This window comes from Pleurodeles waltl, chromosome 7 (genome assembly GCF_031143425.1).
Source record: "Pleurodeles waltl isolate 20211129_DDA chromosome 7, aPleWal1.hap1.20221129, whole genome shotgun sequence".
In the NCBI taxonomy this organism is placed as follows: Eukaryota; Metazoa; Chordata; class Amphibia; order Caudata; family Salamandridae; genus Pleurodeles; species Pleurodeles waltl.
In genome coordinates this window covers 1,365,813,749-1,365,885,837 of record NC_090446.1, presented here as the reverse complement: position 1 = coordinate 1,365,885,837, position 72,089 = coordinate 1,365,813,749, and positions in this window count along the sequence as shown.

Genomic DNA, 72,089 nt, shown 5'->3' with positions numbered 1-72,089 from the left:
AATAAAAATGATACCTCACTTGTGTTGGTAGGCCTAGCGCCCGCAACAGGAAATGCCCCAAATCACAGCGTGGACACATCCGATTTTTTGAAAGAAAACACAGCTGTTCTTTTGCAAAGTGCCTGCCTGTACATTTTGGCCTCTAGCTCAGCCGGCACCTAAGGAAACCTATCAAACCTGTGCATTTTTGAAAACTAGAGACCTAGGGGAATCCAAGATGGGGTGACTTGTGGGGCTCTGACCAGGTTCTATTACCCAGAATCCTTTGCAAACCTCAAAAAGTGGCTAAAAAAACACGTTTTCCTCACATTTCGGTGACAGAAAGTTCTGGAATCTGAGAGGAGCCACAAATTTCCTTCCACCCAGCGTTCCCCAAAGTCTCCCGATAAAAATGATACCTCACTTGTGTGGGTAGGTCTAGCGCCCGCGACAGGAAATGCCCCAAAACACAACGTGGACACATCCCATTTTTTTGACAGAAAACAAAGCTGTTTTTTGGAAAGTGCCTGCCTGTACATTTTGGCCTCTAGCTCAGCCGGCACCTAGGGAAACATGCCAAACCTGCGCATTTTTGAAAACTAGAGACCTAGGGGAATCCAAGATGGGGTGACTTGTGGGGCTCTGACCAGGTTCTGTTACCCAGAATCCTTTGCAAACCTCAAAAAGTGGCTAAAAAAACACGTTTTCCTCACATTTCGGTGACAGAAAGTTCTGGAATCTGAGAGGAGCCACAAATTTCCTTCCACCCAGTGTTCCCCCAAGTCTCCCGATAAAAATGATACCTCACTTGTGTGGGTATGCCTAGCGCTTGCGACAGGAAATGCCCCAAAACACAACGTGGACACATCCCATTTTTGGACAGAAAATACAGCTGTTTTTTGCAAAGTGCCTGCCTGTACATTTTGGCCTCTAGCTCAGCCGGCACCTAGGGAAACCTAGCAAACCAGCGCATTTTTGAAAACTAGAGACCTAGGGGAATCCAAGATGGGGTGACTTGTGGGGCTCTGACCAGGTTCTGTTACCCAGAATCCTTTGCAAACATCAAAAAGTGGCTAAAAAAACACATTTTCCTCACATTTCGGTGACAGAAAGTTCTGGAATATGAGAGGAGCCACAAATTTCCTTCCACCCAGCGTTCCCAAAAGTCTCCCGATAAAAATGATACCTCACTTGTGTGGGTAGGCCTACCGCCCGCGAAAGGAAATGGCCCAAAACAGAACATGGACACATCACATTTTTTCATAGAAAACAGTGCCTACCTATGGATTTTGGCCTCTAGCTCAGCCGGCACCTGAGGAAACCTAGCAAACCAGCGCATTTTTGAAAACTAGAGACCTAGGGGAATCCAAGATGGGGTGACTTGTGGGGCTCTGACCAGGTTCTGTTACCCAGAATCCTTTGCAAACCTCAGAATGTGGCTAAAAAAACACGTTTTCCTCACATTTCGGTGACAGAAAGTGCTGGAATCTGAGAGGAGCCACACATTTCCTTCCACCCAGTGTTCCCCCAAGTCTCCCAATACAAATGATACCTCACTTGTGTGGGTAGGCCTAGCGCCCGCAACAGGAAATGCCCCAAAACACAACGTATACAAATCCCATTTTTTGACAGAAAACACAGCTGGTTTTTGCAAAGTGCCTGCCTGTACATCTTGGCCTCTAACTCAGCCGGCACCTAGGGAAACCTACCAAACCTGTGCATTTTTGAAAACTAGAGACCTAGGGGAATCCAAGATGGGGTGACTTGTGGGGCTCTGACCAGATTCTGTTACCCAGAATCCTTTGCAAACCTCAAAAAGTGACTAAAAAAACACGTTTTCCTCACATTTCGGTGACAGAAAGTTCTGGAATCTGAGAGGAGCCACAACTTTCCTTCCAGCCAGCGTTCCCCCAGGTCTCCTGATAAAAATGATACCTCACTTGTGTGGGTAGGCCTAGTGCCCGCGACAGGAAATGCCCCAAAACACAACGTGGACACATCCCATTTTTTGACAGAAAACACAGCTGTTTTTTGCAAAGTGCCTTCCTGTACATTTTGGCCTCTAGCTCAGCCGGCACCTAGGGAAACCTACCAAACCTGTGCATTTTTGAAAACTAGAGACCTAGGGGAATCCAAGATGGGCTGACTTGTGGGGCTCTGACCAGGTTCTGTTACCCAGAATCCTTTGCAAACCTCAAAAAGTGGCTAAAAAACCACATTTTCCTCACATTTCGGTGACAAAGTTCTGGGATCTGAGAGGAGCCACAAATTTCCTTCCACCCTGCATTCCCCCAAGTCTCCCAATAAAAATGATACCTCACTTGTGTGGGTAGGCCTAGCGCCCGTGACAGGAAATGCCCCAAAACACAACGTGGACAAATCCCATTTTTTGACAGAAAACACAGCAGTTTTTTTGCAAAGTGCCTGCCTGTACATTTTGGCCTGTAACTCAGCCGGCACCTAGGGAAACCTACCAAACCTGTGCATTTTTGAAAACTAGAGACCTAGGGGAATCCAAGATGGGGTGACTTGTGGGGCTCTGACCAGGTTCTGTTACCCAGAATCCTTTGCAAACCTTTAAAAGTGGCTAAAGAAAGACATTTTCCTCACATTTCGGTGACAGAAAGTTCTGGAATATGAGAGGAGCCACAAATTTCCTTCCACCCAGCGTTCCCCCAAGTCTCCCAATAAAAATGATACCTCACTTGTGTGGGTAGGCCTAGCGCCCGCGACAGGAAATGCCCCAAAACACAACGTGGACACATCCAATTTTTTGACAGAAAACACAGCTGGTTTTTTGCAAAGTGCCTGCCTGTACATTTTGGCCTGTAACTCAGCCGGCACCTACGGAAACCTACCAAACCTGTGCATTTTTGAAAACTAGAGACCTAGGGGAATCCAAGATGGGGTGACTTGTGGGGCTCTGACCAGGTTCTGTTACCCAGAATCCTTTGCAAACCTTTAAAAGTGGCTAAAGAAAGACATTTTCCTCACATTTCGGTGACAGAAAGTTCTGGAATATGAGAGGAGCCACAAATTTCCTTTCACCCAGTGTTCCCCCAAGTCTCCTGATAAAAAAGATACCTCACTTGTGTGGGTAGGCCTACCGCCCGCGACAGGAAATGCCCCAAAACACAACGTGGACTCATCCAATTTTTTGACAGAAAACACAGCTGGTTTTTTGCAAAGTGCCTGCCTGTACATTTTGGCCTCTAGCTCAGCCGGCACCTAAGGAAACCTACCACACCTGTGCATTTCTGAAAACTAGAGACCTAGGGGAATCCAAGATGGGGTGACTTGTGGGGCTCTGACCAGGTTCTGTTACCCAGAATCCTTTGCAAACATCAAAAAGTGGCTAAAAAAACACATTTTCCTCACATTTCGGTGACAGAAAGTTCTGGAATATGAGAGGAGCCACAAATTTCCTTCCACCCAGCGTTCCCAAAAGTCTCCCGATAAAAATGATACCTCACTTGTGTGGGTAGGCCTACCGCCCGCGAAAGGAAATGGCCCAAAACAGAACATGGACACATCACATTTTTTCATAGAAAACAGTGCTTACCTATGGATTTTGGCCTCTAGCTCAGCCGGCACCTGAGGAAACCTAGCAAACCAGCGCATTTTTGAAAACTAGAGACCTAGGGGAATCCAAGATGGGGTGACTTGTGGGGCTCTGACCAGGTTCTGTTACCCAGAATCCTTTGCAAACCTCAGAATGTGGCTAAAAAAACACGTTTTCCTCACATTTCGGTGACAGAAAGTGCTGGAATCTGAGAGGAGCCACAAATTTCCTTCCACCCAGTGTTCCCCCAAGTCTCCCAATACAAATGATACATCACTTGTGTGGGTAGGCCTAGCGCCCGCGACAGGAAATGCCCCAAAACACAACGTATACAAATCCAATTTTTTGACAGAAACACAGCTGTTTTTTGCAAAGTGCCTGCCTGTACATCTTGGCCTCTAACTCAGCCGGCACCTAGGGAAACCTACCAAACCTGTGCATTTTTGAAAACTAGAGACCTAGGGGAATCCAAGATGGGGTGACTTGTGGGGCTCTGACCAGATTCTGTTACCCAGAATCCTTTGCAAACCTCAAAAAGAGACTAAAAAAACACGTTTTCCTCACATTTCGGTGACAGAAAGTTCTGGAATCTGAGAGGAGCCACAACTTTCCTTCCAGCCAGCGTTCCCCCAGGTCTCCTGATAAAAATGATACCTCACTTGTGTGGGTAGGCCTAGTGCCCACGACAGGAAATGCCCCAAAACACAACGTGGACACATCCCATTTTTTGACAGAAAACACAGCTGTTTTTTGCAAAGTGCCTTCCTGTACATTTTGGCCTCTAGCTCAGCCGGCACCTAGGGAAACCTACCAAACCTGTGCATTTTTGAAAACTAGAGACCTAGGGGAATCCAAGATGGGGTGACTTGTGGGGCTCTGACCAGGTTCTGTTACCCAGAATCCTTTGCAAACCTCAAAAAGTGGCTAAAAAACCACATTTTCCTCACATTTCGGTGACAAAGTTCTGGGATCTGAGAGGAGCCACAAATTTCCTTCCACCCTGCATTCCCCCAAGTCTCCCAATAAAAATGATACCTCACTTGTGTGGGTAGGCCTAGCGCCCGTGACAGGAAATGCCCCAAAACACAACGTGGACAAATCCCATTTTTTGACAGAAAACACAGCAGTTTTTTTGCAAAGTGCCTGCCTGTACATTTTGGCCTGTAACTCAGCCGGCACCTAGGGAAACCTACCAAACCTGTGCATTTTTGAAAACTAGAGACCTAGGGGAATCCAAGATGGGGTGACTTGTGGGGCTCTGACCAGGTTCTGTTACCCAGAATCCTTTGCAAACCTTTAAAAGTGGCTAAAGAAAGACATTTTCCTCACATTTCGGTGACAGAAAGTTCTGGAATATGAGAGGAGCCACAAATTTCCTTCCACCCAGTGTTCCCCCAAGTCTCCCAATAAAAATGATACCTCACTTGTGTGGGTAGGCCTAGCGCCCGCAACAGGAAATGCCCCAAATCACAGCGTGGACACATCCGATTTTTTGACAGAAAACACAGCTGTTTTTTTGCAAAGTGCCTGCCTGTACATTTTGGCCTCTAGCTCAGCCGGCACCTAAGGAAACCTACCACACCTGTGCATTTTTGAAAACTAGAGACCTAGTGGAATCCAAGATGGGGTGACTTGTGGGGCTCTGACCAGGTTCTGTTACCCAGAATCCTTTGCAAACCTCAAAAAGTGGCTAGAGAAACACATTTTCCTCACATTTCGGTGACAGAAAGTTCTGGAATATGAGAGGAGCCACAAATTTCCTTCCACCCAGCGTTCCCCCAAGTCTCCCAATAAAAATTATACCTCACTTGTGTGGGTAGGCCTAGCGCCCGCGAAAGGAAATGGCCCAAAACAGAACATAGACACATCACATTTTTTCGTAGAAAACAGTGCCTACCTGTGGATTTTGGCATCTAGCTCAGCCGGTACCTGGGGAAACCTAGCAAACCAGCGCATTTTTGAAAACTAGAGACCTACGGGAATCCAAGATGGGGTGACTTGTGGGGATCTGACCAGGTTCTGTTGCCCAGAATCCTTTGCAAACCTCAAAAAGTGGCTAAAAAAAACACGTTTTCCTCACATTTCGGTGACAGAAAGTTCTGGAATCTGAGAGGAGCCACAAATTTCCTTTCACCCAGTGTTCCCCCAAGTCTCCTGATAAAAAAGATACCTCACTTGTGTGGGTAGGCCTACCGCCCGCGACAGGAAATGCCCCAAAACACAACGTGGACACATCCCATTTTTTGACAGAAAACACAGCTGTTTTTTGCAAAGTGCCTGCCTGTACATTTTGGCCTCTAGCTCAGCCGGCACCTAGGGAAACCTAGCAAACCAGCGCATTTTTGAAAACTAGAGATCTAGGGGAATCCAAGATGGGGTGACTTGTGGGGCTCTGACCAGGTTCTGTTACCCAGAATCCTTTGCAAACCTCAAAAAGTGGCTAAAAAAACACATTTTCCTCACATTTCGGTGACAGAAAGTTCTGGAATCTGAGAGGAGCCACAAATTTCCTTCCACCCAGTGTTCCCCCAAGTCTCCCGATAAAAATGATACCTCACTTGTGTGGGTATGCCTAGCGCTTGCGACAGGAAATGCCCCAAAACACAACGTGGACACATCCCATTTTTTGACAGAAAATACAGCTGTTTTTTGCAAAGTGCCTGCCTGTACATTTTGGCCTCTAGCTCAGCCGGCACCTAGGGGAACCTACCAAACCTGTGCATTTTTGAAAACCAGAGACCTAGGGGAATCCAAGATGGGGTGACTTGTGGGGCTCTGACCAGGTTCTATTACCCAGAATCCTTTGCAAACCTCAAAAAGTGGCTAAAAAACACATTTTCCTCACATTTCGGTGACAAAGTTCTGGGATCTGAGAGGAGCCACAAATTTCCTTCCACCCTGCATTCCCCCAAGTCTCCCAATAAAAATGATACCTCACTTGTGTGGGTAGGCCTAGCGCCCGTGACAGGAAATGCCCCAAAACACAACGTGGACAAATCCCATTTTTTGACAGAAAACACAGCAGTTTTTTTGCAAAGTGCCTGCCTGTACATTTTGGCCTGTAACTCAGCCGGCACCTAGGGAAACCTACCAAACCTGTGCATTTTTGAAAACTAGAGACCTAGAGGAATCCAAGATGGGGTGACTTGTGGGGCTCTGACCAGGTTCTGTTACCCAGAATCCTTTGCAAACCTTTAAAAGTGGCTAAAGAAAGACATTTTCCTCACATTTCGGTGACAGAAAGTTCTGGAATATGAGAGGAGCCACAAATTTCCTTCCACCCAGTGTTCCCCCAAGTCTCCCAATAAAAATGATACCTCACTTGTGTGGGTAGGCCTAGCGCCCGCAACAGGAAATGCCCCAAATCACAGCGTGGACACATCCGATTTTTTGACAGAAAACACAGCTGTTTTTTTGCAAAGTGCCTGCCTGTACATTTTGGCCTCTAGCTCAGCCGGCACCTAAGGAAACCTACCACACCTGTGCATTTTTGAAAACTAGAGACCTAGGGGAATCCAAGATGGGGTGACTTGTGGGGCTCTGACCAGGTTCTGTTACCCAGAATCCTTTGCAAACCTCAAAAAGTGGCTAGAGAAACACATTTTCCTCACATTTCGGTGACAGAAAGTTCTGGAATATGAGAGGAGCCACAAATTTCCTTCCACCCAGCGTTCCCCCAAGTCTCCCAATAAAAATTATACCTCACTTGTGTGGGTAGGCCTAGCGCCCGCGAAAGGAAATGGCCCAAAACAGAACATGGACACATCACATTTTTTCATAGAAAACAGTGCCTACCTGTGGATTTTGGCATCTAGCTCAGCCGGTACCTGGGGAAACCTAGCAAACCAGCGCATTTTTGAAAACTAGAGACCTACGGGAATCCAAGATGGGGTGACTTGTGGGGCTCTGACCAGGTTCTGTTGCCCAGAATCCTTTGCAAACCTCAAAAAGTGGCTAAAAAAACACGTTTTCCTCACATTTCGGTGACAGAAAGTTCTGGAATCTGAGAGGAGCCACAAATTTCCTTTCACCCAGTGTTCCCCCAAGTCTCCTGATAAAAAAGATACCTCACTTGTGTGGGTAGGCCTACCGCCCGCGACAGGAAATGCCCCAAAACACAACGTGGACACATCCCATTTTTTGACAGAAAACACAGCTGTTTTTTGCAAAGTGCCTGCCTGTACATTTTGGCCTCTAGCTCAGCCGGCACCTAGGGAAACCTAGCAAACCAGCGCATTTTTGAAAACTAGAGACCTAGGGGAATCCAAGATGGGGTGACTTGTGGGGCTCTGACCAGGTTCTGTTACCCAGAATCCTTTGCAAACCTCAAAAAGTGGCTAAAAAAACACGTTTTCCTCACATTTCGGTGACAGAAAGTTCTGGAATCTGAGAGGAGCCACAAATTTCCTTCCACCCAGTGTTCCCCCAAGTCTCCCGATAAAAATGATACCTCACTTGTGTGGGTATGCCTAGCGCTTGCGACAGGAAATGCCCCAAAACACAACGTGGACACATCCCATTTTTTGACAGAAAATACAGCTGTTTTTTGCAAAGTGCCTGCCTGTACATTTTGGCCTCTAGCTCAGCCGGCACCTAGGGGAACCTACCAAACCTGTGCATTTTTGAAAACCAGAGATCCGAGGGGAATCCAAGATGGGGTGACTTGTGGGGCTCTGACCAGGTTCTATTACCCAGAATCCTTTGCAAACCTCAAAAAGTGGCTAAAAAACACGTTTTCCTCACATTTCGGTGACAGAAAGTTCTGGAATCTGAGAGGAGCCACAAATTTCCTTCCACCCAGTGTTCCCCCAAGTCTCCCGATAGAAATGATACCTCACTTGTGTGGGTAGGCCTAGTGCCCGCGACAGGAAATGCCCCAAAACACAACGTGGACACATCCCATTTTTTGACAGAAAACACAGCTGTTTTTTGCAAAGTGCCTGCCTGTACATTTTGGCCTCTAGCTCAGCCGGCACCTAGGGAAACCTAGCAAACCAGCGCATTTTTGAAAACTAGAGACCTAGGGGAATCCAAGATGGGGTGACTTGTGGGGCTCTGACCAGGTTCTGTTACCCAGAATCCTTTGCAAACCTCAAAAAGTGGCTAAAAAAACACGTTTTCCTCACATTTCGGTGACAGAAAGTTCTGGAATCTGAGAGGAGCCACAACTTTCCTTCCAGCCAGCGTTCCCCCAGGTCTCCTGATAAAAATGATACCTCACTTGTGTGGGTAGGCCTAGTGCCCGCGACAGGAAATGCCCCAAAACACAACGTGGACACATCCCATTTTTTGACAGAAAACACAGCTGTTTTTTGCAAAGTGCCTTCCTGTACATTTTGGCCTCTAGCTCAGCCGGCAACTAGGGAAACCTACCAAACCTGTGCATTTTTGAAAACTAGAGACCTAGGGGAATCCAAGATGGGGTGACTTGTGGGGCTCTGACCAGGTTCTGTTACCCAGAATCCTTTGCAAACCTCAAAAAGTGGCTAAAAAACCACATTTTCCTCACATTTCGGTGACAAAGTTCTGGGATCTGAGAGGAGCCACAAATTTCCTTCCACCCTGCATTCCCCCAAGTCTCCCAATAAAAATGATACCTCACTTGTGTGGGTAGGCCTAGCGCCCGTGACAGGAAATGCCCCAAAACACAACGTGGACAAATCCCATTTTTTGACAGAAAACACAGCAGTTTTTTTGCAAAGTGCCTGCCTGTACATTTTGGCCTGTAACTCAGCCGGCACCTAGGGAAACCTACCAAACCTGTGCATTTTTGAAAACTAGAGACCTAGGGGAATCCAAGATGGCGTGACTTGTGGGGCTCTGACCAGGTTCTGTTACCCAGAATCCTTTGCAAACCTCAAAAAGTGGCTAAAGAAACACATTTTCCTCATATTTCGGTGACAGAAAGTTCTGGAATATGAGAGGAGCCACAAATTTCCTCCCACCCAGCGTTCTCCCAAGTCTCCCAATAAAAATGATACCTCACTTGTGTGGGTAGGCCTAGCGCCCGCAACAGGAAATGCCCCAAATCACAGCGTGGACACATCCGATTTTTTGACAGAAAACACAGCTGTTTTTTTGCAAAGTGCCTGCCTGTACATTTTGGCCTCTAGCTCAGCCAGCACCTAAGGAAACCTACCACACCTGTGCATTTTTGAAAACTAGAGACCTAGGGGAATCCAAGATGGGGTGACTTGTGGGGCTCTGACCAGGTTCTGTTACCCAGAATCCTTTGCAAACCTCAAAAAGTGGCTAAAGAAACACATTTTTCTCACATTTCGGTGACAGAAAGTTCTGGAATATGAGAGGAGCCACAAATTTCCTTCCACCCAGCGTTCCCCCAAGTCTCCCAATAAAAATTATACCTCACTTGTGTGGGTAGGCCTAGCGCCCGCGAAAGGAAATGGCCCAAAACAGAACATGGACACATCACATTTTTTCATAGAAAACAGTGCCTACCTGTGGATTTTGGCATCTAGCTCAGCCGGCACCTGGGGAAACCTAGCAAACCAGCGCATTTTTTTAAACTAGAGACCTAGGGGAATCCAAGATGGAGTGACTTGTGGGGCTCTGACCAGGTTCTGTTACCCAGAATCCTTTGCAAACCTCAAAATGTGGCTAAAAAAACACGTTTTCCTCACATTTCGGTGACAGAAAGTGCTGGAATCTGAGAGGAGCCACAAATTTCCTTCCACCCAGTGTTCCCCCAAGTCTCCCGATAAAAATGATACCTCACTTGTGTCGGTAGGCCTAGCGCCCACGACAGGAAATGCTCCAAAACACAACGTGGACACATCCCATTTTTTGACAGAAAACACAGCTGTTTTTTGCAAAGTGCCTGCCTGTACATTTTGGCCTCTAACTCAGCCGGCACCTAGGGAAACCTACCAAACCTGTGCATTTTTGAAAACTAGAGACCTAGGGGAATCCAAGATGGGGTGACTTGTGGGGCTCTGACCAGGTTCTGTTGCCCAGAATCGTTTGCAAACCTCAAAAAGTGGCTAAAAAAACACGTTTTCCTCACATTTCGGTGACAGAAAGTTCTGGAATCTGAGAGGAGCCACAAATTTCATTTCACCCAGTGTTCCCCCAAGTCTCCTGATAAAAATGATACCTCACTTGTGTGGGTAGGCCTACCGCCCGCGACAGGAAATGCCCCAAAACACAACGTGGACACATCCCATTTTTTGACAGAAAACACAGCTGTTTTTTGCAAAGTGCCTGCCTGTACATTTTGGCCTCTAGCTCAGCCGGCACCTAGGGAAACCTAGCAAACCAGCGCATTTTTAAAAACTAGAGACCTAGGGGAATCCAAGATGGGGTGACTTGTGGGGCTCTGACCAGGTTCTGTTACCCAGAATCCTTTGCAAACCTCAAAAAGTGGCTAAAAAAACACGTTTTCCTAACATTTCGGTGACAGAAAGTTCTGGAATCTGAGAGGAGCCACAAATTTCCTTCCACCCAGTGTTCCCCCAAGTCTCCCGATAAAAATGATACCTCACTTGTGTGGGTATGCCTAGCGCTTGCGACAGGAAATGCTCCAAAACAAAACGTGGACACATCCCATTTTTAGACAGAAAATACAGCTGTTTTTTGCAAAGTGCCTGCCTGTACATTTTGGCCTCTAGCTCAGCCGGCACCTAGGGGAACCTACCAAACCTGTGCATTTTTGAAAACTAGAGACCTAGGGGAATCCAAGATGGGGTGACTTGTGGGGCTCTGACCAGGTTCTATTACCAAGAATCCTTTGCAAACCTCAAAAAGTGGCTAAAAAACACGTTTTCCTCACATTTCGGTGACAGAAAGTTCTGGAATCTGAGAGGAGCCACAAATTTCCTTCCACCCAGTGTTCCCCCAAGTCTCCCGATAGAAATGATACCTCACTTGTGTGGGTAGGCATAGCGCCCGCGACAGGAAATGCCCCAAAACACAACGTGGACACATCCCATTTTTTGACAGAAAACACAGCTGTTTTTTGCAAAGTGCCTGCCTGTACATTTTGGCCTCTAGCTCAGCCGGCACCTGGGGAAACCTAGCAAACCAGCGCATTTTTGAAAACTGGAGACCTAGGGGAATCCAAGATGGGGTGACTTGTGGGGCTCTGACCAGGTTCTGTTACCCAGAATCCTTTGCAAACCTCAAAAAGTGGCTAAAAAAACACGTTTTCCTCACATTTCGGTACCAGAAAGTTCTGGAATCTGAGAGGAGCCACAAATTTCCTTCCAGCCAGCGTTCCCCCAAGTCTCCCGATAAAAATGAAACCTCACTTGTGTGGGTAGCCCTAGCGCCAGCGACAGGAAATGCTCCAAAACACAACGTGGACACATCCCATTTTTGGACAGAAAACACAGCTGTTTTTTGCAAAGTGCCTGCCTGTACATTTTGGCCTCTAACTCAGCCGGCACCTAGGGAAACCTACCAAACCTGTGCATTTTTGAAAACTAGAGACCTAGGGGAATCCACGATGGGGTGACTTGTGGGGCTCTGACCAGGTTCTGTTGCCCAGAATCCTTTGCAAACCTCAAAAAGTGGCTAAAAAAACACGTTTTCCTCACATTTCGGTGACAGAATGTTCTGGAATCTGAGAGGAGCCACAAATTTCCTTCCACCCAGTGTTCCCCCAAGTCTCCCAATAAAAATGATACCTCACTTGTGTGGGTAGGCCTAGCGCCCGCAACAGGAAATGCCCCAAAACACAACGTGGACACATCCCATTTTTTGACAGAAAACACAGCTGTTTTTTGCAAAGTGCCTGCCTTTACATTTTGGCCTCTAGCTCAGCCGGCACCTAGGGAAACCTACCAAACCTGTACATTTTTTAAAACTAGAGACCTAGGGGAATCCAAGATGGGGTGACTTGTGAGGCTCTGACCAGGTTCTGTTACCCAGAATCCTTTGCAAATCTCAAAAAGTGGCTGAAAAAACACGTTTTCCTCACATTTTGGTGACAGAAAGTTCTAGAATCTGAGAGGAGCCACAAATTTCCTTCCACCCAGTGTTCCTCCAAGTCTCCCGATAAAAATGATACCTCACTTGTGTGGGTAGGCCTAGCGCCCGCAACAGGAAATGCCCCAAAACACAACGTGGACACATCCCATTTTTTGACAGAAAACACAGCTGTTTTTTGCAAAGTGCCTGGCTGTACATTTTGGCCTCTAGCTCAGCCGGCACCTAGGGAAACCTACCACACCTATGCATTTCTGAAAACTAGAGACCTAGGGGAATCCAAGATGGTGTGACTTGTGGGGCTCTGACCAGGTTCTGTTACCCAGAATCCTTTGCAAACCTCAAAAAGTGGCTAAAAAAAACACATTTTCCTCACATTTCGGTGACAGAAAGTTCTGGAATCTGAGAGGAGCCACAAATTTCTTTCCACACAGCGTTCCCCAAGGTCTCCCGATAAAAATGATACCTCACTTGTGTGGGTAGGCCTAGCGCCCGCGACAGGAAATGCTCCAAAACACAACGTGGACACATCCCATTTTTTGACAGAAAACACAGCTGTTTTTTGCAAAGTGCCTGCCTGTACATTTTGGCCTCTAACTCAGCCGGCACCTAGGGAAACCTACCAAACCTGTGCATTTTTGAAAACTAGAGACCTAGGGGAATCCAAGATGGGGTGACTTGTGGGGCTCTGACCAGGTTCTGTTGCCCAGAATCCTTTGCAAACCTCAAAAAGTGGCTAAAAAAACAAGTTTTCCTCACATTTCGGTGACAGAAAGTTCTGGAATCTGAGAGGAGCCACAAATTTCCTTCCACCCAGTGTTCCCCCAAGTCTCCCGATAAAAATGATACCTCACTTGTGTGGGTATGCCTAGCGCCCGCGACAGGAAGTGCCCCAAAACACAACGTGGACACATCCCATTTTTTGACATAAAATACAGCTGTTTTTTGCAAAGTGCCTGCCTGTACATTTTGGCCTCTAGCTCAGCCGGCACCTAGGGGAACCTACCAAACCTGTGCATTTTTGAAAACTAGAGACCTAGGGTAATCCAAGATGGGGTGACTTATGGGGCTCTGACCAGGTTCTATTACCCAGAATCCTTTGCAAACCTCAAAAAGTGGCTAAAAAACACGTTTTCCTCACATTTCGGTGACAGAAAGTTCTGGAATCTGAGAGGAGCCACAAATTTCCTTCCACCCAGTGTTCCCCCAAGTTTCCCGATAGAAATGATACCTCACTTGTGTGGGTAGGCATAGCACCCGCGACAGGAAATGCCCCAAAACACAACGTGGACACAACCCATTTTTTGACAGAAAACACAGCTGTTTTTTGCAAAGTGCCTGCCTGTACATTTTGGCCTCTAGCTCAGCCGGCACCTGGGGAAACCTAGCAAACCAGCGCATTTGTGAAAACTAGAGACCTAGTGGAATCCAAGATGGAGTGACTTGTGGGGCTCTGACCAGGTTCTGTTACCCAGAATCCTTTGCAAACCTCAAAAAGTGGCTAAAAAAACACGTTTTCCTCACATTTCGGTACCAGAAAGTTCTGGAATCTGAGAGGAGCCACAACTTTCCTTCCAGCCAGCGTTCCCCCAAGTCTCCCGATAAAAATGATACCTCACTTGTGTGGGTAGCCCTAGCGCCAGCGACAGGAAATGCTCCAAAACACAAGGTGGACACATCCCATTTTTTGACAGAAAACACAGCTGTTTTTTGCAAAGTGCCTGCCTGTACATTTTGTCCTCTAACTCAGCCGGCACCTAGGAAAACCTACCAAACCTGTGCATTTTTTAAAACTAGAGACCTAGGGGAATCCACGATGGGGTGACTTGTGGGGCTCTGACCAGGTTCTGTTGCCCAGAATCTTTGCAAACCTCAAAAAGTGGCTAAAAAAACACGTTTTCCTCACATTTCGGTGACAGAATGTTCTGGAATCTGTGAGGAGCCACAAATTTCCTTCCAACCAGTGTTCCCACAAGTCTCCCGATAAAAATGATACCTCACTTGTGTGGGTAGGCCTAGCGCCCGCAACAGGAAATGCCCCAAAACATAACGTGGACACATCCCATTTTTTGACAGAAAACACAGCTGTTTTTTCCAAAGTGCCTGCCTTTACATTTTGGCCTCTAGCTCAGCCGGCACCTAGGGAAACCTACCAAACCTGTACATTTTTTAAAACTAGAGACCTAGGGGAATCCAAGATGGGGTGACTTGTGGGGCTCTGACCAGGTTCTGTTACCCAGAATCCTTTGCAAACCTCAAAAAGTGGCTAAAAAAACACGTTTTCCTCACATTTCGGTGACAGAAAGTTCTGGAATCTGAGAGGAGCCACGAATTTCCTTCCACCCAGCGTTCCCCCAGCTCTCCCGATAAAAATGATACCTCACTTGTGTGGGTAGGCCTAGCGCCCGCGACAGGAATTCCCCCAAAACACAACGTGGACACATCCCATTTTTTGACAGAAAACACAGCTGTTTTTTGCAAAGTGCCTGCCTGTACATTTTGGCCTCTAGCTCAGCCGGCACCTAGGGAAACCTACCACACCTGTGCATTTCTGAAAACTAGAGACCTAGGGGAATCCAAGATGGGGTGACTTGTGGGGCTCTGACCAGGTTCTGTTACCCAGAATCCTTTGCAAACCTCAAAAAGTGGCTAAAAAAACACATTTTCCTCACATTTCGGTGACAGAAAGTTCTGGAATCTGAGAGGAGCCACAAATTTCTTTCCACACAGCGTTCCCCAAGGTCTCCCGATAAAAATGATACCTCACTTGTGTGGGTAGGCCTAGCGCCCGCGACAGGAAATGCTCCAAAACACAACGTGGACACATCCCATTTTTTGACAGAAAACACAGCTGTTTTTTGCAAAGTGCCTGCCTGTACATTTTGGCCTCTAACTCAGCCGGCACCTAGGGAAACCTACCAAACCTGTGCATTTTTGAAAACTAGAGACCTAGGGGAATCCAAGATGGGGTGACTTGTGGGGCTCTGACCAGGTTCTGTTGCCCAGAATCCTTTGCAAACCTCAAAAAGTGGCTAAAAAAACAAGTTTTCCTCACATTTCGGTGACAGAAAGTTCTGGAATCTGAGAGGAGCCACAAATTTCCTTCCACCCAGTGTTCCCCCAAGTCTCCCGATAAAAATGATACCTCACTTGTGTGGGTATGCCTAGCGCCCGCGACAGGAAGTGCCCCAAAACACAACGTGGACACATCCCATTTTTTGACATAAAATACAGCTGTTTTTTGCAAAGTGCCTGCCTGTACATTTTGGCCTCTAGCTCAGCCGGCACCTAGGGGAACCTACCAAACCTGTGCATTTTTGAAAACTAGAGACCTAGGGTAATCCAAGATGGGGTGACTTATGGGGCTCTGACCAGGTTCTATTACCCAGAATCCTTTGCAAACCTCAAAAAGTGGCTAAAAAACACGTTTTCCTCACATTTCGGTGACAGAAAGTTCTGGAATCTGAGAGGAGCCACAAATTTCCTTCCACCCAGTGTTCCCCCAAGTTTCCCGATAGAAATGATACCTCACTTGTGTGGGTAGGCATAGCACCCGCGACAGGAAATGCCCCAAAACACAACGTGGACACAACCCATTTTTTGACAGAAAACACAGCTGTTTTTTGCAAAGTGCCTGCCTGTACATTTTGGCCTCTAGCTCAGCCGGCACCTGGGGAAACCTAGCAAACCAGCGCATTTGTGAAAACTAGAGACCTAGGGGAATCCAAGATGGAGTGACTTGTGGGGCTCTGACCAGGTTCTGTTACCCAGAATCCTTTGCAAACCTCAAAAAGTGGCTAAAAAAACACGTTTTCCTCACATTTCGGTACCAGAAAGTTCTGGAATCTGAGAGGAGCCACAACTTTCCTTCCAGCCAGCGTTCCCCCAAGTCTCCCGATAAAAATGATACCTCACTTGTGTGGGTAGCCCTAGCGCCAGCGACAGGAAATGCTCCAAAACACAAGGTGGACACATCCCATTTTTTGACAGAAAACACAGCTGTTTTTTGCAAAGTGCCTGCCTGTACATTTTGTCCTCTAACTCAGCCGGCACCTAGGAAAACCTACCAAACCTGTGCATTTTTTAAAACTAGAGACCTAGGGGAATCCACGATGGGGTGACTTGTGGGGCTCTGACCAGGTTCTGTTGCCCAGAATCTTTGCAAACCTCAAAAAGTGGCTAAAAAAACACGTTTTCCTCACATTTCGGTGACAGAATGTTCTGGAATCTGTGAGGAGCCACAAATTTCCTTCCAACCAGTGTTCCCACAAGTCTCCCGATAAAAATGATACCTCACTTGTGTGGGTAGGCCTAGCGCCCGCAACAGGAAATGCCCCAAAACACAACGTGGACACATCCCATTTTTTGACAGAAAACACAGCTGTTTTTTCCAAAGTGCCTGCCTTTACATTTTGGCCTCTAGCTCAGCCGGCACCTAGGGAAACCTACCAAACCTGTACATTTTTTAAAACTAGAGACCTAGGGGAATCCAAGATGGGGTGACTTGTGGGGCTCTGACCAGGTTCTGTTACCCAGAATCCTTTGCAAACCTCAAAAAGTGGCTAAAAAAACACGTTTTCCTCACATTTCGGTGACAGAAAGTTCTGGAATCTGAGAGGAGCCACGAATTTCCTTCCACCCAGCGTTCCCCCAGCTCTCCCGATAAAAATGATACCTCACTTGTGTGGGTAGGCCTAGCGCCCGCGACAGGAATTCCCCCAAAACACAACGTGGACACATCCCATTTTTTGACAGAAAACACAGCTGTTTTTTGCAAAGTGCCTGCCTCTACATTTTGGCCTCTAGCTCAGCCGGCACCTAGGGAAACCTACCACACCTGTGCATTTCTGAAAACTAGAGACCTAGGGGAATCCAAGATGGGGTGACTTGTGGGGCTCTGACCAGGTTCTGTTGCCCAGAATCCTTTGCAAACCTCAAAAAGTGGCTTAAAAAACACGTTTTCCTCACATTTCGGTGACAGAAAGTTCTGGAATCTGAGAGGAGCCACAAATTTCCTTCCAACCAGTGTTCCCACAAGTCTCCCGATAAAAATGATACCTCACTTGTGTGGGTAGGCCTAGCGCCCGCGACAGGAAATGCTCCAAAACACAACGTGGACACATCCCATTTTTTGACAGAAAACACAGCTGTTTTTTGCAAAGTGCCTGCCTGTACATTTTGGCCTCTAACTCAGCCGGCACCTAGGGAAACCTACCAAACCTGTGCATTTTTGAAAACTAGAGACCTAGGGGAATCCAAGATGGGGTGACTTGTGGGGCTCTGACCAGGTTCTGTTGGCCAGAATCCTTTGCAAACCTCAAAAAGTGGCTAAAAAAACAAGTTTTCCTCACATTTCGGTGACAGAAAGTTCTGGAATCTGAGAGGAGCCACAAATTTCCGTCCACCCAGTGTTCCCCCAAGTCTCCCGATAAAAATGATACCTCACTTGTGTGGGTATGCCTAGCGCCCGCGACAGGAAGTGCCCCAAAACACAACGTGGACACATCCCATTTTTTGACAGAAAATACAGCTGTTTTTTGCAAAGTGCCTGCCTGTACATTTTGGCCTCTAGCTCAGCCGGCACCTAGGGAAACCTACCAAACCTGTGCATTTTTGAAAACTAGAGACCTAGGGGAATCCAAGATGGGGTGACTTATGGGGCTCTGACCAGGTTCTATTACCCAGAATCCTTTGCAAACCTCAAAAAGTGGCTAAAAAACACGTTTTCCTCACATTTCGGTGACAGAAAGTTCTGGAATCTGAGAGAAGCCACAAATTTCCTTCCACCCAGTGTTCCCCCAAGTCTCCCGATAGAAATGATACCTCACTTGTGTGGGTAGGCATAGCACCCGCGACAGGAAATGCCCCAAAACACAACGTGGACACAACCCATTTTTTGACAGAAAACACAGCTGTTTTTTGCAAAGTGCCTGCCTGTACATTTTGGCCTCTAGCTCAGCCGGCACCTGGGGAAACCTAGCAAACCAGCGGATTTGTGAAAACTAGAGACCTAGGGGAATCCAAGATGGAGTGACTTGTGGGGCTCTGACCAGGTTCTGTTACCCAGAATCCTTTGCAAACCTCAAAAAGTGGCTAAAAAAACACGTTTTCCTCACATTTCGGTACCAGAAATTTCTGGAATCTGAGAAGAGCCACAACTTTCCTTCCAGCCAGCGTTCTCCCAAGTCTCCCGATAAAAATGATACCTCACTTGTGTGGGTAGCCCTAGCGCCAGCGACAGGAAATGCTCCAAAACACAAGGTGGACACATCCCATTTTTTGACAGAAAACACAGCTGTTTTTTGCAAAGTGCCTGCCTGTACATTTTGTCCTCTAACTCAGCCGGCACCTAGGAAAACCTACCAAACCTGTGCATTTTTTAAAACTAGAGACCTAGGGGAATCCACGATGGGGTGACTTGTGGGGCTCTGACCAGGTTCTGTTGCCCAGAATCTTTGCAAACCTCAAAAAGTGGCTAAAAAAACACGTTTTCCTCACATTTCGGTGACAGAATGTTCTGGAATCTGTGAGGAGCCACAAATTTCCTTCCAACCAGTGTTCCCACAAGTCTCCCGATAAAAATGATACCTCACTTGTGTGGGTAGGCCTAGCGCCCGCAACAGGAAATGCCCCAAAACACAACGTGGACACATCCCATTTTTTGACAGAAAACACAGCTGTTTTTTCCAAAGTGCCTGCCTTTACATTTTGGCCTCTAGCTCAGCCGGCACCTAGGGAAACCTACCAAACCTGTACATTTTTTAAAACTAGAGACCTAGGGGAATCCAAAATGGGGTGACTTGTGGGGCTCTGACCAGGTTCTGTTACCCAGAATCCTTTGCAAACCTCAAAAAGTGGCTAAAAAAACACGTTTTCCTCACATTTCGGTGACACAAAGTTCTGGAATCTGAGAGGAGCCACGAATTTCCTTCCACCCAGCGTTCCCCCAGCTCTCCCGATAAAAATGATACCTCACTTGTGTGGGTAGGCCTAGCGCCCGCGACAGGAATTCCCCCAAAACACAACGTGGACACATCCCATTTTTTGACAGAAAACACAGCTGTTTTTTGCAAAGTGCCTGCCTGTACATTTTGGCCTCTAGCTCAGCCGGCACCTGGGGAAACCTAGCAAACCAGCGCATTTTTGAAAACTGGAGACCTAGGGGAATCCAAGATGGGGTGACTTGTGGGGCTCTGACCAGTTTCTGTTACCCAGAATCCTTTGCAAACCTCAAAAAGTGGCTAAAAAAACACGTTTTCCTCACATTTCGGTACCAGAAAGTTCTGGAATCTGAGAGGAGCCACAAATTTCTTTCCAGCCAGCGTTCCCCCAAGTCTCCCGATAAAAATGAAACCTCACTTGTGTGGGTAGCCCTAGCGCCAGCGACAGGAAATGCTCCAAAACACAACGTGGACACATCCCATTTTTGGACAGAAAACACAGCTGTTTTTTGCAAAGTGCCTGCCTGTACATTTTGGCCTCTAACTCAGCCGGCACCTAGGGAAACCTACCAAACCTGTGCATTTTTGAAAACTAGAGACCTAGGGGAATCCACGATGGGGTGACTTGTGGGGCTCTGACCAGGTTCTGTTGCCCAGAATCCTTTGCAAACCTCAAAAAGTGGCTAAAAAAACACGTTTTCCTCACATTTCGGTGACAGAATGTTCTGGAATCTGAGAGGAGCCACAAATTTCCTTCCACCCAGTGTTCCCCCAAGTCTCCCGATAAAAATGATACCTCACTTGTGTGGGTAGGCCTAGCGCCCGCAACAGGAAATGCCCCAAAACACAACGTGGACACATCCCATTTTTTGACAGAAAACACAGCTGTTTTTTGCAAAGTGCCTGGCTGTACATTTTGGCCTCTAGCTCAGCCGGCACCTAGGGAAACCTACCACACCTGTGCATTTCTGAAAACTAGAGACCTAGGGGAATCCAAGATGGGGTGACTTGTGGGGCTCTGACCAGGTTCTGTTGCCCAGAATCCTTTGCAAACCTCAAAAAGTGGCTAAAAAAACAAGTTTTCCTCACATTTCGGTGACAGAAAGTTCTGGAATCTGAGTGGAGCCACAAATTTCCTTCCACCCAGAGTTCCCCCAAGTCTCCCGATAAAAATGATACCTCACTTGTGTGGGTATGCCTAGCGCCCGCGACAGGAAGTGCCCCAAAACACAACGTGGACACATCCCATTTTTTGACATAAAATACAGCTGTTTTTTGCAAAATGCCTGCCTGTACATTTTGGCCTCTAGCTCAGCCGGCACCTAGGGGAACCTACCAAACCTGTGCATTTTTGAAAACTAGAGACCTAGGGGAATCCAAGATGGGGTGACTTATGGGGCTCTGACCAGGTTCTATTACCCAGAATCCTTTGCAAACCTCAAAAAGTGGCTAAAAAACACGTTTTCCTCACATTTCGGTGACAGAAAGTTCTGGAATCTGAGAGGAGCCACAAATTTCCTTCCACCCAGTGTTCCCCCAAGTTTCCCGATAGAAATGATTCCTCACTTCTGTGGGTAGGCATAGCACCCGTGACAGGAAATGCCCCAAAACACAACGTGGACACAACCCATTTTTTGACAGAAAACACAGCTGTTTTTTGCAAAGTGCCTGCCTGTACATTTTGGCCTCTAGCTCAGCCGGCACCTGGGAAAACCTAGCAAACCAGCGCATTTGTGAAAACTAGAGACCTAGGGGAATCCAAGATGGAGTGACTTGTGGGGCTCTGACCAGGTTCTGTTACCCAGAATCCTTTGCAAACCTCAAAAAGTGGCTAAAAAAACACGTTTTCCTCACATTTCGGTACCAGAAAGTTCTGGAATCTGAGAGGAGCCACAACTTTCCTTCCAGCCAGCGTTCCCCCAAGTCTCCCGATAAAAATGATACCTCACTTGTGTGGGTAGCCCTAGCGCCAGCGACAGGAAATGCTCCAAAACACAAGGTGGACACATCCCATTTTTTGACAGAAAACACAGCTGTTTTTTGCAAAGTGCCTGCCTGTACATTTTGTCCTCTAACTCAGCCGGCACCTAGGAAAACCTACCAAACCTGTGCATTTTTTAAAACTAGAGACCTAGGGGAATCCACGATGGGGTGACTTGTGGGGCTCTGACCAGGTTCTGTTGCCCAGAATCTTTGCAAACCTCAAAAAGTGGCTAAAAAAACACGTTTTCCTCACATTTCGGTGACAGAATGTTCTGGAATCTGTGAGGAGCCACAAATTTCCTTCCAACCAGTGTTCCCACAAGTCTCCCGATAAAAATGATACCTCACTTGTGTGGGTAGGCCTAGCGCCCGCAACAGGAAATGCCCCAAAACACAACGTGGACACATCCCATTTTTTGACAGAAAACACAGCTGTTTTTTCCAAAGTGCCTGCCTTTACATTTTGGCCTCTAGCTCAGCCGGCACCTAGGGAAACCTACCAAACCTGTACATTTTTTAAAACTAGAGACCTAGGGGAATCCAAGATGGGGTGACTTGTGGGGCTCTGACCAGGTTCTGTTACCCAGAATCCTTTGCAAACCTCAAAAAGTGGCTAAAAAAACACGTTTTCCTCACATTTCGGTGACACAAAGTTCTGGAATCTGAGAGGAGCCACGAATTTCCTTCCACCCAGCGTTCCCCCAGCTCTCCCGATAAAAATGATACCTCACTTGTGTGGGTAGGCCTAGCGCCCGCGACAGGAAATGCCCCAAAACACAACGTGGACACATCCCATTTTTTGACAGAAAACACAGCTGTTTTTTGCAAAGTGCCTGGCTGTACATTTTGGCCTCTAGCTCAGCCGGCACCTAGGGAAACCTACCACACCTGTGCATTTCTGAAAACTAGAGACCTAGGGGAATCCAAGATGGTGTGACTTGTGGGGCTCTGACCAGGTTCTGTTACCCAGAATCCTTTGCAAACCTCAAAAAGTGGCTAAAAAAACACATTTTCCTCACATTTCGGTGACAGAAAGTTCTGGAATCTGAGAGGAGACACAAATTTCTTTCCACACAGCGTTCCCCAAGGTCTCCCGATAAAAATGATACCTCACTTGTGTGGGTAGGCCTAGCGCCCGCGACAGGAAATGCTCCAAAACACAACGTGGACACATCCCATTTTTTGACAGAAAACACAGCTGTTTTTTGCAAAGTGCCTGCCTGTACATTTTGGCCTCTAACTCAGCCGGCACCTAAGGAAACCTACCAAACCTGTGCATTTTTGAAAACTAGAGACCTAGGGGAATCCAAGATGGGGTGACTTGTGGGGCTCTGACCAGGTTCTGTTGCCCAGAATCCTTTGCAAACCTCAAAAAGTGGCTAAAAAAACAAGTTTTCCTCACATTTCGGTGACAGAAAGTTCTGGAATCTGAGAGGAGCCACAAATTTCCTTCCACCCAGTGTTCCCCCAAGTCTCCCGATAAAAATGATACCTCACTTGTGTGGGTATGCCTAGCGCCCGCGACAGGAAGTGCCCCAAAACACAACGTGGACACATCCCATTTTTTGACATAAAATACAGCTGTTTTTTGCAAAGTGCCTGCCTGTACATTTTGGCCTCTAGCTCAGCCGGCACCTAGGGGAACCTACCAAACCTGTGCATTTTTGAAAACTAGAGACCTAGGGGAATCCAAGATGGGGTGACTTATGGGGCTCTGACCAGGTTCTATTACCCAGAATCCTTTGCAAACCTCAAAAAGTGGCTAAAAAACACGTTTTCCTCACATTTCGGTGACAGAAAGTTCTGGAATCTGAGAGGAGCCACAAATTTCCTTCCACCCAGTGTTCCCCCAAGTTTCCCGATAGAAATGATACCTCACTTGTGTGGGTAGGCATAGCACCCGCGACAGGAAATGCCCCAAAACACAACGTGGACACAACCCATTTTTTGACAGAAAACACAGCTGTTTTTTGCAAAGTGCCTGCCTGTACATTTTGGCCTCTAGCTCAGCCGGCACCTGGGGAAACCTAGCAAACCAGCGCATTTGTGAAAACTAGAGACCTAGGGGAATCCAAGATGGAGTGACTTGTGGGGCTCTGACCAGGTTCTGTTACCCAGAATCCTTTGCAAACCTCAAAAAGTGGCTAAAAAAACACGTTTTCCTCACATTTCGGTACCAGAAAGTTCTGGAATCTGAGAGGAGCCACAACTTTCCTTCCAGCCAGCGTTCCCCCAAGTCTCCCGATAAAAATGATACCTCACTTGTGTGGGTAGCCCTAGCGCCAGCGACAGGAAATGCTCCAAAACACAAGGTGGACACATCCCATTTTTTGACAGAAAACACAGCTGTTTTTTGCAAAGTGCCTGCCTGTACATTTTGTCCTCTAACTCAGCCGGCACCTAGGAAAACCTACCAAACCTGTGCATTTTTTAAAACTAGAGACCTAGGGGAATCCACGATGGGGTGACTTGTGGGGCTCTGACCAGGTTCTGTTGCCCAGAATCTTTGCAAACCTCAAAAAGTGGCTAAAAAAACACGTTTTCCTCACATTTCGGTGACACAAAGTTCTGGAATCTGAGAGGAGCCACGAATTTCCTTCCACCCAGCGTTCCCCCAGCTCTCCCGATAAAAATGATACCTCACTTGTGTGGGTAGGCCTAGCGCCCGCGACAGGAAATGCCCCAAAACACAACGTGGACACATCCCATTTTTTGACAGAAAACACAGCTGTTTTTTGCAAAGTGCCTGGCTGTACATTTTGGCCTCTAGCTCAGCCGGCACCTAGGGAAACCTACCACACCTGTGCATTTCTGAAAACTAGAGACCTAGGGGAATCCAAGATGGTGTGACTTGTGGGGCTCTGACCAGGTTCTGTTACCCAGAATCCTTTGCAAACCTCAAAAAGTGGCTAAAAAAACACATTTTCCTCACATTTCGGTGACAGAAAGTTCTGGAATCTGAGAGGAGACACAAATTTCTTTCCACACAGCGTTCCCCAAGGTCTCCCGATAAAAATGATACCTCACTTGTGTGGGTAGGCCTAGCGCCCGCGACAGGAAATGCTCCAAAACACAACGTGGACACATCCCATTTTTTGACAGAAAACACAGCTGTTTTTTGCAAAGTGCCTGCCTGTACATTTTGGCCTCTAACTCAGCCGGCACCTAGGGAAACCTACCAAACCTGTGCATTTTTGAAAACTAGAGACCTAGGGGAATCCAAGATGGGGTGACTTGTGGGGCTCTGACCAGGTTCTGTTGCCCAGAATCCTTTGCAAACCTCAAAAAGTGGCTAAAAAAACAAGTTTTCCTCACATTTCGGTGACAGAAAGTTCTGGAATCTGAGAGGAGCCACAAATTTCCTTCCACCCAGTGTTCCCCCAAGTCTCCCGATAAAAATGATACCTCACTTGTGTGAGTATGCCTAGCGCCCGCGACAGGAAGTGCCCCAAAACACAACGTGGACACATCCCATTTTTTGACATAAAATACAGCTGTTTTTTGCAAAGTGCCTGCCTGTACATTTTGGCCTCTAGCTCAGCCGGCACCTAGGGGAACCTACCAAACCTGTGCATTTTTGAAAACTAGAGACCTAGGGGAATCCAAGATGGGGTGACTTATGGGGCTCTGACCAGGTTCTATTACCCAGAATCCTTTGCAAACCTCAAAAAGTGGCTAAAAAACACGTTTTCCTCACATTTCGGTGACAGAAAGTTCTGGAATCTGAGAGGAGCCACAAATTTCCTTCCACCCAGTGTTCCCCCAAGTTTCCCGATAGAAATGATACCTCACTTGTGTGGGTAGGCATAGCACCCGCGACAGGAAATGCCCCAAAACACAACGTGGACACAACCCATTTTTTGACAGAAAACACAGCTGTTTTTTGCAAAGTGCCTGCCTGTACATTTTGGCCTCTAGCTCAGCCGGCACCTGGGGAAACCTAGCAAACCAGCGCATTTGTGAAAACTAGAGACCTAGGGGAATCCAAGATGGAGTGACTTGTGGGGCTCTGACCAGGTTCTGTTACCCAGAATCCTTTGCAAACCTCAAAAAGTGGCTAAAAAAACACGTTTTCCTCACATTTCGGTACCAGAAAGTTCTGGAATCTGAGAGGAGCCACAACTTTCCTTCCAGCAAGCGTTCCCCCAAGTCTCCCGATAAAAATGATACCTCACTTGTGTGGGTAGCCCTAGCGCCAGCGACAGGAAATGCTCCAAAACACAAGGTGGACACATCCCATTTTTTGACAGAAAACACAGCTGTTTTTTGCAAAGTGCCTGCCTGTACATTTTGTCCTCTAACTCAGCCGGCACCTAGGAAAACCTACCAAACCTGTGCATTTTTTAAAACTAGAGACCTAGGGGAATCCACGATGGGGTGACTTGTGGGGCTCTGACCAGGTTCTGTTGCCCAGAATCTTTGCAAACCTCAAAAAGTGGCTAAAAAAACACGTTTTCCTCACATTTCGGTGACAGAATGTTCTGGAATCTGTGAGGAGCCACAAATTTCCTTCCAACCAGTGTTCCCACAAGTCTCCCGATAAAAATGATACCTCACTTGTGTGGGTAGGCCTAGCGCCCGCAACAGGAAATGCCCCAAAACACAACGTGGACACATCCCATTTTTTGACAGAAAACACAGCTGTTTTTTCCAAAGTGCCTGCCTTTACATTTTGGCCTCTAGCTCAGCCGGCACCTAGGGAAACCTACCAAACCTGTACATTTTTTAAAACTAGAGACCTAGGGGAATCCAAGATGGGGTGACTTGTGAGGCTCTGACCAGGTTCTGTTACCCAGAATCCTTTGCAAACCTCAAAAAGTGGCTAAAAAAACACGTTTTCCTCACATTTCGGTGACAGAAAGTTCTGGAATCTGAGAGGAGCCACGAATTTCCTTCCACCCAGCGTTCCCCCAGCTCTCCCGATAAAAATGATACCTCACTTGTGTGGGTAGGCCTAGCGCCCGCGACAGGAATTCCCCCAAAACACAACGTGGACACATCCCATTTTTTGACAGAAAACACAGCTGTTTTTTGCAAAGTGCCTGCCTGTACATTTTGGCCTCTAGCTCAGCCGGCACCTAGGCAAACCTACCACACCTGTGCATTTCTGAAAACTAGAGACCTAGGGGAATCCAAGATGGGGTGACTTGTGGGGCTCTGACCAGGTTTTGTTGCCCAGAATCCTTTGCAAACCTCAAAAAGTGGCTTAAAAAACACGTTTTCCTCACATTTCGGTGACAGAAAGTTCTGGAATCTGAGAGGAGCCACAAATTTCCTTCCAACCAGTGTTCCCACAAGTCTCCCGATAAAAATGATACCTCACTTGTGTGGGTAGGCCTAGCGCCCGCGACAGGAAATGCTCCAAAACACAACGTGGACACATCCCATTTTTTGACAGAAAACACAGCTGTTTTTTGCAAAGTGCCTGCCTGTACATTTTGGCCTCTAACTCAGCCGGCACCTAGGGAAACCTACCAAACCTGTGCATTATTGAAAACTAGAGACCTAGGGGAATCCAAGATGGGGTGACTTGTGGGGCTCTGACCAGGTTCTGTTGCCCAGAATCCTTTGCAAACCTCAAAAAGTGGCTAAAAAAACAAGTTTTCCTCACATTTCGGTGACAGAAAGTTCTGGAATCTGAGAGGAGCCACAAATTTCCTTCCACCCAGTGTTCCCCCAAGTCTCCCGATAAAAATGATACCTCACTTGTGTGGGTATGCCTAGCGCCCGCGACAGGAAGTGCCCCAAAACACAACGTGGACACATCCCATTTTTTGACAGAAAATACAGCTGTTTTTTGCAAAGTGCCTGCCTGTACATTTTGGCCTCTAGCTCAGCCGGCACCTAGGGAAACCTACCAAACCTGTGCATTTTTGAAAACTAGAGACCTAGGGGAATCCAAGATGGGGTGACTTATGGGGCTCTGACCAGGTTCTATTACCCAGAATCCTTTGCAAACCTCAAAAAGTGGCTAAAAACACGTTTTCCTCACATTTCGGTGACAGAAAGTTCTGGAATCTGAGAGGAGCCACAAATTTCCTTCCACCCAGTGTTCCCCCAAGTCTCCCGATAGAAATGATACCTCACTTGTGTGGGTAGGCATAGCACCCGCGACAGGAAATGCCCCAAAACACAACGTGGACACAACCCATTTTTTGACAGAAAACACAGCTGTTTTTTGCAAAGTGCCTGCCTGTACATTTTGGCCTCTAGCTCAGCCGGCACCTGGGGAAACCTAGCAAACCAGCGCATTTGTGAAAACTAGAGACCTAGGGGAATCCAAGATGGAGTGACTTGTAGGGCTCTGACCAGGTTCTGTTACCCAGAATCCTTTGCAAACCTCAAAAAGTGGCTAAAAAAACACGTTTTCCTCACATTTCGGTACCAGAAATTTCTGGAATCTGAGAGGAGCCACAACTTTCCTTCCAGCCAGCGTTCCCCCAAGTCTCCCGATAAAAATGATACCTCACTTGTGTGGGTAGCCCTAGCGCCAGCGACAGGAAATGCTCCAAAACACAAGGTGGACACATCCCATTTTTTGACAGAAAACACAGCTGTTTTTTGCAAAGTGCCTGCCTGTACATTTTGTCCTCTAACTCAGCCGGCACCTAGGAAAACCTACCAAACCTGTGCATTTTTTAAAACTAGAGACCTAGGGGAATCCACGATGGGGTGACTTGTGGGGCTCTGACCAGGTTCTGTTGCCCAGAATCTTTGCAAACCTCAAAAAGTGGCTAAAAAAACACGTTTTCCTCACATTTCGGTGACAGAATGTTCTGGAATCTGTGAGGAGCCACAAATTTCCTTCCAACCAGTGTTCCCACAAGTCTCCCGATAAAAATGATACCTCACTTGTGTGGGTAGGCCTAGCGCCCGCAACAGGAAATGCCCCAAAACACAACGTGGACACATCCCATTTTTTGACAGAAAACACAGCTGTTTTTTCCAAAGTGCCTGCCTTTACATTTTGGCCTCTAGCTCAGCCGGCACCTAGGGAAACCTACCAAACCTGTACATTTTTTAAAACTAGAGACCTAGGGGAATCCAAGATGGGGTGACTTGTGGGGCTCTGACCAGGTTCTGTTACCCAGAATCCTTTGCAAACCTCAAAAAGTGGCTAAAAAAACACGTTTTCCTCACATTTCGGTGACACAAAGTTCTGGAATCTGAGAGGAGCCACGAATTTCCTTCCACCCAGCGTTCCCCCAGCTCTCCCGATAAAAATGATACCTCACTTGTGTGGGTAGGCCTAGCGCCCGCGACAGGAATTCCCCCAAAACACAACGTGGACACATCCCATTTTTTGACAGAAAACACAGCTGTTTTTTGCAAAGTGCCTGCCTGTACATTTTGGCCTCTAGCTCAGCTGGCACCTATGGAAACCTACTAAACCTGTGCATTTGTTAAAACTAGAGACCTAGGGGAATCCAAGATGGAGTGACTTGTGGGGCTCTGACCAGGTTCTGTTACCCAGAATCCTTTGCAAACCTCAAAAAGTGGCTAAAAAAACACATTTTCCTCACATTTTGGTGACAATGTTCTGAGATCTGAGAGGAGCCACAAATCTCCTTCCACCCTGCATTCCTCCAATTCTCCCGATAAAAATGATACCTCATTTGTGTCGGTAGGCCTAGCGCCCGCGACAGGAAATGCCCCAAAACACAACGTGGACACATCCCATTTTTTGACAGAAAACACAGCTGTTTTTTTGCAAAGTGCCTGCCTGTACATTTTGGTCTCTAGCTCAGCCGGCACCTAAGCAAACCTACCACACCTGTGCATTTTTGAAAACTAGAGACCTAGGGGAATCCAAGATGGGGTGACTTGTGGAGCTCTGACCAGGTTCTGTTACCCAGAATCCTTTGCAAACCTCAAAAAGTGGCTAAAAAAACACATTTTCCTCACATTTCGGTGACAGAAAGTTCTGGAATATGAGAGGAGCCACAAATTTCCTTCCACCCAGCGTTCCCCCTAGTCTCCCGATAAAAATGATACCTCACCTGTGTGGGTAGGCCTAGCGCCCGCGAAAGGAAATGGCCCAAAACAGAACATGGACACATCACATTTTTTCATAGAAAACAGTGCCTACCTGTGGATTTTGGCCTTTAGCCCAGCCTGCACCTGGGGAAACCTAGCAAACCAGCGCATTTTTGAAAACTAGAGACCTAGGGGAATCCAAGATGGGGTGACTTGTGGGGCTCTGACCAGGTTCTGTTACCCAGAATCCTTTGTAAACCTCAAAATGTGGCTAAAAAAACACGTTTTCCTCACATTTCGGTGACAGAAAGTTCTGGAATCTGAGAGGAGCCACAAATTTCTATACCACCCAGCGTTCCCCCAAGTCTCCCAATAAAAATGATACCTCACTTGTGTTGGTAGGCCTAGCGCCCGCGACAGGAAATGCCCCAAAACACAACGTGGACACATCCCATTTTTTGACAGAAAACACAGCTGTTTTTTGCAAAGTGCCTGCCTGTACATTTTGGCCTCTAGCTCAGCCGGCACCTAGGGAAACCTGCCAAACCTGTGCATTTTTAAAAACTAGAGACCTAGGGGAATCCAAGATGGGGTGACTTGTGGGGCTCTGACCAGGTTCTGTTACCCAGAATCCTTTGCAAACCTCAAAAAGTGGCTAAAAAAACACATTTTCCTCACATTTCGGTGACAGAAAGTTCTGGAATATGAGAGGAGCCACAAATTTCCTTCCACCCAGCGTTCCCCCTAGTCTCCCGATAAAAATTATACCTCACCTGTGTGGGTAGGCCTAGCGCCCGCGAAAGGAAATGGCCCAAAACAGAACATGGACACATCACATTTTTTCATAGAAAACAGTGCCTACCTGTGGATTTTGGCCTTTAGCTCAGCCGGCACCTGGGGAAACCTAGCAAACCAGTGCATTTTTGAAAACTAGAGACCTAGGGGAATCCAAGATGGGGTGACTTGTGGGGCTCTGACCAGGTTCTGTTACCCAGAATCCTTTGCAAACCTCAAAATGTGGCTAAAAAAACACGTTTTCCTCACATTTCGGTGACAGAAAGTTCTGGAATCTGAGAGGAGACACAAATTTCCTTCCACCCAGCGTTCCCCCAAGTCTCCCAATAAAAATGATACCTCACTTGTGTGGGTAGGCCTAGCGCCCGCGACAGGAAATGCCCCAAAACACAACGTGGACACATCCAATTTTTTGACAGAAAACACAGCTGTTTTTTGCAAAGTGCCTGCCTGTACATTTTGGCCTCTAGCTCAGCCGGCACCTAGGGAAACCTACCAAACCTGTGCATTTTTTAAAACTAGAGACCTAGGGGAATCCAAGATGGGGTGACTTGTGGGGCTCTGACCAGGTTCTATTACCCAGAATCCTTTGCAATCCTCAAAAAGTGGCTAAAAAAACAAGTTTTCCTCACATTTCGGTGACAGAAAGTTCTGGAATCTGAGAGGAGCCACAAATTTCCTTCCACCCAGTGTTCCCCAAAGTCTCCCGATAGAAATGATACCTCACTTGTGTGGGTAGGCCTAGCGCCCGCGACTGGGAATGCCCCAAAACACAACGTGGACACATCCCATTTTTTGACAGAAAACACAGCTGTTTTTTGCAAAGTGCCTGCCTGTACATTTTGGCCTCTAACTCAGTCGGCACCTAGGGAAACCTACCAAACCTGTGCATTTTTTTAAACTAGAGACCTAGGGGAATCCAAGATGGGGTGACTTGTGGGGCTCTGACCAGGTTCTATTACCCAGAATCCTTTGCAAACCTCAAAAAGTGGCTAAATAAACACGTTTTCCTCACTCACATTTCGGTGACAGAAAGTTCTGGAATCTGAGAGGAGCCACAAATTTCCTTCCACCCAGTGTTCCCCCAGGTCTCCCGATAAAAATGATACCTCACTTGTGTGGGTAGGCCTAGCGCCTGCGACAGGAAATGCCCCAAAACACAGCGTGGACACATCCCATTTTTTGACAGAAAACACAGCTTTTTTTTGCAAAGTGGCTGCCTTTACATTTTGGCCTCTAGCTCAGCCGGCACCTAAGGAAACCTGTCAAACCTGTGCATTTTTGAAAACTAGAGACCTAGGGGAATCCAAGATGGGGTGACTTGTGGGGCTCTGACCAGGTTCTGTTACCCAGAATCCTTTGCAAACCTCAAAAAGTGGCTAAAAAAGCACTTTTTCCTCACATTTCGGTGACAGAAAGTTCTAGAATCTGAGAGGAGCCACAAATTTCCTTCCACCCAGTGTTCCCTCAAGTCTCCCGATAGAAATGATACCTCACTTGTGTGGGTAGGCCTAGCGCCCGCGACAGGGAATGCCCCAAAACACAACATGGACACATCCCATTTTTTGACAGAAAACACAGCTGTTTTTTGCAAAGTGCCTGCCTGTACATTTTGGCCTCTAGCTCAGCCGGCAGCTAGGGAAACCTACCACACCTGTGCATTTTTGAAAACTAGAGACCTAGGGGAATCCAAGATGGGGTGTCTTGTGAGGCTCTGACCAGGTTCTGTTGCCCAGAATCCTTTGCAAACCTCAAAAAGTGGCTAAAAAAACACGTTTTCCTCATATTTCGGTGACAGAAAGTTCTGGAATCTGAGAGGAGCCACAAATTTCCTTCCACCCAGTGTTCCCCCAAGTCTCCCGATAAAAATGATACCTCACTTGTGTGGGTCGGCCTAGCGCCCGTGACAGGAAATGCCCCAAAACACAACGTGGACACATCCCATTTTTTGACAGAAAACACAGCTGTTTTTTGCAAAGTGCCTGCCTGTACATTTTGGCCTCTAGCTCAGCCGGCACCTGGGGAAACCTAGCAAACCAGCGCATTTTTGAAAACTAGAGACCTAGGGGAATCCAAGATGGGGTGACTTGTGGGGCTCTGACCAGGTTCTGTTACCCAGAATCCTTTGCAAACCTCAAAATGTGGCTAAAAAAACACGTTTTCCTCACATTTCGGTGACAGAAAGTGCTGGAATCTGAGAGGAGCCACAAATTTCCTTCCACCCAGTGTCCCCCCAAGTCTCCCGATAAAAATGGTACCTCACTTGTGTGGGTAGGCCTAGTGCCCGCGACAGGAAATGCTCCAAAACACAACGTGGACACATCGCATTTATTGACAGAAAACACAGCTGTTTTTTGCAAAGTCCCTGCCTGTACATTTTGGCCTCTAGCTCAGCCGGCACCTAGGGAAACCTACCAAACCTGTGCATTTTTGAAAACTAGAGACCTAGGGGAATCCAACATGGGGTGACTTGTGGGGCTCTGACCAGGTTCTGTTGCCCAGAATCCTTTTCAAACCTCAAAAAGTGGCTAAAAAAACACATTTTCCTCACGTTTCAGTGACAAAGTTCTGGGATCTGAGAGGAGCCACAAATTTCCTTCCACCCAGCATTCCCCCAAGTCTCCCGATAAAAATGATACCTCACTTGTGTGGGTAGGCCTAGCGCCCGCGAAAGGAAATGGCCCAAAACAGAACATGGACACATCACATTTTTTCATAGAAAACAGTGCGTACCTGTGGATTTTGGCCTCTAGCTCAGCCGGCACCTGGGGAAACCTAGCAAACCAGCGCCTTTTTGAAAACTAGAGACCTAGGGGAATCCAAGATGGTGTGACTTGTGGGGCTCTGACCAGGTTCTGTTACCCAGAATCCTTTGCAAACCTCAAAAAGTGGCTAAAAAAACAAGTTTTCCTCACATTTCGGTACCAGAAAGTTCTGGAATCTGAGAGGAGCCACAACTTTCCTTCCAGCCAGCGTTCCCCCAAGTCTCCCGATAAAAATGATACCTCACTTGTGTGGGTAGCCCTAGCGCCAGCAACAGGAAATGCTCCAAAACACAACGTGGACACATCCCATTTTTTGACAGAAAACACAGCTGTTTTTTGCAAAGTGCCTGCCTGTACATTTTGGCCTCTAACTCAGCCGGCACCTAGGGAAACCTACCAAACCTGTGCATTTTTGAAAACTAGAGACGTAGGGGAATCCAAGATGGTGTGACTTGTGGGGCTCTGACCAGGTTCTGTTACCCAGAATCCTTTGCAAACCTCAAAAAGTGGCTAAAAAAACAAGTTTTCCTCACATTTCGGTACCAGAAAGTTCTGGAATCTGAGAGGAGCCACAACTTTCCTTCCACCCAGTGTTCCCCCAAGTCTCCCGATAAAAATGATACCTCACTTGTGTGGGTAGGCCTAGCGCCCGCAACAGGAAATGCCCCAAAACACAACGTGGACACATCCCATTTTTTGACAGAAAACACAGCTATTTTTTGCAAAGTGCCTGCCTTTACATTTTGGCCTCTAGCTCAGCCGGCACCTAGGGAAACCTACCAAACCTGTACATTTTTTAAAACTAGAGACCTAGGGGAATCCAAGATGGGGTGACTTGTGGGGCTCTGACCAGGTTCTGTTACCCAGAATCCTTTGCAAACCTCAAAAAGTGGCTAAAAAAACACGTTTTCCTCACATTTCGGTGACAGAAAGTTCTGGAATCTGAGAGGAGCCACGAATTTCCTTCCACCCAGCGTTCCCCCAGGTCTCCCGATAAAAATGTTACCTCACTTGTGTGGGTAGGCCTAGCGCCCGCGACGGGAAATGCCCCAAAACACAACGTGGACACATCCCATTTTTTGACAGAAAACACAGCTGTTTTTTGCAAAGTGCCTGCCTGTACATTTTGGCCTCTAGCTCAGCCGGCACCTAGGGAAACCTACCAAACCTGTGCATTTTTTAAAACTAGAGACCTAGGGGAATCCAAGATGGGGTGACTTGTGGGGCTCTGACCAGGTTCTGTTACCCAGAATCCTTTGCAAACCTCAAAAAGTGGCTAAAAAAACACATTTTCCTCACATTTCGGTGAAAGAAAGTTCTGGAATATGAGAGGAGCCACAAATTTCCTTCCACCCAGCGTTCCCCAAGTCTCCCGATAAAAATGATACCTCACTTGTGTGGGTAGGCCAAGCGCCCGCGAAAGGAAATGGCCCAAAACAGAACATGGACACATCACATTTTTTCATAGAAAACAGAGCCTACCTGTGGATTTTGGCCTCTAGCTCAGCCGGCACCTGGGGAAACCTAGCAAACCAGCGCATTTTTGAAAACTAGAGACCTAGGGGAATCCAAGATTGGGTGACTTGTGGGGCTCTGACCAGGTTCTGTTACCCAGAATCCTTTGCAAAACCTCAAAATGTGGCTAAAAAAACACGTTTTCCTCACATTTCGGTGACAGAAAGTGCTGGAATCTGAGAGGAACCACAAATTTCCTTCCACCCAGTGTTCCCCCAAGTCTCCCGATAAAAATGATACCTCACTTGTGTGGGTAGGCATAGCGCCCGCGACAGGAAATGCTCCAAAACACAACGTGGACACATCCCATTTTTTGACAGAAAACACAGCTGTTTTTTGCAAAGTGCCTGCCTGTACATTTTGGCCTCTAACTCAGCCGGCACCTAGGGAAACCTACCAAACATGTGCATTTTTGAAAACTAGAGACCTAGGGGAATCCAAGATGGGGTGTCTTGTGGGGCTCTGACCAGGTTCTGTTGCCCAGAATCCTTTGCAAACCTCAAAAAGTGGCTAAAAAAACACATTTTCCTCATATTTCGGTGACAGAAAGTTCTGGAATCTGAGAGGAGCCACAAATTTCCTTCCACCCAGTGTTCCCCCAAGTCTCCTGATAAAAATGATACCTCACTTGTGTGGGTCGGCCTAGCGCCCGTGACAGGAAATGCCCCAAAACACAACGTGGACACATCCCATTTTTTGACAGAAAACACAGCTGTTTTTTGCAAAGTGCCTGCCTGTACATTTTGGCCTCTAGCTCAGCCGGCACCTAGGGAAACCTACCAAACCTGTGCATTTTTTAAAACTAGAGACCTAGGGGAATCCACGATGGGGTGACTTGTGGGGCTCTGACCAGGTTCTGTTGCCCAGAATCCTTTGCAAACCTCAAAAAGTGGCTAAAAAAACACGTTTTCCTCACATTTCGGTGACAGAATGTTCTGGAATCTGAGAGGAGCCACAAATTTCCTTCCACCCAGTGTTCCCCCAAGTCTCCCAATAAAAATGATACCTCACTTGTGTGGGTAGGCCTAGCGCCCGCAACAGGAAATGCCCCAAAACACAACGTGGACACATCCCATTTTTTGACAGAAAACACAGCTGTTTTTTGCAAAGTGCCTGCCTTTACATTTTGGCCTCTAGCTCAGCCGGCACCTAGGGAAACCTACCAAACCTGTACATTTTTTTAAACTAGAGACCTAGGGGAATCCAAGATGGGGTGACTTGTGGGGCTCTGACCAGGTTCTGTTACCCAGAATCCTTTGCAAACCTCAAAAAGTGGCTAAAAAAACACATTTTCCTCACATTTCGGTGACAGAAAGTTCTGGAATCTGAGAGGAGCCACAAATTTCCTTCCACCCAGCGTTCCCCCAAGTCTCCCAATAAAAATGATACCTCACTTGTGTTGGTAGGCCTAGCGCCCGCGACAGGAAATGCCCCAAAACACAACGTGGACACATCCCATTTTTTGACAGAAAACACAGCTGTTTTTTGCAAAGTGCCTGCCTGTACATTTTGGCCTCTAGCTCAGCCGGCACCTAGGGAAACCTGCCAAACCTGTGCATTTTTAAAAACTAGAGACCTAGGGGAATCCAAGATGGGGTGACTTGTGGGGCTCTGACCAGGTTCTGTTACCCAGAATCCTTTGCAAACCTCAAAAAGTGGCTAAAAAAACACATTTTCCTCACATTTCGGTGACAGAAAGTTCTGGAATATGAGAGGAGCCACAAATTTCCTTCCACCCAGCGTTCCCCCTAGTCTCCCGATAAAAATTATACCTCACCTGTGTGGGTAGGCCTAGCGCCCGCGAAAGGAAATGGCCCAAAACAGAACATGGACACATCACATTTTTTCATAGAAAACAGTGCCTACCTGTGGGTTTTGGCCTTTAGCTCAGCCGGCACCTGGGGAAACCTAGCAAACCAGCGCATTTTTGAAAACTAGAGACCTAGGGGAATCCAAGATGGGGTGACTTGTGGGGCTCTGACCAGGTTCTGTTACCCAGAATCCTTTGCAAACCTCAAAATGTGGCTAAAAAAACACTTTTTCCTCACATTTCGGTGACAGAAAGTTCTGGAATCTGAGAGGAGACACAAATTTCCTTCCACCCAGCGTTCCCCCAAGTCTCCCAATAAAAATGATACCTCACTTGTGTGGGTAGGCCTAGCGCCCGCGACAGGAAATGCCCCAAAACACAACGTGGACACATCCAATTTTTTGACAGAAAACACAGCTGTTTTTTGCAAAGTGCCTGCCTGTACATTTTGGCCTCTAGCTCAGCCGGCACCTAGGGAAACCTACCAAACCTGTGCATTTTTTAAAACTAGAGACCTAGGGGAATCCAAGATGGGGTGACTTGTGGGGCTCTGACCAGGTTCTATTACCCAGAATCCTTTGCAATCCTCAAAAAGTGGCTAAAAAAACAAGTTTTCCTCACATTTCGGTGACAGAAAGTTCTGGAATCTGAGAGGAGCCACAAATTTCCTTCCACCCAGTGTTCCCCCAAGTCTCCCGATAGAAATGATACCTCACTTGTGTGGGTAGGCCTAGCGCCCGCGACTGGGAATGCCCCAAAACACAACGTGGACACATCCCATTTTTTGACAGAAAACACAGCTGTTTTTTGCAAAGTGCCTGCCTGTACATTTTGGCCTCTAACTCAGTCGGCACCTAGGGAAACCTACCAAACCTGTGCATTTTTTTAAACTAGAGACCTAGGGGAATCCAAGATGGGGTGACTTGTGGGGCTCTGACCAGGTTCTATTACCCAGAATCCTTTGCAAACCTCAAAAAGTGGCTAAATAAACACGTTTTCCTCACTCACATTTCGGTGACAGAAAGTTCTGGAATCTGAGAGGAGCCACAAATTTCCTTCCACCCAGTGTTCCCCCAGGTCTCCCGATAAAAATGATACCTCACTTGTGTGGGTAGGCCTAGCGCCTGCGACAGGAAATGCCCCAAAACACAGCGTGGACACATCCCATTTTTTGACAGAAAAAACAGCTTTTTTTTGCAAAGTGCCTGCCTTTACATTTGGCCTCTAGCTCAGCCGGCACCTAAGGAAACCTGCCAAACCTGTGCATTTTTGAAAACTAGAGACCTAGGGGAATCCAAGATGGGGTGACTTGTGGGGCTCTGACCAGGTTCTGTTACCCAGAATCCTTTGCAAACCTCAAAAAGTGGCTAAAAAAGCACTTTTTCCTCACATTTCGGTGACAGAAAGTTCTAGAATCTGAGAGGAGCCACAAATTTCCTTCCACCCAGTGTTCCCTCAAGTCTCCCGGTAGAAATGATACCTCACTTGTGTGGGTAGGCCTAGCGCCCGCGACAGGGAATGCCCCAAAACACAACGTGGACACATCCCATTTTTTGACAGAAAACACAGCTGTTTTTTGCAAAGTGCCTGCCTGTACATTTTGGCCTCTAGCTCAGCCGGCAGCTAGGGAAACCTACCACACCTGTGCATTTTTGAAAACTAGAGACCTAGGGGAATCCAAGATGGGGTGTCTTGTGGGGCTCTGACCAGGTTCTGTTGCCCAGAATCCTTTGCAAACCTCAAAAAGTGGCTAAAAAAACACGTTTTCCTCATATTTCGGTGACAGAAAGTTCTGGAATCTGAGAGGAGCCACAAATTTCCTTCCACCCAGTGTTCCCCCAAGTCTCCCGATAAAAATGATACCTCACTTGTGTGGGTCGGCCTAGCGCCCGTGACAGGAAATGCCCCAAAACACAACGTGGACAAATCCCATTTTTTTGACAGAAAACACAGCTGTTTTTTGCAAAGTGCCTGCCTGTACATTTTGGCCTCTAGCTCAGACGGCACCTGGGGAAACCTAGCAAACAAGCGCATTTTTGAAAACTAGAGACCTAGGGGAATCCAAGATGGGGTGACTTGTGGGGCTCTGACCAGGTTCTGTTACCCAGAATCCTTTGCAAACCTCAAAATGTGGCTAAAAAAACACGTTTTCCACACATTTCGGTGACAGAAAGTGCTGGAATCTGAGAGGAGCCACAAATTTCCTTCCACCCAGTGTCCCCCCAAGTCTCCCGATAAAAATGATACCTCACTTGTGTGGGTAGGCCTAGTGCCCGCGACAGGAAATGCTCCAAAACACAACGTGGACACATCGCATTTATTGACAGAAAACACAGCTGTTTTTTGCAAAGTCCCTGCCTGTACATTTTGGCCTCTAGCTCAGCCGGCACCTAGGGAAACCTACCAAACCTGTGCATTTTTGAAAACTAGAGACCTAGGGGAATCCAAGATGGGGTGACTTGTGGGGCTCTGACCAGGTTCTGTTGCCCAGAATCCTTTTCAAACCTCAAAAAGTGGCTAAAAAAACACATTTTCCTCACGTTTCAGTGACAAAGTTCTGGGATCTGAGAGGAGCCACAAATTTCCTTCCACCCAGCATTCCCCCAAGTCTCCCGATAAAAATGAAACCTCACTTGTGTGGGTAGGCCTAGCGCCCGCAAAAGGAAATGGCCCAAAACAGAACATGGACACATCACATTTTTTCATAGAAAACAGTGCGTACCTGTGGATTTTGGCCTCTAGCTCAGCCGGCACCTGGGGAAACCTAGCAAACCAGCGCCTTTTTGAAAACTAGAGACCTAGGGGAATCCAAGATGGTGTGACTTGTGGGGCTCTGACCAGGTTCTGTTACCCAGAATCCTTTGCAAACCTCAAAAAGTGGCTAAAAAAACAAGTTTTCCTCACATTTCGGTACCAGAAAGTTCTGGAATCTGAGAGGAGCCACAACTTTCCTTCCAGCCAGCGTTCCCCCAAGTCTCCCGATAAAAATGATACCTCACTTGTGTGGGTAGCCCTAGCGCCAGCAACAGGAAATGCTCCAAAACACAACGTGGACACATCCCATTTTTTGACAGAAAACACAGCTGTTTTTTGCAAAGTGCCTGCCTGTACATTTTGGCCTCTAACTCAGCCGGCACCTAGGGAAACCTACCAAACCTGTGCATTTTTGAAAACTAGAGACCTAGGGGAATCCACGATGGGGTGACTTGTGGGGCTCTGACCAGGTTCTGTTGCCCAGAATCCTTTGCAAACCTCAAAAAGTGGCTAAAAAAACACGTTTTCCTCACATTTCGGTGACAGAATGTTCTGGAATCTGAGAGGAGCCACAAATTTCCTTCCACCCAGTGTTCCCCCAAGTCTCCCGATAAAAATGATACCTCACTTGTGTGGGTAGGCCTAGCGCCCGCAACAGGAAATGCCCCAAAACACAACGTGGACACATCCCATTTTTTGACAGAAAACACAGCTATTTTTTGCAAAGTGCCTGCCTTTACATTTTGGCCTCTAGCTCAGCCGGCACCTAGGGAAACCTACCAAACCTGTACATTTTTTAAAACTAGAGACCTAGGGGAATCCAAGATGGGGTGACTTGTGGGGCTCTGACCAGGTTCTGTTACCCAGAATCCTTTGCAAACCTCAAAAAGTGGCTAAAAAAACACGTTTTCCTCACATTTCGGTGACAGAAAGTTCTGGAATCTGAGAGGAGCCACGAATTTCCTTCCACCCAGCGTTCCCCCAGGTCTCCCGATAAAAATGTTACCTCACTTGTGTGGGTAGGCCTAGCGCCCGCGACGGGAAATGCCCCAAAACACAACTTGGACACATCCCATTTTTTGACAGAAAACACAGCTGTTTTTTGCCAGGGCCTGCCTGTACATTTTGGCCTCTAACTCAGCCGGCACCTAGGGAAACCTACCAAACCTGTGCATTTTTGAAAACTAGAGACCTAGGGGAATCCAAGATGGGGTGACTTGTGGGGCTCTGACCAGGTTCTGTTGCCCAGAATCCTTTGCAAACCTCAAAAAGTGGCTAAAAAAACAAGTTTTCCTCACATTTCGGTGACAGAAAGTTCTGGAATCTGAGAGGAGCCACAAATTTCCTTCCACCCAGTGTTCCCCCAAGTCTCCCGATAAAAATGATACCTCACTTGTGTGGGTATGCCTAGCGCCCGCGACAGGAAGTGCCCCAAAACACAACGTGGACACATCCCATTTTTTGACATAAAATACAGCTGTTTTTTGCAAAGTGCCTGCCTGTACATTTTGGCCTCTAGCTCAGCCGGCACCTAGGGGAACCTACCAAACCTGTGCATTTTTGAAAACTAGAGACCTAGGGGAATCCAAGATGGGGTGACTTATGGGGCTCTGACCAGGTTCTATTACCCAGAATCCTTTGCAAACCTCAAAAAGTGGCTAAAAAACACGTTTTCCTCACATTTCGGTGACAGAAAGTTCTGGAATCTGAGAGGAGCCACAAATTTCCTTCCACCCAGTGTTCCCCCAAGTTTCCCGATAGAAATGATACCTCACTTGTGTGGGTAGGCATAGCACCCGCGACAGGAAATGCCCCAAAACACAACGTGGACACAACCCATTTTTTGACAGAAAACACAGCTGTTTTTTGCAAAGTGCCTGCCTGTACATTTTGGCCTCTAGCTCAGCCGGCACCTGGGGAAACCTAGCAAACCAGCGCATTTGTGAAAACTAGAGACCTAGGGGAATCCAAGATGGAGTGACTTGTGGGGCTCTGACCAGGTTCTGTTACCCAGAATCCTTTGCAAACCTCAAAAAGTGGCTAAAAAAACACGTTTTCCTCACATTTCGGTACCAGAAAGTTCTGGAATCTGAGAGGAGCCACAACTTTCCTTCCAGCCAGCGTTCCCCCAAGTCTCCCGATAAAAATGATACCTCACTTGTGTGGGTAGCCCTAGCGCCAGCGACAGGAAATGCTCCAAAACACAAGGTGGACACATCCCATTTTTTGACAGAAAACACAGCTGTTTTTTGCAAAGTGCCTGCCTGTACATTTTGTCCTCTAACTCAGCCGGCACCTAGGAAAACCTACCAAACCTGTGCATTTTTTAAAACTAGAGACCTAGGGGAATCCACGATGGGGTGACTTGTGGGGCTCTGACCAGGTTCTGTTGCCCAGAATCTTTGCAAACCTCAAAAAGTGGCTAAAAAAACACGTTTTCCTCACATTTCGGTGACAGAATGTTCTGGAATCTGTGAGGAGCCACAAATTTCCTTCCAACCAGTGTTCCCACAAGTCTCCCGATAAAAATGATACCTCACTTGTGTGGGTAGGCCTAGCGCCCGCAACAGGAAATGCCCCAAAACACAACGTGGACTCATCCCATTTTTTGACAGAAAACACAGCTGTTTTTTCCAAAGTGCCTGCCTTTACATTTTGGCCTCTAGCTCAGCCGGCACCTAGGGAAACCTACCAAACCTGTACATTTTTTAAAACTAGAGACCTAGGGGAATCCAAGATGGGGTGACTTGTGAGGCTCTGACCAGGTTCTGTTACCCAGAATCCTTTGCAAACCTCAAAAAGTGGCTAAAAAAACACGTTTTCCTCACATTTCGGTGACAGAAAGTTCTGGAATCTGAGAGGAGCCACGAATTTCCTTCCACCCAGCGTTCCCCCAGCTCTCCCGATAAAAATGATACCTCACTTGTGTGGGTAGGCCTAGCGCCCGCGACAGGAATTCCCCCAAAACACAACGTGGACACATCCCATTTTTTGACAGAAAACACAGCTGTTTTTTGCAAAGTGCCTGCCTGTACATTTTGGCCTCTAGCTCAGCCGGCACCTAGGCAAACCTACCACACCTGTGTATTTCTGAAAACTAGAGACCTAGGGGAATCCAAGATGGGGTGACTTGTGGGGCTCTGACCAGGTTTTGTTGCCCAGAATCCTTTGCAAACCTCAAAAAGTGGCTTAAAAAACACGTTTTCCTCACATTTCGGTGACAGAAAGTTCTGGAATCTGAGAGGAGCCACAAATTTCCTTCCAACCAGTGTTCCCACAAGTCTCCCGATAAAAATGATACCTCACTTGTGTGGGTAGGCCTAGCGCCCGCGACAGGAAATGCTCCAAAACACAACGTGGACACATCCCATTTTTTGACAGAAAACACAGCTGTTTTTTGCAAAGTGCCTGCCTGTACATTTTGGCCTCTAACTCAGCCGGCACCTAGGGAAACCTACCAAACCTGTGCATTATTGAAAACTAGAGACCTAGGGGAATCCAAGATGGGGTGACTTGTGGGGCTCTGACCAGGTTCTGTTGCCCAGAATCCTTTGCAAACCTCAAAAAGTGGCTAAAAAAACAAGTTTTCCTCACATTTCGGTGACAGAAAGTTCTGGAATCTGAGAGGAGCCACAAATTTCCTTCCACCCAGTGTTCCCCCAAGTCTCCCGATAAAAATGATACCTCACTTGTGTGGGTATGCCTAGCGCCCTCGACAGGAAGTGCCCCAAAACACAACGTGGACACATCCCATTTTTTGACAGAAAATACAGCTGTTTTTTGCAAAGTGCCTGCCTGTACATTTTGGCCTCTAGCTCAGCCGGCACCTAGGGAAACCTACCAAACCTGTGCATTTTTGAAAACTAGAGACCTAGGGGAATCCAAGATGGGGTGACTTATGGGGCTCTGACCAGGTTCTATTACCCAGAATCCTTTGCAAACCTCAAAAAGTGGCTAAAAACACGTTTTCCTCACATTTCGGTGACAGAAAGTTCTGGAATCTGAGAGGAGCCACAAATTTCCTTCCACCCAGTGTTCCCCCAAGTCTCCCGATAGAAATGATACCTCACTTGTGTGGGTAGGCATAGCACCCGCGACAGGAAATGCCCCAAAACACAACGTGGACACAACCCATTTTTTGACAGAAAACACAGCTGTTTTTTGCAAAGTGCCTGCCTGTACATTTTGGCCTCTAGCTCAGCCGGCACCTGGGGAAACCTAGCAAACCAGCGCATTTGTGAAAACTAGAGACCTAGGGGAATCCAAGATGGAGTGACTTGTAGGGCTCTGACCAGGTTCTGTTACCCAGAATCCTTTGCAAACCTCAAAAAGTGGCTAAAAAAACACGTTTTCCTCACATTTCGGTACCAGAAAGTTCTGGAATCTGAGAGGAGCCACAAATTTCCTTCCAACCAGTGTTCCCACAAGTCTCCCGATAAAAATGATACCTCACTTGTGTGGGTAGGCCTAGCGCCCGCGACAGGAAATGCTCCAAAACACAACGTGGACACATCCCATTTTTTGACAGAAAACACAGCTGTTTTTTGCAAAGTGCCTGCCTGTACATTTTGTCCTCTAACTCAGCCGGCACCTAGGAAAACCTACCAAACCTGTGCATTTTTTAAAACTAGAGACCTAGGGGAATCCACGATGGGGTGACTTGTGGGGCTCTGACCAGGTTCTGTTGCCCAGAATCTTTGCAAACCTCAAAAAGTGGCTAAAAAAACACGTTTTCCTCACATTTCGGTGACAGAATGTTCTGGAATCTGTGAGGAGCCACAAATTTCCTTCCAACCAGTGTTCCCACAAGTCTCCCGATAAAAATGATACCTCACTTGTGTGGGTAGGCCTAGCGCCCGCAACAGGAAATGCCCCAAAACACAACGTGGACACATCCCATTTTTTGACAGAAAACACAGCTGTTTTTTCCAAAGTGCCTGCCTTTACATTTTGGCCTCTAGCTCAGCCGGCACCTAGGGAAACCTACCAAACCTGTACATTTTTTAAAACTAGAGACCTAGGGGAATCCAAGATGGGGTGACTTGTGGGGCTCTGACCAGGTTCTGTTACCCAGAATCCTTTGCAAACCTCAAAAAGTGGCTAAAAAAACACGTTTTCCTCACATTTCGGTGACACAAAGTTCTGGAATCTGAGAGGAGCCACGAATTTCCTTCCACCCAGCGTTCCCCCAGCTCTCCCGATAAAAATGATACCTCACTTGTGTGGGTAGGCCTAGCGCCCGCGACAGGAATTCCCCCAAAACACAACGTGGACACATCCCATTTTTTGACAGAAAACACAGCTGTTTTTTGCAAAGTGCCTGCCTGTACATTTTGGCCTCTAGCTCAGCTGGCACCTATGGAAACCTACTAAACCTGTGCATTTGTTAAAACTAGAGACCTAGGGGAATCCAAGATGGAGTGACTTGTGGGGCTCTGACCAGGTTCTGTTACCCAGAATCCTTTGCAAACCTCAAAAAGTGGCTAAAAAAACACATTTTCCTCACATTTTGGTGACAATGTTCTGAGATCTGAGAGGAGCCACAAATCTCCTTCCACCCTGCATTCCTCCAATTCTCCCGATAAAAATGATACCTCATTTGTGTCGGTAGGCCTAGCGCCCGCGACAGGAAATGCCCCAAAACACAACGTGGACACATCCCATTTTTTGACAGAAAACACAGCAGTTTTTTTGCAAAGTGCCTGCCTGTACATTTTGGTCTCTAGCTCAGCCGGCACCTAAGCAAACCTACCACACCTGTGCATTTTTGAAAACTAGAGACCTAGGGGAATCCAAGATGGGGTGACTTGTGGAGCTCTGACCAGGTTCTGTTACCCAGAATCCTTTGCAAACCTCAAAAAGTGGCTAAAAAAACACATTTTCCTCACATTTCGGTGACAGAAAGTTCTGGAATCTGAGAGGAGCCACAAATTTCCTTCCAACCAGTGTTCCCACAAGTCTCCCGATAAAAATGATACCTCACTTGTGTGGGTAGGCCTAGCGCCCGCGACAGGAAATGCTCCAAAACACAACGTGGACACATCCCATTTTTTGACAGAAAACACAGCTGTTTTTTGCAAAGTGCCTGCCTGTACATTTTGTCCTCTAACTCAGCCGGCACCTAGGAAAACCTACCAAACCTGTGCATTTTTTAAAACTAGAGACCTAGGGGAATCCACGATGGGGTGACTTGTGGGGCTCTGACCAGGTTCTGTTGCCCAGAATCTTTGCAAACCTCAAAAAGTGGCTAAAAAAACACGTTTTCCTCACATTTCGGTGACAGAATGTTCTGGAATCTGTGAGGAGCCACAAATTTCCTTCCAACCAGTGTTCCCACAAGTCTCCCGATAAAAATGATACCTCACTTGTGTGGGTAGGCCTAGCGCCCGCAACAGGAAATGCCCCAAAACACAACGTGGACACATCCCATTTTTTGACAGAAAACACAGCTGTTTTTTCCAAAGTGCCTGCCTTTACATTTTGGCCTCTAGCTCAGCCGGCACCTAGGGAAACCTACCAAACCTGTACATTTTTTAAAACTAGAGACCTAGGGGAATCCAAGATGGGGTGACTTGTGGGGCTCTGACCAGGTTCTGTTACCCAGAATCCTTTGCAAACCTCAAAAAGTGGCTAAAAAAACACGTTTTCCTCACATTTCGGTGACACAAAGTTCTGGAATCTGAGAGGAGCCACGAATTTCCTTCCACCCAGCGTTCCCCCAGCTCTCCCGATAAAAATGATACCTCACTTGTGTGGGTAGGCCTAGCGCCCGCGACAGGAATTCCCCCAAAACACAACGTGGACACATCCCATTTTTTGACAGAAAACACAGCTGTTTTTTGCAAAGTGCCTGCCTGTACATTTTGGCCTCTAGCTCAGCTGGCACCTATGGAAACCTACTAAACCTGTGCATTTGTTAAAACTAGAGACCTAGGGGAATCCAAGATGGAGTGACTTGTGGGGCTCTGACCAGGTTCTGTTACCCAGAATCCTTTGCAAACCTCAAAAAGTGGCTAAAAAAACACATTTTCCTCACATTTTGGTGACAATGTTCTGAGATCTGAGAGGAGCCACAAATCTCCTTCCACCCTGCATTCCTCCAATTCTCCCGATAAAAATGATACCTCATTTGTGTCGGTAGGCCTAGCGCCCGCGACAGGAAATGCCCCAAAACACAACGTGGACACATCCCATTTTTTGACAGAAAACACAGCTGTTTTTTTGCAAAGTGCCTGCCTGTACATTTTGGTCTCTAGCTCAGCCGGCACCTAAGCAAACCTACCACACCTGTGCATTTTTGAAAACTAGAGACCTAGGGGAATCCAAGATGGGGTGACTTGTGGAGCTCTGACCAGGTTCTGTTACCCAGAATCCTTTGCAAACCTCAAAAAGTGGCTAAAAAAACACATTTTCCTCACATTTCGGTGACAGAAAGTTCTGGAATATGAGAGGAGCCACAAATTTCCTTCCACCCAGCGTTCCCCCTAGTCTCCCGATAAAAATGATACCTCACCTGTGTGGGTAGGCCTAGCGCCCGCGAAAGGAAATGGCCCAAAACAGAACATGGACACATCACATTTTTTCATAGAAAACAGTGCCTACCTGTGGATTTTGGCCTTTAGCCCAGCCTGCACCTGGGGAAACCTAGCAAACCAGCGCATTTTTGAAAACTAGAGACCTAGGGGAATCCAAGATGGGGTGACTTGTGGGGCTCTGACCAGGTTCTGTTACCCAGAATCCTTTGTAAACCTCAAAATGTGGCTAAAAAAACACGTTTTCCTCACATTTCGGTGACAGAAAGTTCTGGAATCTGAGAGGAGCCACAAATTTCTATACCACCCAGCGTTCCCCCAAGTCTCCCAATAAAAATGATACCTCACTTGTGTTGGTAGGCCTAGCGCCCGCGACAGGAAATGCCCCAAAACACAACGTGGACACATCCCATTTTTTGACAGAAAACACAGCTGTTTTTTGCAAAGTGCCTGCCTGTACATTTTGGCCTCTAGCTCAGCCGGCACCTAGGGAAACCTGCCAAACCTGTGCATTTTTAAAAACTAGAGACCTAGGGGAATCCAAGATGGGGTGACTTGTGGGGCTCTGACCAGGTTCTGTTACCCAGAATCCTTTGCAAACCTCAAAAAGTGGCTAAAAAAACACATTTTCCTCACATTTCGGTGACAGAAAGTTCTGGAATATGAGAGGAGCCACAAATTTCCTTCCACCCAGCGTTCCCCCTAGTCTCCCGATAAAAATTATACCTCACCTGTGTGGGTAGGCCTAGCGCCCGCGAAAGGAAATGGCCCAAAACAGAACATGGACACATCACATTTTTTCATAGAAAACAGTGCCTACCTGTGGATTTTGGCCTTTAGCTCAGCCGGCACCTGGGGAAACCTAGCAAACCAGTGCATTTTTGAAAACTAGAGACCTAGGGGAATCCAAGATGGGGTGACTTGTGGGGCTCTGACCAGGTTCTGTTACCCAGAATCCTTTGCAAACCTCAAAATGTGGCTAAAAAAACACGTTTTCCTCACATTTCGGTGACAGAAAGTTCTGGAATCTGAGAGGAGACACAAATTTCCTTCCACCCAGCGTTCCCCCAAGTCTCCCAATAAAAATGATACCTCACTTGTGTGGGTAGGCCTAGCGCCCGCGACAGGAAATGCCCCAAAACACAACGTGGACACATCCAATTTTTTGACAGAAAACACAGCTGTTTTTTGCAAAGTGCCTGCCTGTACATTTTGGCCTCTAGCTCAGCCGGCACCTAGGGAAACCTACCAAACCTGTGCATTTTTTAAAACTAGAGACCTAGGGGAATCCAAGATGGGGTGACTTGTGGGGCTCTGACCAGGTTCTATTACCCAGAATCCTTTGCAATCCTCAAAAAGTGGCTAAAAAAACAAGTTTTCCTCACATTTCGGTGACAGAAAGTTCTGGAATCTGAGAGGAGCCACAAATTTCCTTCCACCCAGTGTTCCCCAAAGTCTCCCGATAGAAATGATACCTCACTTGTGTGGGTAGGCCTAGCGCCCGCGACTGGGAATGCCCCAAAACACAACGTGGACACATCCCATTTTTTGACAGAAAACACAGCTGTTTTTTGCAAAGTGCCTGCCTGTACATTTTGGCCTCTAACTCAGCCGGCACCTAGGGAAACCTACCAAACCTGTGCATTATTGAAAACTAGAGACCTAGGGGAATCCAAGATGGGGTGACTTGTGGGGCTCTGACCAGGTTCTGTTGCCCAGAATCCTTTGCAAACCTCAAAAAGTGGCTAAAAAAACAAGTTTTCCTCACATTTCGGTGACAGAAAGTTCTGGAATCTGAGAGGAGCCACAAATTTCCTTCCACCCAGTGTTCCCCCAAGTCTCCCGATAAAAATGATACCTCACTTGTGTGGGTATGCCTAGCGCCCGCGACAGGAAGTGCCCCAAAACACAACGTGGACACATCCCATTTTTTGACAGAAAATACAGCTGTTTTTTGCAAAGTGCCTGCCTGTACATTTTGGCCTCTAGCTCAGCCGGCACCTAGGGAAACCTACCAAACCTGTGCATTTTTGAAAACTAGAGACCTAGGGGAATCCAAGATGGGGTGACTTATGGGGCTCTGACCAGGTTCTATTACCCAGAATCCTTTGCAAACCTCAAAAAGTGGCTAAAAACACGTTTTCCTCACATTTCGGTGACAGAAAGTTCTGGAATCTGAGAGGAGCCACAAATTTCCTTCCACCCAGTGTTCCCCCAAGTCTCCCGATAGAAATGATACCTCACTTGTGTGGGTAGGCATAGCACCCGCGACAGGAAATGCCCCAAAACACAACGTGGACACAACCCATTTTTTGACAGAAAACACAGCTGTTTTTTGCAAAGTGCCTGCCTGTACATTTTGGCCTCTAGCTCAGCCGGCACCTGGGGAAACCTAGCAAACCAGCGCATTTGTGAAAACTAGAGACCTAGGGGAATCCAAGATGGAGTGACTTGTAGGGCTCTGACCAGGTTCTGTTACCCAGAATCCTTTGCAAACCTCAAAAAGTGGCTAAAAAAACACGTTTTCCTCACATTTCGGTACCAGAAATTTCTGGAATCTGAGAGGAGCCACAACTTTCCTTCCAGCCAGCGTTCCCCCAAGTCTCCCGATAAAAATGATACCTCACTTGTGTGGGTAGCCCTAGCGCCAGCGACAGGAAATGCTCCAAAACACAAGGTGGACACATCCCATTTTTTGACAGAAAACACAGCTGTTTTTTGCAAAGTGCCTGCCTGTACATTTTGTCCTCTAACTCAGCCGGCACCTAGGAAAACCTACCAAACCTGTGCATTTTTTAAAACTAGAGACCTAGGGGAATCCACGATGGGGTGACTTGTGGGGCTCTGACCAGGTTCTGTTGCCCAGAATCTTTGCAAACCTCAAAAAGTGGCTAAAAAAACACGTTTTCCTCACATTTCGGTGACACAAAGTTCTGGAATCTGAGAGGAGCCACGAATTTCCTTCCACCCAGCGTTCCCCCAGCTCTCCCGATAAAAATGATACCTCACTTGTGTGGGTAGGCCTAGCGCCCGCGACAGGAATTCCCCCAAAACACAACGTGGACACATCCCATTTTTTGACAGAAAACACAGCTGTTTTTTGCAAAGTGCCTGCCTGTACATTTTGGCCTCTAGCTCAGCTGGCACCTATGGAAACCTACTAAACCTGTGCATTTGTTAAAACTAGAGACCTAGGGGAATCCAAGATGGAGTGACTTGTGGGGCTCTGACCAGGTTCTGTTACCCAGAATCCTTTGCAAACCTCAAAAAGTGGCTAAAAAAACACATTTTCCTCACATTTTGGTGACAATGTTCTGAGATCTGAGAGGAGCCACAAATCTCCTTCCACCCTGCATTCCTCCAATTCTCCCGATAAAAATGATACCTCATTTGTGTCGGTAGGCCTAGCGCCCGCGACAGGAAATGCCCCAAAACACAACGTGGACACATCCCATTTTTTGACAGAAAACACAGCTGTTTTTTTGCAAAGTGCCTGCCTGTACATTTTGGTCTCTAGCTCAGCCGGCACCTAAGCAAACCTACCACACCTGTGCATTTTTGAAAACTAGAGACCTAGGGGAATCCAAGATGGGGTGACTTGTGGAGCTCTGACCAGGTTCTGTTACCCAGAATCCTTTGCAAACCTCAAAAAGTGGCTAAAAAAACACATTTTCCTCACATTTCGGTGACAGAAAGTTCTGGAATATGAGAGGAGCCACAAATTTCCTTCCACCCAGCGTTCCCCCTAGTCTCCCGATAAAAATGATACCTCACCTGTGTGGGTAGGCCTAGCGCCCGCGAAAGGAAATGGCCCAAAACAGAACATGGACACATCACATTTTTTCATAGAAAACAGTGCCTACCTGTGGATTTTGGCCTTTAGCCCAGCCTGCACCTGTGGAAACCTAGCAAACCAGCGCATTTTTGAAAACTAGAGACCTAGGGGAATCCAAGATGGGGTGACTTGTGGGGCTCTGACCAGGTTCTGTTACCCAGAATCCTTTGTAAACCTCAAAATGTGGCTAAAAAAACACGTTTTCCTCACATTTCGGTGACAGAAAGTTCTGGAATCTGAGAGGAGCCACAAATTTCTATACCACCCAGCGTTCCCCCAAGTCTCCCAATAAAAATGATACCTCACTTGTGTTGGTAGGCCTAGCGCCCGCGACAGGAAATGCCCCAAAACACAACGTGGACACATCCCATTTTTTGACAGAAAACACAGCTGTTTTTTGCAAAGTGCCTGCCTGTACATTTTGGCCTCTAGCTCAGCCGGCACCTAGGGAAACCTGCCAAACCTGTGCATTTTTAAAAACTAGAGACCTAGGGGAATCCAAGATGGGGTGACTTGTGGGGCTCTGACCAGGTTCTGTTACCCAGAATCCTTTGCAAACCTCAAAAAGTGGCTAAAAAAACACATTTTCCTCACATTTCGGTGACAGAAAGTTCTGGAATATGAGAGGAGCCACAAATTTCCTTCCACCCAGCGTTCCCCCTAGTCTCCCGATAAAAATTATACCTCACCTGTGTGGGTAGGCCTAGCGCCCGCGAAAGGAAATGGCCCAAAACAGAACATGGACACATCACATTTTTTCATAGAAAACAGTGCCTACCTGTGGATTTTGGCCTTTAGCTCAGCCGGCACCTGGGGAAACCTAGCAAACCAGTGCATTTTTGAAAACTAGAGACCTAGGGGAATCCAAGATGGGGTGACTTGTGGGGCTCTGACCAGGTTCTGTTACCCAGAATCCTTTGCAAACCTCAAAATGTGGCTAAAAAAACACGTTTTCCTCACATTTCGGTGACAGAAAGTTCTGGAATCTGAGAGGAGACACAAATTTCCTTCCACCCAGCGTTCCCCCAAGTCTCCCAATAAAAATGATACCTCACTTGTGTGGGTAGGCCTAGCGCCCGCGACAGGAAATGCCCCAAAACACAACGTGGACACATCCAATTTTTTGACAGAAAACACAGCTGTTTTTTGCAAAGTGCCTGCCTGTACATTTTGGCCTCTAGCTCAGCCGGCACCTAGGGAAACCTACCAAACCTGTGCATTTTTTAAAACTAGAGACCTAGGGGAATCCAAGATGGGGTGACTTGTGGGGCTCTGACCAGGTTCTATTACCCAGAATCCTTTGCAATCCTCAAAAAGTGGCTAAAAAAACAAGTTTTCCTCACATTTCGGTGACAGAAAGTTCTGGAATCTGAGAGGAGCCACAAATTTCCTTCCACCCAGTGTTCCCCAAAGTCTCCCGATAGAAATGATACCTCACTTGTGTGGGTAGGCCTAGCGCCCGCGACTGGGAATGCCCCAAAACACAACGTGGACACATCCCATTTTTTGACAGAAAACACAGCTGTTTTTTGCAAAGTGCCTGCCTGTACATTTTGGCCTCTAACTCAGTCGGCACCTAGGGAAACCTACCAAACCTGTGCATTTTTTTAAACTAGAGACCTAGGGGAATCCAAGATGGGGTGACTTGTGGGGCTCTGACCAGGTTCTATTACCCAGAATCCTTTGCAAACCTCAAAAAGTGGCTAAATAAACACGTTTTCCTCACTCACATTTCGGTGACAGAAAGTTCTGGAATCTGAGAGGAGCCACAAATTTCCTTCCACCCAGTGTTCCCCCAGGTCTCCCGATAAAAATGATACCTCACTTGTGTGGGTAGGCCTAGCGCCTGCGACAGGAAATGCCCCAAAACACAGCGTGGACACATCCCATTTTTTGACAGAAAACACAGCTTTTTTTTGCAAAGTGCCTGCCTTTACATTTTGGCCTCTAGCTCAGCCGGCACCTAAGGAAACCTGCCAAACCTGTGCATTTTTGAAAACTAGAGACCTAGGGGAATCCAAGATGGGGTGACTTGTGGGGCTCTGACCAGGTTCTGTTACCCAGAATCCTTTGCAAACCTCAAAAAGTGGCTAAAAAAGCACTTTTTCCTCACATTTCGGTGACAGAAAGTTCTAGAATCTGAGAGGAGCCACAAATTTCCTTCCACCCAGTGTTCCCTCAAGTCTCCCGATAGAAATGATACCTCACTTGTGTGGGTAGGCCTAGCGCCCGCGACAGGGAATGCCCCAAAACACAACATGGACACATCCCATTTTTTGACAGAAAACACAGCTGTTTTTTGCAAAGTGCCTGCCTGTACATTTTGGCCTCTAGCTCAGCCGGCAGCTAGGGAAACCTACCACACCTGTGCATTTTTGAAAACTAGAGACCTAGGGGAATCCAAGATGGGGTGTCTTGTGAGGCTCTGACCAGGTTCTGTTGCCCAGAATCCTTTGCAAACCTCAAAAAGTGGCTAAAAAAACACGTTTTCCTCATATTTCGGTGACAGAAAGTTCTGGAATCTGAGAGGAGCCACAAATTTCCTTCCACCCAGTGTTCCCCCAAGTCTCCCGATAAAAATGATACCTCACTTGTGTGGGTCGGCCTAGCGCCCGTGACAGGAAATGCCCCAAAACACAACGTGGACACATCCCATTTTTTGACAGAAAACACAGCTGTTTTTTGCAAAGTGCCTGCCTGTACATTTTGGCCTCTAGCTCAGCCGGCACCTGGGGAAACCTAGCAAACCAGCGCATTTTTGAAAACTAGAGACCTAGGGGAATCCAAGATGGGGTGACTTGTGGGGCTCTGACCAGGTTCTGTTACCCAGAATCCTTTGCAAACCTCAAAATGTGGCTAAAAAAACACGTTTTCCTCACATTTCGGTGACAGAAAGTGCTGGAATCTGAGAGGAGCCACAAATTTCCTTCCACCCAGTGTCCCCCCAAGTCTCCCGATAAAAATGGTACCTCACTTGTGTGGGTAGGCCTAGTGCCCGCGACAGGAAATGCTCCAAAACACAACGTGGACACATCGCATTTATTGACAGAAAACACAGCTGTTTTTTGCAAAGTCCCTGCCTGTACATTTTGGCCTCTAGCTCAGCCGGCACCTAGGGAAACCTACCAAACCTGTGCATTTTTGAAAACTAGAGACCTAGGGGAATCCAACATGGGGTGACTTGTGGGGCTCTGACCAGGTTCTGTTGCCCAGAATCCTTTTCAAACCTCAAAAAGTGGCTAAAAAAACACATTTTCCTCACGTTTCAGTGACAAAGTTCTGGGATCTGAGAGGAGCCACAAATTTCCTTCCACCCAGCATTCCCCCAAGTCTCCCGATAAAAATGATACCTCACTTGTGTGGGTAGGCCTAGCGCCCGCGAAAGGAAATGGCCCAAAACAGAACATGGACACATCACATTTTTTCATAGAAAACAGTGCGTACCTGTGGATTTTGGCCTCTAGCTCAGCCGGCACCTGGGGAAACCTAGCAAACCAGCGCCTTTTTGAAAACTAGAGACCTAGGGGAATCCAAGATGGTGTGACTTGTGGGGCTCTGACCAGGTTCTGTTACCCAGAATCCTTTGCAAACCTCAAAAAGTGGCTAAAAAAACAAGTTTTCCTCACATTTCGGTACCAGAAAGTTCTGGAATCTGAGAGGAGCCACAACTTTCCTTCCAGCCAGCGTTCCCCCAAGTCTCCCGATAAAAATGATACCTCACTTGTGTGGGTAGCCCTAGCGCCAGCAACAGGAAATGCTCCAAAACACAACGTGGACACATCCCATTTTTTGACAGAAAACACAGCTGTTTTTTGCAAAGTGCCTGCCTGTACATTTTGGCCTCTAACTCAGCCGGCACCTAGGGAAACCTACCAAACCTGTGCATTTTTGAAAACTAGAGACGTAGGGGAATCCAAGATGGTGTGACTTGTGGGGCTCTGACCAGGTTCTGTTACCAGAATCCTTTGCAAACCTCAAAAAGTGGCTAAAAAAACAAGTTTTCCTCACATTTCGGTACCAGAAAGTTCTGGAATCTGAGAGGAGCCACAACTTTCCTTCCACCCAGTGTTCCCCCAAGTCTCCCGATAAAAATGATACCTCACTTGTGTGGGTAGGCCTAGCGCCCGCAACAGGAAATGCCCCAAAACACAACGTGGACACATCCCATTTTTTGACAGAAAACACAGCTATTTTTTGCAAAGTGCCTGCCTTTACATTTTGGCCTCTAGCTCAGCCGGCACCTAGGGAAACCTACCAAACCTGTACATTTTTTAAAACTAGAGACCTAGGGGAATCCAAGATGGGGTGACTTGTGGGGCTCTGACCAGGTTCTGTTACCCAGAATCCTTTGCAAACCTCAAAAAGTGGCTAAAAAAACACGTTTTCCTCACATTTCGGTGACAGAAAGTTCTGGAATCTGAGAGGAGCCACGAATTTCCTTCCACCCAGCGTTCCCCCAGGTCTCCCGATAAAAATGTTACCTCACTTGTGTGGGTAGGCCTAGCGCCCGCGACGGGAAATGCCCCAAAACACAACGTGGACACATCCCATTTTTTGACAGAAAACACAGCTGTTTTTTGCAAAGTGCCTGCCTGTACATTTTGGCCTCTAGCTCAGCCGGCACCTAGGGAAACCTACCAAACCTGTGCATTTTTTAAAACTAGAGACCTAGGGGAATCCAAGATGGGGTGACTTGTGGGGCTCTGACCAGGTTCTGTTACCCAGAATCCTTTGCAAACCTCAAAAAGTGGCTAAAAAAACACATTTTCCTCACATTTCGGTGAAAGAAAGTTCTGGAATATGAGAGGAGCCACAAATTTCCTTCCACCCAGCGTTCCCCCAAGTCTCCCGATAAAAATGATACCTCACTTGTGTGGGTAGGCCAAGCGCCCGCGAAAGGAAATGGCCCAAAACAGAACATGGACACATCACATTTTTTCATAGAAAACAGAGCCTACCTGTGGATTTTGGCCTCTAGCTCAGCCGGCACCTGGGGAAACCTAGCAAACCAGCGCATTTTTGAAAACTAGAGACCTAGGGGAATCCAAGATTGGGTGACTTGTGGGGCTCTGACCAGGTTCTGTTACCCAGAATCCTTTGCAAAACCTCAAAATGTGGCTAAAAAAACACGTTTTCCTCACATTTCGGTGACAGAAAGTGCTGGAATCTGAGAGGAACCACAAATTTCCTTCCACCCAGTGTTCCCCCAAGTCTCCCGATAAAAATGATACCTCACTTGTGTGGGTAGGCATAGCGCCCGCGACAGGAAATGCTCCAAAACACAACGTGGACACATCCCATTTTTTGACAGAAAACACAGCTGTTTTTTGCAAAGTGCCTGCCTGTACATTTTGGCCTCTAACTCAGCCGGCACCTAGGGAAACCTACCAAACATGTGCATTTTTTAAAACTAGAGACCTAGGGGAATCCAAGATGGGGTGTCTTGTGGGGCTCTGACCAGGTTCTGTTGCCCAGAATCCTTTGCAAACCTCAAAAAGTGGCTAAAAAAACACATTTTCCTCATATTTCGGTGACAGAAAGTTCTGGAATCTGAGAGGAGCCACAAATTTCCTTCCACCCAGTGTTCCCCCAAGTCTCCTGATAAAAATGATACCTCACTTGTGTGGGTCGGCCTAGCGCCCGTGACAGGAAATGCCCCAAAACACAACGTGGACACATCCCATTTTTTGACAGAAAACACAGCTGTTTTTTGCAAAGTGCCTGCCTGTACATTTTGGCCTCTAGCTCAGCCGGCACCTAGGGAAACCTACCAAACCTGTGCATTTTTTAAAACTAGAGACCTAGGGGAATCCACGATGGGGTGACTTGTGGGGCTCTGACCAGGTTCTGTTGCCCAGAATCCTTTGCAAACCTCAAAAAGTGGCTAAAAAAACACGTTTTCCTCACATTTCGGTGACAGAATGTTCTGGAATCTGAGAGGAGCCACAAATTTCCTTCCACCCAGTGTTCCCCCAAGTCTCCCAATAAAAATGATACCTCACTTGTGTGGGTAGGCCTAGCGCCCGCAACAGGAAATGCCCCAAAACACAACGTGGACACATCCCATTTTTTGACAGAAAACACAGCTGTTTTTTGCAAAGTGCCTGCCTTTACATTTTGGCCTCTAGCTCAGCCGGCACCTAGGGAAACCTACCAAACCTGTACATTTTTTTAAACTAGAGACCTAGGGGAATCCAAGATGGGGTGACTTGTGGGGCTCTGACCAGGTTCTGTTACCCAGAATCCTTTGCAAACCTCAAAAAGTGGCTAAAAAAACACATTTTCCTCACATTTCGGTGACAGAAAGTTCTGGAATCTGAGAGGAGCCACAAATTTCCTTCCACCCAGCGTTCCCCCAAGTCTCCCAATAAAAATGATACCTCACTTGTGTTGGTAGGCCTAGCGCCCGCGACAGGAAATGCCCCAAAACACAACGTGGACACATCCCATTTTTTGACAGAAAACACAGCTGTTTTTTGCAAAGTGCCTGCCTGTACATTTTGGCCTCTAGCTCAGCCGGCACCTAGGGAAACCTGCCAAACCTGTGCATTTTTAAAAACTAGAGACCTAGGGGAATCCAAGATGGGGTGACTTGTGGGGCTCTGACCAGGTTCTGTTACCCAGAATCCTTTGCAAACCTCAAAAAGTGGCTAAAAAAACACATTTTCCTCACATTTCGGTGACAGAAAGTTCTGGAATATGAGAGGACCACAAATTTCCTTCCACCCAGCGTTCCCCCTAGTCTCCCGATAAAAATTATACCTCACCTGTGTGGGTAGGCCTAGCGCCCGCGAAAGGAAATGGCCCAAAACAGAACATGGACACATCACATTTTTTCATAGAAAACAGTGCCTACCTGTGGGTTTTGGCCTTTAGCTCAGCCGGCACCTGGGGAAACCTAGCAAACCAGCGCATTTTTGAAAACTAGAGACCTAGGGGAATCCAAGATGGGGTGACTTGTGGGGCTCTGACCAGGTTCTGTTACCCAGAATCCTTTGCAAACCTCAAAATGTGGCTAAAAAAACACTTTTTCCTCACATTTCGGTGACAGAAAGTTCTGGAATCTGAGAGGAGACACAAATTTCCTTCCACCCAGCGTTCCCCCAAGTCTCCCAATAAAAATGATACCTCACTTGTGTGGGTAGGCCTAGCGCCCGCGACAGGAAATGCCCCAAAACACAACGTGGACACATCCCATTTTTTGACAGAAAACACAGCTGTTTTTTGCAAAGTGCCTGCCTGTACATTTTGGCCTCTAGCTCAGCCGGCACCTAGGGAAACCTACCAAACCTGTGCATTTTTTAAAACTAGAGACCTAGGGGAATCCAAGATGGGGTGACTTGTGGGGCTCTGACCAGGTTCTATTACCCAGAATCCTTTGCAATCCTCAAAAAGTGGCTAAAAAAACAAGTTTTCCTCACATTTCGGTGACAGAAAGTTCTGGAATCTGAGAGGAGCCACAAATTTCCTTCCACCCAGTGTTCCCCCAAGTCTCCCGATAGAAATGATACCTCACTTGTGTGGGTAGGCCTAGCGCCCGCGACTGGGAATGCCCCAAAACACAACGTGGACACATCCCATTTTTTGACAGAAAACACAGCTGTTTTTTGCAAAGTGCCTGCCTGTACATTTTGGCCTCTAACTCAGTCGGCACCTAGGGAAACCTACCAAACCTGTGCATTTTTTTAAACTAGAGACCTAGGGGAATCCAAGATGGGGTGACTTGTGGGGCTCTGACCAGGTTCTATTACCCAGAATCCTTTGCAAACCTCAAAAAGTGGCTAAATAAACACGTTTTCCTCACTCACATTTCGGTGACAGAAAGTTCTGGAATCTGAGAGGAGCCACAAATTTCCTTCCACCCAGTGTTCCCCCAGGTCTCCCGATAAAAATGATACCTCACTTGTGTGGGTAGGCCTAGCGCCTGCGACAGGAAATGCCCCAAAACACAGCGTGGACACATCCCATTTTTTGACAGAAAAAACAGCTTTTTTTTGCAAAGTGCCTGCCTTTACATTTGGCCTCTAGCTCAGCCGGCACCTAAGGAAACCTGCCAAACCTGTGCATTTTTTAAAACTAGAGACCTAGGGGAATCCAAGATGGGGTGACTTGTGGGGCTCTGACCAGGTTCTGTTACCCAGAATCCTTTGCAAACCTCAAAAAGTGGCTAAAAAAGCACTTTTTCCTCACATTTCGGTGACAGAAAGTTCTAGAATCTGAGAGGAGCCACAAATTTCCTTCCACCCAGTGTTCCCTCAAGTCTCCCGGTAGAAATGATACCTCACTTGTGTGGGTAGGCCTAGCGCCCGCGACAGGGAATGCCCCAAAACACAACGTGGACACATCCCATTTTTTGACAGAAAACACAGCTGTTTTTTGCAAAGTGCCTGCCTGTACATTTTGGCCTCTAGCTCAGCCGGCAGCTAGGGAAACCTACCACACCTGTGCATTTTTGAAAACTAGAGACCTAGGGGAATCCAAGATGGGGTGTCTTGTGGGGCTCTGACCAGGTTCTGTTGCCCAGAATCCTTTGCAAACCTCAAAAAGTGGCTAAAAAAACACGTTTTCCTCATATTTCGGTGACAGAAAGTTCTGGAATCTGAGAGGAGCCACAAATTTCCTTCCACCCAGTGTTCCCCCAAGTCTCCCGATAAAAATGATACCTCACTTGTGTGGGTCGGCCTAGCGCCCGTGACAGGAAATGCCCCAAAACACAACGTGGACAAATCCCATTTTTTTGACAGAAAACACAGCTGTTTTTTGCAAAGTGCCTGCCTGTACATTTTGGCCTCTAGCTCAGACGGCACCTGGGGAAACCTAGCAAACAAGCGCATTTTTGAAAACTAGAGACCTAGGGGAATCCAAGATGGGGTGACTTGTGGGGCTCTGACCAGGTTCTGTTACCCAGAATCCTTTGCAAACCTCAAAATGTGGCTAAAAAAACACGTTTTCCTCACATTTCGGTGACAGAAAGTGCTGGAATCTGAGAGGAGCCACAAATTTCCTTCCACCCAGTGTCCCCCCAAGTCTCCCGATAAAAATGATACCTCACTTGTGTGGGTAGGCCTAGTGCCCGCGACAGGAAATGCTCCAAAACACAACGTGGACACATCGCATTTATTGACAGAAAACACAGCTGTTTTTTGCAAAGTCCCTGCCTGTACATTTTGGCCTCTAGCTCAGCCGGCACCTAGGGAAACCTACCAAACCTGTGCATTTTTGAAAACTAGAGACCTAGGGGAATCCAAGATGGGGTGACTTGTGGGGCTCTGACCAGGTTCTGTTGCCCAGAATCCTTTTCAAACCTCAAAAAGTGGCTTAAAAAACACATTTTCCTCACGTTTCAGTGACAAAGTTCTGGGATCTGAGAGGAGCCACAAATTTCCTTCCACCCAGCATTCCCCCAAGTCTCCCGATAAAAATGAAACCTCACTTGTGTGGGTAGGCCTAGCGCCCGCGAAAGGAAATGGCCCAAAACAGAACATGGACACATCACATTTTTTCATAGAAAACAGTGCGTACCTGTGGATTTTGGCCTCTAGCTCAGCCGGCACCTGGGGAAACCTAGCAAACCAGCGCCTTTTTGAAAACTAGAGACCTAGGGGAATCCAAGATGGTGTGACTTGTGGGGCTCTGACCAGGTTCTGTTACCCAGAATCCTTTGCAAACCTCAAAAAGTGGCTAAAAAAACAAGTTTTCCTCACATTTCGGTACCAGAAAGTTCTGGAATCTGAGAGGAGCCACAACTTTCCTTCCAGCCAGCGTTCCCCCAAGTCTCCCGATAAAAATGATACCTCACTTGTGTGGGTAGCCCTAGCGCCAGCAACAGGAAATGCTCCAAAACACAACGTGGACACATCCCATTTTTTGACAGAAAACACAGCTGTTTTTTGCAAAGTGCCTGCCTGTACATTTTGGCCTCTAACTCAGCCGGCACCTAGGGAAACCTACCAAACATGTGCATTTTTGAAAACTAGAGACCTAGGGGAATCCACGATGGGGTGACTTGTGGGGCTCTGACCAGGTTCTGTTGCCCAGAATCCTTTGCAAACCTCAAAAAGTGGCTAAAAAAACACGTTTTCCTCACATTTCGGTGACAGAATGTTCTGGAATCTGAGAGGAGCCACAAATTTCCTTCCACCCAGTGTTCCCCCAAGTCTCCCGATAAAAATGATACCTCACTTGTGTGGGTAGGCCTAGCGCCCGCAACAGGAAATGCCCCAAAACACAACGTGGACACATCCCATTTTTTGACAGAAAACACAGCTATTTTTTGCAAAGTGCCTGCCTTTACATTTTGGCCTCTAGCTCAGCCGGCACCTAGGGAAACCTACCAAACCTGTACATTTTTTAAAACTAGAGACCTAGGGGAATCCAAGATGGGGTGACTTGTGGGGCTCTGACCAGGTTCTGTTACCCAGAATCCTTTGCAAACCTCAAAAAGTGGCTAAAAAAACACGTTTTCCTCACATTTCGGTGACAGAAAGTTCTGGAATCTGAGAGGAGCCACGAATTTCCTTCCACCCAGCGTTCCCCCAGGTCTCCCGATAAAAATGTTACCTCACTTGTGTGGGTAGGCCTAGCGCCCGCGACGGGAAATGCCCCAAAACACAACTTGGACACATCCCATTTTTTGACAGAAAACACAGCTGTTTTTTGCAAAGTGCCTGCCTGTACATTTTGGCCTCTAGCTCAGCCGGCACCTAGGGAAACCTACCAAACCTGTGCATTTTTTAAAACTAGAGACCTAGGGGAATCCAAGATGGGGTGACTTGTGGGGCTCTGACCAGGTTCTGTTACCCAGAATCCTTTGCAAACCTCAAAAAGTGGCTAAAAAAACACATTTTCCTCACATTTCGGTGAAAGAAAGTTCTGGAATATGAGAGGAGCCACAAATTTCCTTCCACCCAGCGTTCCCCCAAGTCTCCCGATAAAAATGATACCTCACTTGTGTGGGTAGGCCAAGCGCCCGCGAAAGGAAATGGCCCAAAACAGAACATGGACACATCACATTTTTTCATAGAAAACAGAGCCTACCTGTGGATTTTGGCCTCTAGCTCAGCCGGCACCTGGGGCAACCTAGCAAACCAGCGCATTTTTGAAAACTAGAGACCTAGGGGAATCCAAGATGGGGTGACTTGTGGGGCTCTGACCAGGTTCTGTTACCCAGAATCCTTTGCAAAACCTCAAAATGTGGCTAAAAAAACACGTTTTCCTCACATTTCGGTGACAGAAAGTGCTGGAATCTGAGAGGAGCCACAAATTTCTTTCCACCCAGTGTTCCCCCAAGTCTCCCGATAAAAATGATACCTCACTTGTGTGGGTAGGCATAGCGCCCGCGACAGGAAATGCTCCAAAACACAACGTGGACACATCCCATTTTTTGACAGAAAACACAGCTGTTTTTTGCAAAGTGCCTGCCTGTACATTTTGGCCTCTAACTCAGCCGGCACCTAGGGAAACCTACCAAACATGTGCATTTTTGAAAACTAGAGACCTAGGGGAATCCAAGATGGGGTGTCTTGTGGGGCTCTGACCAGGTTCTGTTGCCCAGAATCCTTTGCAAACCTCAAAAAGTGGCTAAAAAAACACATTTTCCTCATATTTCGGTGACAGAAAGTTCTGGAATCTGAGAGGAGCCACAAATTTCCTTCCACCCAGTGTTCCCCCAAGTCTCTCGATAAAAATGATACCTCACTTGTGTGGGTAGGCCTAGTGCCCGCGACAGGAAATGCTCCAAAACACAACGTGGACACATCGCATTTATTGACAGAAAACACAGCTGTTTTTTGCAAAGTCCCTGCCTGTACATTTTGGCCTCTAGCTCAGCCGGCACCTAGGGAAACCTACCAAACCTGTGCATTTTTGAAAACTAGAGACCTAGGGGAATCCAAGATGGGGTGACTTGTGGGGCTCTGACCAGGTTCTGTTGCCCAGAATCCTTTTCAAACCTCAAAAAGTGGCTAAAAAAACACATTTTCCTCACGTTTCAGTGACAAAGTTCTGGGATCTGAGAGGAGCCACAAATTTCCTTCCACCCAGCATTCCCCCAAGTCTCCCGATAAAAATGATACCTCACTTGTGTGGGTAGGCCTAGCGCCCGCGAAAGGAAATGGCCCAAAACAGAACATGGACACATCACATTTTTTCATAGAAAACAGTGCGTACCTGTGGATTTTGGCCTCTAGCTCAGCCGGCACCTGGGGAAACCTAGCAAACCAGCGCCTTTTTGAAAACTAGAGACCTAGGGGAATCCAAGATGGTGTGACTTGTGGGGCTCTGACCAGGTTCTGTTACCCAGAATCCTTTGCAAACCTCAAAAAGTGGCTAAAAAAACAAGTTTTCCTCACATTTCGGTACCAGAAAGTTCTGGAATCTGAGAGGAGCCACAACTTTCCTTCCAGCCAGCGTTCCCCCAAGTCTCCCGATAAAAATGATACCTCACTTGTGTGGGTAGCCCTAGCGCCAGCAACAGGAAATGCTCCAAAACACAACGTGGACACATCCCATTTTTTGACAGAAAACACAGCTGTTTTTTGCAAAGTGCCTGCCTGTACATTTTGGCCTCTAACTCAGCCGGCACCTAGGGAAACCTACCAAACCTGTGCATTTTTGAAAACTAGAGACCTAGGGGAATCCACGATGGGGTGACTTGTGGGGCTCTGACCAGGTTCTGTTGCCCAGAATCCTTTGCAAACCTCAAAAAGTGGCTAAAAAAACACGTTTTCCTCACATTTCGGTGACAGAATGTTCTGGAATCTGAGAGGAGCCACAAATTTCCTTCCACCCAGTGTTCCCCCAAGTCTCCCGATAAAAATGATACCTCACTTGTGTGGGTAGGCCTAGCGCCCGCAACAGGAAATGCCCCAAAACACAACGTGGACACATCCCATTTTTTGACAGAAAACACAGCTATTTTTTGCAAAGTGCCTGCCTTTACATTTTGGCCTCTAGCTCAGCCGGCACCTAGGGAAACCTACCAAACCTGTACATTTTTTAAAACTAGAGACCTAGGGGAATCCAAGATGGGGTGACTTGTGGGGCTCTGACCAGGTTCTGTTACCCAGAATCCTTTGCAAACCTCAAAAAGTGGCTAAAAAAACACGTTTTCCTCACATTTCGGTGACAGAAAGTTCTGGAATCTGAGAGGAGCCACGAATTTCCTTCCACCCAGCGTTCCCCCAGGTCTCCCGATAAAAATGTTACCTCACTTGTGTGGGTAGGCCTAGCGCCCGCGACGGGAAATGCCCCAAAACACAACTTGGACACATCCCATTTTTTGACAGAAAACACAGCTGTTTTTTGCAAAGTGCCTGCCTGTACATTTTGGCCTCTAGCTCAGCCGGCACCTAGGGAAACCTACCAAACCTGTGCATTTTTTAAAACTAGAGACCTAGGGGAATCCAAGATGGGGTGACTTGTGGGGCTCTGACCAGGTTCTGTTACCCAGAATCCTTTGCAAACCTCAAAAAGTGGCTAAAAAAACACATTTTCCTCACATTTCGGTGAAAGAAAGTTCTGGAATATGAGAGGAGCCACAAATTTCCTTCCACCCAGCGTTCCCCCAAGTCTCCCGATAAAAATGATACCTCACTTGTGTGGGTAGGCCAAGCGCCCGCGAAAGGAAATGGCCCAAAACAGAACATGGACACATCACATTTTTTCATAGAAAACAGTGCGTACCTGTGGATTTTGGCCTGTAGCTCAGCCGGCACCTGGGGAAACCTAGCAAACCAGCGCCTTTTTGAAAACTAGAGACCTAGGGGAATCCAAGATGGTGTGACTTGTGGGGCTCTGACCAGGTTCTGTTACCCAGAATCCTTTGCAAACCTCAAAAAGTGGCTAAAAAAACAAGTTTTCCTCACATTTCGGTACCAGAAAGTTCTGGAATCTGAGAGGAGCCACAAATTTCCTTCCACCCAGCGTTCCCCCAAGTCTCCCGATAAAAATGATACCTCACTTGTGTGGGTAGGCCAAGCGCCCGCGAAAGGAAATGGCCCAAAACAGAACATGGACACATCACATTTTTTCATAGAAAACAGAGCCTACCTGTGGATTTTGGCCTCTAGCTCAGCCGGCACCTGGGGAAACCTAGCAAACCAGCGCATTTTTGAAAACTAGAGACCTAGGGGAATCCAAGATGGGGTGACTTGTGGGGCTCTGACCAGGTTCTGTTACCCAGAATCCTTTGCAAAACCTCAAAATGTGGCTAAAAAAACACGTTTTCCTCACATTTCGGTGACAGAAAGTGCTGGAATCTGAGAGGAGCCACAAATTTCCTTCCACCCAGTGTTCCCCCAAGTCTCCCGATAAAAATGATACCTCACTTGTGTGGGTAGGCATAGCGCCCGCGACAGGAAATGCTCCAAAACACAACGTGGACACATCCCATTTTTTGACAGAAAACACAGCTGTTTTTTGCAAAGTGCCTGCCTGTACATTTTGGCCTCTAACTCAGCCGGCACCTAGGGAAACCTACCAAACATGTGCATTTTTGAAAACTAGAGACCTGGGGAATCCAAGATGGGGTGTCTTGTGGGGCTCTGACCAGGTTCTGTTGCCCAGAATCCTTTGCAAACCTCAAAAAGTGGCTAAAAAAACATATTTTCCTCATATTTCGGTGACAGAAAGTTCTGGAATCTGAGAGGAGCCACAAATTTCCTTCCACCCAGTGTTCCCCCAAGTCTCCCGATAAAAATGATACCTCACTTGTGTGGGTCGGCCTAGCGCCCGTGACAGGAAATGCCCCAAAACACAACGTGGACACATCCCATTTTTTGACAGAAAACACAGCTGTTTTTTGCAAAGTGCCTGCCTGTACATTTTGGCCTCTAGCTCAGCCGGCACCTAGGGAAACCTACCAAACCTGTGCATTTTTTAAAACTAGAGACCTAGGGGAATCCACGATGGGGTGACTTGTGGGGCTCTGACCAGGTTCTGTTGCCCAGAATCCTTTGCAAACCTCAAAAAGTGGCTAAAAAAACACGTTTTCCTCACATTTCGGTGACAGAATGTTCTGGAATCTGAGAGGAGCCACAAATTTCCTTCCACCCAGTGTTCCCCCAAGTCTCCCAATAAAAATGATAACTCACTTGTGTGGGTAGGCCTAGCGGCCGCAACAGGAAATGCCCCAAAACACAACGTGGACACATCCCATTTTTTGACAGAAAACACAGCTGTTTTTTGCAAAGTGCCTGCCTTTACATTTGGGCCTCTAGCTCAGCCGGCACCTAGGGAAACCTACCAAACCTGTACATTTTTTAAAACTAGAGACCTAGGGGAATCCAAGATGGGGTGACTTGTGGGGCTCTGACCAGGTTCTGTTACCCAGAATCCTTTGCAAACCTCAAAAAGTGGCTAAAAAAACACATTTTCCTCACATTTCGGTGACAGAAAGTTCTGGAATCTGAGAGGAGCCACAAATTTCTTTCCACACAGCGTTCCCCAAGGTCTCCCGATAAAAATGATACCTCACTTGTGTGGGTAGGCCTAGCGCCCGCGACAGGAAATGCTCCAAAACACAACGTGGACACATCCCATTTTTTGACAGAAAACACAGCTGTTTTTTGCAAAGTGCCTGCCTGTACATTTTGGCCTCTAACTCAGCCGGCACCTAGGGAAACCTACCAAACCTGTGCATTTTTGAAAACTAGAGACCTAGGGGAATCCAAGATGGGGTGACTTGTGGGGCTCTGACCAGGTTCTGTTGCCCAGAATCCTTTGCAAACCTCAAAAAGTGGCTAAAAAAACAAGTTTTCCTCACATTTCGGTGACAGAAAGTTCTGGAATCTGAGAGGAGCCACAAATTTCCTTCCACCCAGTGTTCCCCCAAGTCTCCCGATAAAAATGATACCTCACTTGTGTGGGTATGCCTAGCGCCCGCGACAGGAAGTGCCCCAAAACACAACGTGGACACATCCCATTTTTTGACAGAAAATACAGCTGTTTTTTGCAAAGTGCCTGCCTGTACATTTTGGCCTCTAGCTCAGCCGGCACCTAGGGAAACCTACCAAACCTGTGCATTTTTGAAAACTAGAGACCTAGGGAAATCCAAGATGGGGTGACTTGTGGGGCTCTGACCAGGTTCTGTTACCCAGAATCCTTTGTAAACCTAAAAATGTGGCTAAAAAAACACGTTTTCCTCACATTTCGGTGACAGAAAGTGCTGGAATCTGAGAGGAGCCACAAATTTCCTTCCACCCAGTGTTCCCCCAAGTCTCCCGATAAAAATGATACCTCACTTGTGTGGGTAGGCATAGCGCCCGCGACAGGAAATGCTCCAAAACACAACGTGGACACATCCCATTTTTTGACAGAAAACACAGCTGTTTTTTGCAAAGTGCCTGCCTGTACATTTTGGCCTCTAACTCAGCCGGCACCTAGGGAAACCTACCAAACATGTGCATTTTTGAAAACTAGAGACCTGGGGAATCCAAGATGGGGTGTCTTGTGGGGCTCTGACCAGGTTCTGTTGCCCAGAATCCTTTGCAAACCTCAAAAAGTGGCTAAAAAAACATATTTTCCTCATATTTCGGTGACAGAAAGTTCTGGAATCTGAGAGGAGCCACAAATTTCCTTCCACCCAGTGTTCCCCCAAGTCTCCCGATAAAAATGATACCTCACTTGTGTGGGTCGGCCTAGCGCCCGTGACAGGAAATGCCCCAAAACACAACGTGGACACATCCCATTTTTTGACAGAAAACACAGCTGTTTTTTGCAAAGTGCCTGCCTGTACATTTTGGCCTCTAGCTCAGCCGGCACCTAGGGAAACCTACCAAACCTGTGCATTTTTTAAAACTAGAGACCTAGGGGAATCCACGATGGGGTGACTTGTGGGGCTCTGACCAGGTTCTGTTGCCCAGAATCCTTTGCAAACCTCAAAAAGTGGCTAAAAAAACACGTTTTCCTCACATTTCGGTGACAGAATGTTCTGGAATCTGAGAGGAGCCACAAATTTCCTTCCACCCAGTGTTCCCCCAAGTCTCCCAATAAAAATGATAACTCACTTGTGTGGGTAGGCCTAGCGGCCGCAACAGGAAATGCCCCAAAACACAACGTGGACACATCCCATTTTTTGACAGAAAACACAGCTGTTTTTTGCAAAGTGCCTGCCTTTACATTTGGGCCTCTAGCTCAGCCGGCACCTAGGGAAACCTACCAAACCTGTACATTTTTTAAAACTAGAGACCTAGGGGAATCCAAGATGGGGTGACTTGTGGGGCTCTGACCAGGTTCTGTTACCCAGAATCCTTTGCAAACCTCAAAAAGTGGCTAAAAAAACACATTTTCCTCACATTTCGGTGACAGAAAGTTCTGGAATCTGAGAGGAGCCACAAATTTCTTTCCACACAGCGTTCCCCAAGGTCTCCCGATAAAAATGATACCTCACTTGTGTGGGTAGGCCTAGCGCCCGCGACAGGAAATGCTCCAAAACACAACGTGGACACATCCCATTTTTTGACAGAAAACACAGCTGTTTTTTGCAAAGTGCCTGCCTGTACATTTTGGCCTCTAACTCAGCCGGCACCTAGGGAAACCTACCAAACCTGTGCATTTTTGAAAACTAGAGACCTAGGGGAATCCAAGATGGGGTGACTTGTGGGGCTCTGACCAGGTTCTGTTGCCCAGAATCCTTTGCAAACCTCAAAAAGTGGCTAAAAAAACAAGTTTTCCTCACATTTCGGTGACAGAAAGTTCTGGAATCTGAGAGGAGCCACAAATTTCCTTCCACCCAGTGTTCCCCCAAGTCTCCCGATAAAAATGATACCTCACTTGTGTGGGTATGCCTAGCGCCCGCGACAGGAAGTGCCCCAAAACACAACGTGGACACATCCCATTTTTTGACAGAAAATACAGCTGTTTTTTGCAAAGTGCCTGCCTGTACATTTTGGCCTCTAGCTCAGCCGGCACCTAGGGAAACCTACCAAACCTGTGCATTTTTGAAAACTAGAGACCTAGGGAAATCCAAGATGGGGTGACTTGTGGGGCTCTGACCAGGTTCTGTTACCCAGAATCCTTTGTAAACCTAAAAATGTGGCTAAAAAAACACGTTTTCCTCACATTTCGGTGACAGAAAGTTCTGGAATCTGAGAGGAGCCACAAATTTCCTTCCACCCAGCGTTCCCCCAAGTCTCCCAATAAAAATGATACCTCACTTGTGTTGGTAGGCCTAGCGCCCGCGACAGGAAATGCCCCAAAACACAACGTGGACACATCCCATTTTTTGACAGAAAACACAGCTGTTTTTTGCAAAGTGCCTGCCTGTACATTTTGGCCTCTAGCTCAGCCGGCACCTAGGGAAACCTGCCAAACCTGTGCATTTTTAAAAACTAGAGACCTAGGGGAATCCAAGATGGGGTGACTTGTGGGGCTCTGACCAGGTTCTGTTACCCAGAATCCTTTGCAAACCTCAAAAAGTGGCTAAAAAAACACATTTTCCTCACATTTCGGTGACAGAAAATTCTGGAATATGAGAGGAGCCACAAATTTCCTTCCACCCAGCGTTCCCCCTAGTCTCCCGATAAAAATGATACCTCACCTGTGTGGGTAGGCCTAGCGCCCGCGAAAGGAAATGGCCCAAAACAGAACATGGACACATCACATTTTTTCATAGAAAACAGTGCCTACCTGTGGATTTTGGCCTTTAGCTCAGCCGGCACCTGGGGAAACCTAGCAAACCAGCGCATTTTTGAAAACTAGAGACCTAGGGAAATCCAAGATGGGGTGACTTGTGGGGCTCTGACCAGGTTCTGTTACCCAGAATCCTTTGCAAACCTCAAAATGTGGCTAAAAAAACACGTTTTCCTCACATTTCGGTGACAGAAAGTTCTGGAATCTGAGAGGAGACACAAATTTCCTTCCACCCAGCGTTCCCCCAAGTCTCCCAATAAAAATGATACCTCACTTGTGTGGGTAGGCCTAGCGCCCGCGACAGGAAATGCCCCAAAACACAACGTGGACACATCCCATTTTTTGACAGAAAACACAGCTGTTTTTTGCAAAGTGCCTGCCTGTACATTTTGGCCTCTAGCTCAGCCGGCACCTAGGGAAACCTACCAAACCTGTGCATTTTTTAAAACTAGAGACCTAGGGGAATCCAAGATGGGGTGACTTGTGGGGCTCTGACCAGGTTCTATTACCCAGAATCCTTTGCAATCCTCAAAAAGTGGCTAAAAAAACAAGTTTTCCTCACATTTCGGTGACAGAAAGTTCTGGAATCTGAGAGAAGCCACAAATTTCCTTCCACCCAGTGTTCCCCCAAGTCTCCCGATAGAAATGATACCTCACTTGTGTGGGTAGGCCTAGCGCCCGCGACTGGGAATGCCCCAAAACACAACGTGGACACATCCCATTTTTTGACAGAAAACACAGCTGTTTTTTGCAAAGTGCCTGCCTGTACATTTTGGCCTCTAACTCAGTCGGCACCTAGGGAAACCTACCAAACCTGTGCATTTTTTTAAACTAGAGACCTAGGGGAATCCAAGATGGGGTGACTTGTGGGGCTCTGACCAGGTTCTTTTACCCAGAATCCTTTGCAAACCTCAAAAAGTGGCTAAATAAACACGTTTTCCTCACTCACATTTCGGTGACAGAAAGTTCTGGAATCTGAGAGGAGCCACAAATTTCCTTCCACCCAGTGTTCCCCCAGGTCTCCCGATAAAAATGATACCTCACTTGTGTGGGTAGGCCTAGCGCCTGCGACAGGAAATGCCCCAAAACACAGCGTGGACACATCCCATTTTTTGACAGAAAACACAGCTTTTTTTTGCAAAGTGCCTGCCTTTACATTTTGGCCTCTAGCTCAGCCGGCACCTAAGGAAACCTGCCAAACCTGTGCATTTTTGAAAACTAGAGACCTAGGGGAATCCAAGATGGGGTGACTTGTGGGGCTCTGACCAGGTTCTGTTACCCAGAATCCTTTGCAAACCTCAAAAAGTGGCTAAAAAAGCACTTTTTCCTCACATTTCGGTGACAGAAAGTTCTAGAATCTGAGAGGAGCCACAAATTTCCTTCCACCCAGTGTTCCCTCAAGTCTCCCGATAGAAATGATACCTCACTTGTGTGGGTAGGCCTAGCGCCCGCGACAGGGAATGCCCCAAAACACAACGTGGACACATCCCATTTTTTGACAGAAAACACAGCTGTTTTTTGCAAAGTGCCTGCCTGTACATTTTGGCCTCTAGCTCAGCCGGCAGCTAGGGAAACCTACCACACCTGTGCATTTTTGAAAACTAGAGACCTAGGGGAATCCAAGATGGGGTGTCTTGTGGGGCTCTGACCAGGTTCTGTTGCCCAGAATCCTTTGCAAACCTCAAAAAGTGGCTAAAAAAACACGTTTTCCTCATATTTCGGTGACAGAAAGTTCTGGAATCTGAGAGGAGCCACAAATTTCCTTCCACCCAGTGTTCCCCCAAGTCTCCCGATAAAAATGATGCCTCACTTCTGTGGGTAGGCCTAGCGCCCGCAACAGGAAATGCCCCAAAACACAACGTGGACACATCCCATTTTTTGACAGAAAACACAGCTGTTTTTTGCAAAGTGCCTGCCTGTACATTTTGGCCTCTAGCTCAGCCGGCACCTGGGGAAACCGAGCAAACCAGCGCATTTTTGAAAACTAGAGACCTAGGGGAATCCAAGATGGGGTGACTTGTGGGGCTCTGACCAGGTTCTGTTACCCAGAATCCTTTGCAAACCTCAAAATGTGGCTAAAAAAACACGTTTTCCTCACATTTCGGTGACAGAAAGTGCTGGAATCTGAGAGGAGCCACAAATTTCCTTCCACCCAGCGTTCCCCCAAGTCTCCCAATAAAAATGATACCTCACTTGTGTGGGTAGGCCTAGCGCCCGCGACAGGAAATGCCCCAAAACACAACGTGGACACATCCCATTTTTTGACAGAAAACACAGCTGTTTTTTGCAAAGTGCCTGCCTGTACATTTTGGCCTCTAGCTCAGCCGGCACCTAGGGAAACCTACCAAACCTGTGCATTTTTTAAAACTAGAGACCTAGGGGAATCCAAGATGGGGTGACTTGTGGGGCTCTGACCAGGTTCTATTACCCAGAATCCTTTGCAATCCTCAAAAAGTGGCTAAAAAAACAAGTTTTCCTCACATTTCGGTGACAGAAAGTTCTGGAATCTGAGAGGAGCCACAAATTTCCTTCCACCCAGTGTTCCCCCAAGTCTCCCGATAGAAATGATACCTCACTTGTGTGGGTAGGCCTAGCGCCCGCGACTGGGAATGCCCCAAAACACAACGTGGACACATCCCATTTTTTGACAGAAAACACAGCTGTTTTTTGCAAAGTGCCTGCCTGTACATTTTGGCCTCTAACTCAGTCGGCACCTAGGGAAACCTACCAAACCTGTGCATTTTTTTAAACTAGACACCTAGGGGAATCCAAGATGGGGTGACTTGTGGGGCTCTGACCAGGTTCTTTTACCCAGAATCCTTTGCAAACCTCAAAAAGTGGCTAAATAAACACGTTTTCCTCACTCACATTTCGGTGACAGAAAGTTCTGGAATCTGAGAGGAGCCACAAATTTCCTTCCACCCAGTGTTCCCCCAGGTCTCCCGATAAAAATGATACCTCACTTGTGTGGGTAGGCCTAGCGCCTGCGACAGGAAATGCCCCAAAACACAGCGTGGACACATCCCATTTTTTGACAGAAAACACAGCTTTTTTTTGCAAAGTGC